At 38.2% G+C, this 72,089-nt stretch overlaps 1 protein-coding gene across 1 annotated transcript; it reads right to left on the bottom strand.

Annotated features, from left to right (window-relative positions):
- Window positions 1-32,985: 32,985 nt before the first annotated feature.
- SLC17A6 (solute carrier family 17 member 6) lies at window positions 32,986-70,531 on the bottom strand. The gene is made up of 12 exons (XM_029208608.1): window positions 70,288-70,531; window positions 67,344-67,596; window positions 65,635-65,753; window positions 48,878-48,992; window positions 47,690-47,777; window positions 47,070-47,156; window positions 43,940-44,082; window positions 40,069-40,218; window positions 36,806-36,938; window positions 36,275-36,385; window positions 35,681-35,808; window positions 32,986-34,960 (listed from the first exon to the last, which is right to left on the bottom strand). The coding sequence occupies exons 1-12, from the start codon at window positions 70,371-70,373 to the stop codon at window positions 34,625-34,627; spliced, it is 1,749 nt and encodes a 582-aa protein (XP_029064441.1). The 5' UTR covers window positions 70,374-70,531; the 3' UTR covers window positions 32,986-34,624.
- Between the last annotated feature and the right edge of the window lie 1,558 nt (window positions 70,532-72,089).

Below are 72,089 nucleotides of genomic sequence, written 5' to 3'. Positions count from 1 at the left end.
TGATGATATAGGGGTGGGCATCTGATCAGTCCTTTTCTAAGAATTTTGTAGCTAGAACTGAGAGAAGCAAACTCTCTTTGTGTCACTTCTGTCAAAGATAAAAAAACTCAGAAACTGGCTTCTTGGAAGGCCATGATCATCTACTCTGAATAAAAACCTGGTGTTCAGTGGGATGGAGGTATAACATCCACATGCAAATGGAAATAAATATGAGAAGAAATAGTGTCTTAATGACATTTGAATTTCTGATTGCAGTTGGTTCTGAAATATAGCCACATCCATGCATTACATAAGGTCTTCATGGTCTATGGCATATCCCAATAATGTTCCAATATGTTGCCCATTATACTTAAATTGGTTGAAGCTGAGTTTCTATCCCTTGCTAATAATGGCAGCATTTTATATATACATTATCTCATTTAGTTTTCAGTAATGCTGAGATAAATGCTATTATCCACATTTCACAGATAAGAAAACTGAGGTTCAAAGAAGATAAGCAGTTGTCCAAGGTCAAACCACTAATAAATAGTGGAACCTCAGTGGGATGTGACCCCTCTGCCTCAAATCCTTTTTTATTCCTTCTTCTCCCTTCCATCCATCATTTTCTTCCCCTTTCTTTCTATTCTCTTCTTTTCCTTCATCTAACTTCTCTTGGTCCTTCAGATGCCCACCTATCATTTCTTCAGGAAGCTTCCCTTAACTCCAAGGTAAATATTTCCATTCTATGATCCATAGCCTCTATGCTTCCCCTCATCATAACATGTATCATCTTGTACCTTGATTCTCTCTCTTCCTTTCCGTATGCTCCACTGTACTGTAAACTGTCTAAAGGTAGGAGAGGACTCTTTTCCATCTTTGTATCTCATATCAGGCACAAGCCCTGGAAAAAAGCATACATGTATTTTGAATTGAATGAATTAAAGATATATTTAGAAGAGGAAGAAGGGGAGATTTCCATGTCTCCAAAATCACACAACTGGGGAAACCACCCATTTTCTCATACAGAAGATCAGCCCAGTAGTCAGAACCTTCTTTTCTTGGGCTGGATGCTCCTGTCTAATAAAATAATAAAAGTCATCCTTTTGCTCTTCCACCCCCTGTCCAACTCCCTGCAACTTTGCAATTCTGCTCTAATTGAGAGATGTGAGTGAAAATAACAAATAAAGACAGTTAAAACACTCTGAGCCATCTCACGGCAGTTCTACAGCTTGGAAAAATGTGTCTTGGGCTAATAATGTTCACAAAATTTTTGGCTTTAAATTCAGTCATACTGTCATTGAAATCTTCAAGAACAGAGCTATTATTTCTCATTTTTATATCAGAATATTGAAAATACCTGGTTTGAATATTTTTCCTTGACATCCAAGGAAACATATGCATAAACATAGCGCACACACACACGCTTGCACACACACACACACACACACACACACACACAGAAAGAGAGAATGTATATTTCAAATAATTACAATATTATCAAAGATTTTTCAAAGTTAACCATAATAAAGGTGAAAGAACAATATTTAAGAAGATACATTTTTAATGAGCATGGTCTGGACCTACACTTTTCTCCTCAGAAATGTTCACAAGCAAAGGAAAAAGCATTGAAATGGATTGCTAAAATAAGTTTTCAGATATGAGGGATTTTTTTGTTTTTTTTGTTGTGGCATTTGACTTGGCAAATCTCATTTCTCAGCTTGATAGAGAAGACAGGGAGTCTGAAATAATTTTGAATTATTAGGACTTCTGGTAAAATGTGCCTATTTTGGACAGGTGAACTGTTCTGAGGCTCTGAGTCTGTCACCATCCTCGTTAAATAAAATCCTAAAAGATCAAATCCTCATGCAAGTTGAGACCAGGAGTTTTCAAACAGCTGCTGAGCAGTGAGGGGCATACTCTGTGGCCAACAGCCGTCCCAGCTGTTCTTTGAAAGCATTGTCTCCCAAGCAACTGGAAGGAAGGTAACAAGAGCTCTTCAGCACTACAGAGGACACAGCAAACAAAGAGATATGTAGTGTGAGTGCTTTCAGAGTGGGGTAGCTTAGCTCCGGACCACATGAGATGCTGTCTTTCTTCTGGCAGAATGGGGGGATAGGGGAAAAAGAAGCCACAGACACACAGAGGGTCTACATAATTAAACCAAAGCTATCATAACATGGAGAATTGAGTTTTAGTGAAGAAACATATTCCTCAATCACTGTCAAAACTATTTTCCACAGGAAGTTTTTGGTTCTCAAGTCCATAAGACTTATTGTATTTAAAAACTTCCACATTAATCTTTCTTTTTACTGAAAGTTGCTATTTCTAAATTTTGGTGTGAAGGAAGAATCTGTTCGACTGTAACTCTTCATTTGCTGATTATAATAAGTAAAGGGTTAGTTGTTTCACAAATACAATTTATCATAAAAAGTGCTAACTCAAAGAGATAAATTAAATTGATGTTTGTATTTATTGCCATGAAGATGAAAAGAGTTACTTGGAAATAAGCTGCAAAACTGCTCCAATCAGAATGCAAGTGGAAATCAATAATTCATCCTCATACATCTTCCTGTACTTTGCTGGCAATTGCAGACAAAATTAATGGCAACTCTGACAGCCAAAAGGAATGACTCTACCATGTTTCCCCAGGAGGGCTGCACCGTTTCAGTCTCAGTGGCATAGTCTCTACATTTTTCACACTCTTAGCTCTGAGAACTTATGAGTCAGATATTCCTGTGACTTAGCTTTATCTATAGTCTGGGCAATTATTATTTTTACCTAGCCAAAAATAATGTTTCCATTTGCAAGAAACAGTCATTCCTTGAGTTTAACAGAAGCAAAATTCAGTAAAACTCGAATCAGTCAAGACCATTTAGGAGCTGTAGGGAGAGGCATCAATAAATATTTCACAAGGTCTGTGGCCTATGGTAAAGGAGGGGTCATCAGGTGTATAAGCAGAGATCACTTGATTGTCAACAACAGAAACCCATTAAAGTTAATCTAGGTAGAATAGAGTTCAGAACAAGGAAAGAATAAGCAGTCTCATGAGCATCTAAAGGCAGGAAAATGTCCTCGAGTGGCTAAAATGTTGTCAGAAACTGCTCTCTTTCTTTTTCTTTTGAGTTCCTGTCACAGAAACAGAGTAGACCCCCTGTTTACAATTTAGTTTTAATGTTGAGAATGATAATATCACATACACACACACCAGGAGACTATGAAAAGATTTTTTTTTCACATAATAATGCTATCTGGGGAGAACAGGGCAGGGTTTCAGGAAGTTCCAAAAATGGCTTGAGAAAGCAAGATGGGCAAATGCCTTTAGAGTTTATTATACTTGGGGGCGGGGCTGGAGTGAGGGTTCTCAAACTGGGCCTTGCCTGGTTTGGACTTTCTACCAGTTCCAAAGGAAGGAGCACCAGGTCTTCCTTATCAGCTTGCTTAGATGTGGAGCAGAAGAGAAAGGAGGGGGATGCTCAAAAGCTGTCAGCAGTTAAACATTAAAAATGTGAGCCCAGTCATTATTATGCTCTCCCTCTCCCACTGGGCCCCAATACTCTGGGATCTCAGCTTCTCTCTGCACGTGTTCCTTTATCTTCTTTGAGGATCTACTCCTGTAAGTCTCTTGTTTTCTGTGTGTCTCTGGGGGCTGTGTTAGTGTTGGAAAAACTGTGGCCATAACTCTCAGTGACCTGTAAATGTTAGCGTCTATCACACTGTAAATAGCTAAACCTCTGTATCTAAACTCAGGAATAAGAGAAAGAAAGGGAGACAAGAAAATAAAGAGACAGAGGTATAGAGAATGAATCCTATGTTTGGATTTCCCCTGGGCAAGGTATCAACTCTGGTCCATTCCTTTCTGTCCAATGAGGTCAAGTCATGTGGTCCAACTATGGCCACTCAAGTGCCCTGTTTCTAAAGGTCCTGTGGTTCAGGTCAATTTTAATAAAGGGAATGCTGACAAGAAGAATATATGGCATCTTGAATACACTAAGTCTACACCAAGAGTTGCATTGCAAGATAAAATTGGAGGACCATTATATTCACATTGATCACAAAAGATGGGAGAACAAAAAGAGATATGGTCGACTAAGGACATGATAATCCAGTACTCAGCATGGTATGCTGTACAAATTAGACACAGAGGTAACTGATTGATTATTGATTGAATGAGGTCAGAAATAAACAAAAGGTCAGTCATATTAGTAAAGAGAGACAGGTAGATCCATCATTCAATAAATGCTTATTGAGAACCAACCATGTTTTAAGTATTGTTCTAAGCACTAGGGATATATATCAGTAATCTAAACAGAATGTGAAGCTGTGGTCAGGGAAGGGAGATAGTTAATGAACAAATAAATAAATGATTCATAATATAATGTGATATTTTACATATAGTGATAAGAGTATTTTTATGAAACATAAACAACAGAGTTCTATGTGGGGGAATTGGTTGGCTCAAGTCAGTAAATTTCAAAGCCAAATCCAGACTGGGAACCAAACTCTGTGTTGCTCAGAGTCTCCTTTTTTGTACTCTTTCTTGAGAGAGACTCTTAAAATCATTGAACCTGGGTAAATGAATTACGGTTAAATTGGAAAAAGATGGACTCATTAAAAGTACCCAGATTTCTTTGCGATTTGGGGGAACAGATATAACCACATGGCTTATTATTTAGGACTCTAAACAAATGTGTAGGGTTGACCATCATCACATGGACCCCCCAGCAAACACACACACGATACCATTCAAAACTTCATTGCCTGCTCCATAGAAATTTTCCTGTCCCACAAATGATTCTTTACATATTCCTCACCTGGTGAGCTGACAGAGAGTACTTCCATTTCTGTCTTTTTTCTACACAGAACAACTAAATAAAATACAAAAACACATTTGTTTGAAGGCAAAAGTGAGCTGCTAGGGCTCACTCTTGTTAGAATTTGAAATACCAAGATCTTGGAAAGATGTGAAGTTCATTGAGGTGAGTCTAACATAATTTCTCCACTTAAAATATGATTTGTAGTCCTTTCCAAATTCAGGCCTTCACATTAAGGCCTTCACATTCAGGCATTCACATTATCATTCACATTTATTAAGATAAAATACAAGTGAATGCTGATGTTTGTCCTCAGGGATTTCATCATCTGGTAACATTTGTTTTCTTTCCTGAGCCCTTCATAAGCCATGATATCCAGGCCAAGGTAATCATTTATAGGCCCTAATTTGGACTAGAGCTTCTGAGATGCCTTGGCCCCAGGGATACTGCTGAGTTTTGGGTGTACCCCACAATGTCTACCTAAAATACATCAAGTTTCAAAGAGCAAACAGATTTTTAAAATCCCTATGCTGTGTATTTATGATAATCTAAAACAGGAGACTAAAACAAGGAACACAGGATATAAGAGGGCAACACTTATCTTCCGATCAAATCAGCTATTCTCCAGGGTTTCCATCTCAGTGACTGAACCCTCTCTCCAACTAGTTACTTATGCCAGAAACTTGGAAGTAATCTTTGGTATCTCCTCAACACTCAGCTCTATCATTACAAATCCCTGTCAGCTATACAACAAAAATGTATCTAATTTTAATAAAGTCCAATTAACAATGTTTTCTTTTATGATGAGTACTTTTTGTATCCTGTTTAAAAAATACTTGCTTAATTCTCCTGTATTGTTTTTCTAGAAAATTTATTGTTTAAACTTTGGTATTTTCCATTCAGATAGTCAATTTGCCCATTTTGCTTACTGAAAAAGAAAACAATCTTTTCTTTATTAAATTGAAAGTGGCAGGACTTCCCTGGTGGTGCAGTGATTAAGAATCTGCCTGCCAATGCAGGGGACGCTGGTTCGATCCCTGGTCCGAGAAGATCCCACATGCCGCAGAGCAACTATGCCCGTGCACCACAACTACTGAAGCCTGCATGCCTAGAGCCCATGCTCCGCAGCAAGAGAAGCCACCGCAATGAGAAGCACGTGCACCCCAACGAAGAGCAGCCCCTGCTCGCCACAACTAGAGAAAGCCCACACACAGCAATGAAGACCCAACGCAACCAAAAATAAATAAATAAATTTATTTTAAAAAAATTGAAAGTGGCAAATTTGTAGTAAAACAGATGACTATATATGTGTGACTATGTTTCTAGGCAATATGCTCTATTCCACTGATCAATTTATCCATTTGTATCTGACTTTTTTTATGTGAGATTCATCCACATTATTGAATTTAGTAATATTTATCCTTTTTGTTGCTGTAGTATTCCACTGAATGGTTATACTATATTTTATTTATTCAGTCTACTACTTGTGAATATTTTTTTGCTTCTACTTTTAGCTATTATGAATAATACTGCTATGAATGTTCTTGTAAGTGTCTTCAGGTAGACAAAAGCACTCATTTCTGTTGGGTATATACTCTGGAGTAGAATTACTAGGCCATATGATATCCTTGCTTACCTGTAGTAGATACTGTTAAGTGGTTTTCTAAAGTGATTGTATGGATTTATATTCAAATCATCAAAGAAATAGGTCCAGTTCCTTCACATACTCACCAGTATTTGGCATTACTAGACATTTTACTTTTAGCTGTCCGGGTGGGAAGTAGTGATATCACACTGTAGTTTAGGTTTGCGTTTCCCTGATGACTAATGATGACCCTGAGTTCACATCCTCTCAGGAGCATGCCCAAATCACACCTATCTGCAGAACAGCTAGCGATGTAAAAGGCTGGAAGCTAGCAGAAAAGATCTATAAATAAAGACATAAAGATGGAACCACAATGAGACAGATAGGAGGGGTAGACTCACAATATAATCAAATTCCATACCCCCTAGGTGGGTGACCCACAAACTGGAGAATAATTATATTGCAGAGATTTTCCCACAGGAATGTGAGTTCTGAGCCCGACGTCAGGCTCCCTGGCCTGGGGGTCCAGCAACAGAAAGATGATTCTGCAGAGCATTTGGCTTTGAAAGCCAGTGGGGCTTAATTGCAGGAGTCTCATAGAACTGGGAGAAATACAGAGTTCATTCTTAAAGGGCACACACAAAAACTCACACATACCTGGACTTATACAGCAAAATCAATAATTTGATAGGACCCTGGGCCAGACCTACCTACTGGTCTTGGAGACTCTCCTGGAGAGGCGAGGGGTGGTTGTGGCTCACTCTGGGGACATAGGCATGGATGTCAGATACACTGGGGAATATTTAACCATGTAAACATAGCGGCTACCATCTTGGCTCATTAATGCCAAGACCTGGCCCCACCCAACAGCCGGTAGGCTCCAGCACTGGGACACCGCAGGCCAAACAACTGAGTGTGGACACAGCCTCACCCATCCGCAGACATGCTGCCTAAAGACTAAAGAACCCACAGTCGCCTCTAGACACACCCCTGGACATGGGCCAGCCCATCAGAGAACAAAGACACAGCTCCACCCAGGAGTGGGCAGGCATCAGCCCCTCCCACCAGGAAGCCTGCACAGCCTCTAGACCAGCCTCACCAACCAGGGTGCGCAGACACCAGTAGCAAGTAAACTTCAATCCTGCAACACAGGCCAGACCTTACCCTAGAACCAGCTGGGCTCTGACCCTGTCCACTAGCAGGCCAGCACAATCTTTGGGACACTCTGGACCCCATACCCAATACCCAACTGTGTCAAGAACTGGTGCCCACCCACCGACAACCTGAAACAAGCTCTGGGATCTCTGGGCCCTGAAGCCAGACTCCAAGAGTCAGCTCTGCCTGCAAGTAGTCCAGTACTAACCCCAGGATCCGGCTTCATCTGCTACTGGGTGGGCAACAGTCCCAGAGTCTTTGAGACCCTGACTCAGTCCACCCGTGAGCCAGCACTAGCCTTGGGGTCCCCTAGGATTCTGCAGCCACCTTGTGACTAGGCCCTGCTAAACAGCCAGCAGCATCCACACAGGGCAGGAGGACCTGGCAACCAACACCTACCAGACCACCCACATAGTCAGCCCACCACAACAGAAGGACCCATGCACCCCTCTTAGGGGGAACCCCTAAGAGCATGTAGCTTAGGTGACAAAAGGGGAATGCACTGCTGGGACACATAGGGGGCCACTTCTCCAAGGTTGAGAAATGTAACTAACCTATCACATACATAAAAATACAAGTGGCAAAGTGATTCAGTTATACATATACATGTATCTATTCTTTTTCAACACTTTTCTGTACACCTGAAACTAACACAACATTGTTAACCAACTATACTCCAATATAAAATAAAAAGTTTAAAAAAATACAAATAGCAGCTCAGACAAAATGAGGCAGCAGACGAGTATGTTACAGATGAAGAAACAAGATAAAATCCCAGAAGAAGAACTAAGTAAAGTGGAGATGGGCCATCTACCTGAGAAAGAGTTCAGAGTAATGATCGTAAAGATGGTAAAAGAACTCTCAGGAGGAAAATGGATGCACAGAGTGAGAAGTTAGAAGTTTTTAACAAAAAGTTAGAAAATATAAAGAATGACCAAACAGAGATGAAAAATACAATAACTGAAATGAAAAACACACTAGAAGGAATCAATAATAGACTAAATGATTCAGAAAAAATATATATATATATATAATCTCTACTACTTTCCAGCCACAGTGCCATTTGAACACTGCAGATGTTCTATAATAATTAATTCCTGTCCCTCCCTCCAATCCAGTAGCCACATTGATAATTTTAAAATGTCGATCTCTTACTTTACCCTGTGCTTAAAATCCTTCAATGGTTCCAATTGAATTTAGGATAAAATCCAACATTTTAATTTGAAACACAGGCTTTACCCAATTTTTCACCTGGCCCATAGTAGCTCTAGAAATTCTATAGAGGAAGGGCTTTCATGTAAGGTTCACAATTTGTCTTGATTTGCTTACATAAGACTTACATAGATTTGATAAAATGTCAAGAACAAGATATAGCTAATGAAGATTGTAAGGTGCGGTAGATTGAATTATTGGCTGTCATTCTTCACCTTGTCCTGTATTCTTGTCCTTTGTCATGTAACTGTGGAGTTCCTACCACAGATGTTGGAGTACCCCCCTCCTTACCTTTGGCCTCAGCTACCTGACTTGCTTTAGCCAATGAGATGTTAGCAGATGTGATGGGGTTTAAATGTGTGTGGGCAGTCAGGCTTGCCCTCTGGCACTTCTGCCAGCACCATGAACTTGCTGTTCCCAGAAGAAGGATAAAAGACACCAGGAGCAGATCAGCCTCAGTTCATTCATAGACTCATGAGCCAGATATAAGTGTTTATTTTTGTATCCCACTGAGAATATATAGTTGTTTGTTAAGCAGAATTATTGTTGTGACATTGACATGAGACCTAAACCCACCCTAACCACTCTTTTTATTGCCATTGTCCTTGCTCACCTGGCCACTTTTTTTACATCAATAGTTCCTTAGATCTATGTTTCAACCATACTAACCTCCTTTCAGCTCATAACATTTGCAAAGTTGTATTTGACCCAAAGTCCATATAATATGCTATCTTTCTGTTTGAACTGATTAATGCTAGATATTGATAGAGCGATTAAGTTTAAATATCATTGTCAAATTTTAACAATATTCATTAGAAAATAGACATAAAATAGATGAAGGAATTTTCCATTTAAACTTAATCATAACAAAGGCAGGCAATGAAAGAAACAAAGTGAAAAGAAACAATATGAAAGCATGATGGGTAGAAAACAAAAATACAGTATTAGTATTTTGTTTTTAATGCCAGAAAACTGATTCTAGTATAAATTACAATATGTGTGTGTGCGTGGGGGCATTACATACCAGTCAAGTCAGTCTCCAACACCAGGTGACTGTCCTACAATTCACTCAATTCTAATACAATCTCCCTGGAGATAGCATCAGATCCTATAGGTTAAGGGTTCAGTCACATAAGACTGCCTCCACCCACTTCAGATTCCAATCACAAGTCCAGGTTGTCACTTGTGCTTCTGACACATTGGCTGTGTAAAGCAGAGGTTCCCATGTCCTCCTCCTTGGGTTCAATTACTTTGCTAGAGCAGCTCACAAAACTCACAAAAATTTACCTACATTTACCAGCTTATTATAAAATGGTATGATAAAGGATACAGATAAACATCCAAACAGAAAACATGCATAGAGCAAGCCATATGGAAAGGGGTGAGGAGCTTCCATGTTCTCTCCAAGCCTGCCATTCTCCCCAAATTTTCATGTGTTCACCAACCCAAAAGCTCTCTGAATCTTGTCCTTTTTAGTGTTTTTATGGAGGTTTCATTACATAGGCATGATTGATTAAATCATTGGCAGTTGGCAATTGATTCAAACTCCAGCTTTGCCCCTTCCCCAGAAATCAGAAGTTGGAACTGAAAGTTCTAAGCCTCTATTAGTGGTTGGTTCCCATGGCCACCAGCCCCATCCTTAGGCACTTTCCAAAAGTCACCTCATAAACATAAACCCAATTGTGGTGGAAAGACAGTTGTTATGAATAACAACATACCTATTTTATCTTTATGGCTCTGAATCAATTTCAGGAACTGAAGACAAGAGACCAAATATTATGGCAAAAGATGCTCCATTTACTCTTATCACTCTGGAAATTCAAAAGTGAACCAAGAACAGTGGATGAAGACCAAATAAAATTTTTTTGAATTATAAATCAGGATATCACAACAAGGAATAATAATTTTGAATGGGTTAGATTCTCACAATTAAACTCAAAGAGTCAAATCTTGTGTTAAAAACCCAGGCACATATCTAGGAAAGGCATAAAACCAAAATAAAACAAAATTTGGAAATAAAGAATAGAAAAAATTATATAAGTCAATGTTAACAAAGAGAAAATAGAACATGCAATATAATGCAAAAATATAATTCAAAGAGGGAAATATTAAACAAGCCATTCTTTTCCAAAAGTACAATTCAACTTCTTGATATGACTTCTATGGACTACTTCATTGTATTCCCCTGTCCTTTGGCGTCTGGTTGGGTTTGGCCCAAGGAAGATCTAGGAGGATAGAGGGTGGAAAGGGAGTAAATGAGGTATTATACTCCTTCACTTCCTCTCTGCAAGGGCCACAGTGGATTAGCCATGTCCCTCTTCCAAGGCTGTAGTTGCGGACAGGTAACACTTCTCACTGCGTCTTCTCCTACAGCTGCATCTACAGTAACTCTCTCCAGGTCAGTTAAATGCTGCTTCATCTTGCCCCTTTGAGTCTAAGGCTGATAATGCCTCCCTGCCTCCCAGAGGCTGTTAACTCAAGAGGGCTTCACCATCTTTTGGTGGTTTCCTTTAACCAAGTTCAAGCTTTGTAAGTACACCCTGTAATAAAATTCTTTTCATTTACCTTGCTTGAGTGTGCTGCTACCTGATGCAAACCTGGATTTGTACATAAACACATAAATATATATTTTATATATGCAGTCTTTGCTTTATTATGCTTGGCAGATATTACTTTTTTTTTATTACAAATTGAAGGTTTGTGGCAACCTGCATCAAGCAAGTATATCAGCACCATTTTTCAACAGCATTTGCTCACTATGTGTCTCTGTGCCTCATTTTGGTAATTCTTGAAATGTTTCACACCCTTCACCAGCAAAAAGATAACAACTGGCTGAAGGCTCAGGTGATGGTTAACACTTTTTAGCAATGAAGTATTATTTAATTAAGGTATGAACTTTGTTTTTTAGACAATGCTATTGCACACTTAATAGACTACAGAATAGTGTAAACATAACTTTCATATATACTGGGAAACCAGAACATTTGTGTGACTCAATTTATTGTGATACTCACTTTATTGCTATGGTTTGGAACCAAACCCACAATATATCCGAGGTGTGCATGTATACATATATTTAAAGCAATGAATAGAAGCATCTGGAAATTATCACTTAAATAAATGCAGACGTTAATTTGACTTTCCACATTGTAAGGAATAAGCTCAAAATTTAAAACATTATTCAGCTGTCAAGAAATACTTTCAATTTGTAACGAAGTCAAATAGTAAGCCTCTCTGTAGTTAGTCCTGACATTTTAAGAGATTAAGTGCTAGGTTGTAATGTACACATCATTGTGTTAATCAGAAAGACTGTTCTGAACATTAAAAATGCTCAAGTTCGGGCTTCCCTGGTGGCGCAGTGGTTGGGAGTCCGCCTGCCGATGCGGGGGACGCGGGTTCGTGCCCCGGTCCGGGGGGATCCCACATGCCACGGAGCGGCTGGGCCCGTGGGCCGTGGCGCTGGGCTTGCGCGTCCGGAGCTTGTGCTTCACGGCGGGGGGGGGTGGGCCGCAGGGCCGCAGCAGTGAGAGGCCCGCGTACCGCAAAAAATTAAAAATTAAAAAAAAAAATGCTCAAGTTCTTAAATATTTATAGTGCCATGTGTAGAATATATGATTTATAGAATTGCTGTTTTTTTAATTAAGTTCTTTTCCCCAAAATTCAAAAAATAGGCATATTGTTGAATTTCATTATTTTTGACACTGTCTGCACACCTAGAATTTTACAGACGAACAGGGAAAGGAAAAGACAAGAAAATCTCTGTCATATCCAGGCCAGATATGGCCCTCAGAAACATTGTGAATTAGACAAGTTCTTCTCAGTTCAGATTTAAACACCTTCCTATCACATGCCTAACATCCTGTTTTTCTCTCAAAACCTATTCTCAATCCTTTGCTTTTCATTCATATTTCATTTACCGATAAAACTTGAAATTCCGTCTTAATTTATTTCAATATTCTTCCCTATGTCCTTGAATCCTCTTAATACTGGCACATCAAAGACTCCCAAAGCTGAGAATCTTGACGCATCACTGAATCACCAAGTCATAGCACCATTTTATACCAATAACCCTCGTTTATTGAGTACCTACTATATGCCAGGCTCTGCCCTAAATCCTTCATGCATTCTCTCACATTTAATCTTCACAACTGCTATCATGTAGATACTCTGACTATCCCTGCTTCATAGATGAAGTTTCTGAGACACCAAAGAGGTTTTCTTCTCAAGCTACACAACTTTTAAGCCGCTGAGATAGTAAAGGAGGTCTGTTTAACATGAGAGACAGTGCACTTAAATTCTGTGTTGTCCTGTGGTCTTAAGAAGGTGTCCAATGCACAGTTGTTTAATACATAGATTCTAATATATAGAGAAATTCTAATACATAGAGAAATTTGTGGAAACTCTTAGCTAGAAAATGGTCTCTGTTCCAATAGGACCTGGATTTCTCTTCTTTATTCCAGTTGTTTTTGCAAACAAAAGAGACAAAGTACCTTGTAAATCAAAGGACTAATTGTGAAATTTTTCTTGATCACGATTTTATAGGCAGTATCATTCAGATCAACTGGGTTTGAAAAATGGCTGAAATTTAAACTGTCTTAATCAAACCTTTCTTTTAAATATATGCTCTGCTTTAGTATTTAAAGAGCACATATTGCTGTGGTTCTTAAGCTTATCAGAAGGTCACACCAAGATAAATTACAAGTGGAAGAGGGGAGAAATGGCAAGGGAAAGGAGTGGGGATTTGTGGCAGAAGGAAATAGCAGACCCAGCGGGAAGACATTTGGATCAATGGGGGACAGTCAGGGTTGATGAATGTAAGGAGGAAAGTAATCTAATTCTTATTACTGTCCGTATTTGTAGAACTGAAAAGGGCAGGTCCAAAGCATAGTCCCTCCAAGGAAGGTTTTCTTAGGGTCTAGGGAAAGATCCTGCCAGAAGAGTCTGAATCCTTCTCTAAGTCCTATCTGTCACTTACTAGACAATGTCTTGCCTTGGGGGAATTGCATCTTACCAGGATGAGGGGCTTTGTATAAAGGCTGCAAATGCTGGTTAGCAGCAGTATTGGCATCAAGGTCTTTTCCTTGTTTTACCTGTTTTGGCTACCAAAAGGTATTTTGGGTATACCAAAAAGTATTTCTTTGTTTCTCTGAATCTCCTAGCTAATGACTTCTCTCTCAGACTCTTTAACCACTGTTACATCAGCTCCTGAGTCCCCCCAAAGTTCTGTTTACCTAATAAGTGACATGCCTAAAATTCATGACAAAAGTCAATATAGTCCGACAACTCCATTTATCAACGTATTATGAATATTTCCATCACTTATCTAGGACTTTGAAAGTCATAAAACCCACCTAAGAACTTTTTTTAAACAAGAAAGATAATTTTAACACAACTATATGCAATGAACTATAAAATACACAGTGTAGATTTAATTTTAAATCATCTTCCTTCTCCACTGCTGTTAGTTCTGGTTTTATCTGATTCTTTCTTGTTCTTTCCCTTCCCTGATTGATCAGGATCTTTCTCTGTGCATTTATTGCATAATGGTAGTTAACTCCTAATACCCATTCTTCCTTATTTTTTTTTAATAAGAGAAATTTTAGCTGTGTATGTGGTCACCCAGATAAAGTCTACATTTTCCAGCCTCCCTTGCAGATATGTATGGCCATGTGATTAGGGTTTGGCCAATGGAATTTGTCAAGGCAATATGTTTAACTTCTGGAACATGCCTTTTCCTGCAGACTGTCCTGTGGAAGTGAAGGAGAGCCATCTGTGAACGCGCAGACAAGGCAATACCCTCAAGAGAGAAGAGCAACAGAATGAGTGGGTCTCGGTCCTCAATACGGTCAAAGTCACCCTACCAGCCTTGGACATGACTTCCTGCTCAGAGATGAGAGCAAAGTAAACTTTCATACTGTTCAAGCCATTATGTTTGGAGTCTTATTCTTACAACAAGCAAGCCTACATCCTAACAACTATATTGTGTTCTTGTCCCACACCATTTTTTTTTTTTTTTTTTTTTTGTTGTTGTTGTACGCAGGCCTCTCACTGTTGTGGCCTCTCCTGTTGCGGAGGACAGGCTCCGGACGTGCAGGCTCAGCGGCCATGGCTCACGGGCGCAGCCGCTCCGTGGCATGTGGGATCTTCCCGGACCGGGGCACGAACCCGTGTCCCCTGCATCGGCAGGCGGACTCTCAACCCCTGCACCACCAGGGAAGCCCCCACACCATTTTTCATTGGATTGGTCACTCCATGTACCAGGATCTTTTACTATTAATCAAGCTCTTGGTTTGTAATTGTCCAAAGTTTGGGTTTTAGAGTTGCTACCAACCAAATTTAAATAAGAGTTTCTTCATTCCAATGTACCTACTGTAATCTGTTTCACATGCAGGAAATAATCTTTCCTTGTTTTCATAGACATTCTGGAAGAGAAGCTTGCAGGTATGGAGGTTTCCTGAATGTGCAAATGGAGAATCTTTGGGGAGTATATGTCTGTACCATCCCTGGTCTTTTAAACTCAATCCCTCTGCTCGTGCTCTGCATTCCAGATAGCGTACAAAATCAAACCAATAAAGAGGAGTGCAAAGTTTAAACAATTTCCCTACACCCTTCTGAAAACTTTGTTTACAGTATATAACATTAGTTCATTTTCATTAAAAATCATCTTAAATCCCAGAAAAAAAATAACAAAATTGCCAATAAGCCTGGCATCGTTCATAGTATTTTGTATTAACCATTCATAGTATTTTTGGTGTATATCTTCCTGTTTTGTTTCTGTTATTTTTCAAAATAAATGTAATACCAATATAAATTTTTCATATTTAAAAACTAACTAAACTCTATATCATGTGTATTAGAGCATGTTAACTGCTATAACAAACAACTCCAGTTGCAGTGCTTAATGTAACAAAGGTGTATTTCTCATGTAACTAATAGCAGAATATGGTTTAGTTGGGACATTTACTCCATTCAGTCATTCAGAGACCCAGCTCCTTCCATCTAGTGGCTATGCCATCTTCTGGTGCTTCAGAAGTCCTACACGAAATTCTCTGGATCTGGCAGGGAGATAAGAGTTAAACTGAATGCGTGGAGGATCTCATAGGATCATAGGAGATTTCAGGAGTCAGGTTTAAAAGTGGCACCCATGACTTCTGACTACATTCTATTGACTGAAACTCAGACATTTAGGATCACTTAAATTCAAGAGTCTGGGGAATGCAGTTTAGCTGTGTGCTGAGGAAGAAAAGGTCACAGCTTTGATGAGCATCTCTTTTATCTCTACAACATAGTATTTTCCCATGTGACTTAAATATTCTTTGAAAATGTGACTTTAAATGATTACATAGGTTTGCTTCCTGCTTATTCAGATACTCATATCCCTGGTTCTTGTATTGCTGACTGTGTATCCCAGCTTCCATTTCTGGTTTTAGAAGTACCATTAAATTTCCATGTTGTCTTTCTATCCATTTCTTGATTCTGTTCTCTCTTCTTGCTTCAGCATCTCATCACAGCATTCATGAAGAATTTTCTACTCTCAATTTGAGCCTGCAGAAACCTAATTAGCTCCTAAAGTTGATGTTCATTTGGAGAAATGGGAAGTAGGAGGAATATCTGGAATCTGTCAACCATTCACCTTTCTTTGTTTGTGGATAGCTCCCTATTTTATTTGGAGATACTATCCCCATCCACTGCTCTCAGATCATGAACTTCAAATGGAGCTGACTCTTCCCATAAGTCCAGGGATAGAATTCAAACCCATGTCTGGTTGATTAGAACATCATATTCTCTTCTTCAAAGTAGTTATTTCAGAGAAAGGAGAGTGTGTGTAAGAAAGTCTGAAACTCAAGAGGAAAGTAGACAGATTCTTAATTTCAACATTTTAATTATTGGATACATGATTTCAGATTTCTGAAATCTGTATGCCAAGGATTTTTAAGTTTTTTGTAAACCAACACATTCCAATTTGGATTGGGTGTCTGCCTCTTAATAAAGAGGCCCAACTGATAATAAATATGGAGACATGGGGAGTAGTTAAGGTTTTATCAGTTCAAGGAGTTACGACTCCAGGAAAAGAAAATAAAGTGACATCTAGTAAATAGCAGAACAGGTTAAAAAATGAAAAAAATTAAAAGCATTCTTTTTTTTTTTTTTTGCAATACACAGGCCTCTCACTGTTGTGGCCTCTCCCGTTGCAGAGCACAGGCTCTGGACGCGCAGGCTCAGCGGCCATGGCTCACGGGCCCAGGCGCTCTGCGGCATACGGGATCCTCCCGGACCGGGGCATGAACCCGTGTCCCCTGCATCGGCAGGCGGACTCCCAACCACTGCGCCACCAGGAAAGCCCTAAAAACATTCTTATTGAGCAACTCAGTAAACTGAAAGAGTAAAGCAAAAGAGGAAGAGAGTATTAGAACAAGTCCATCGTATAACAGATAAAGTTTCAAAGCTGGTTCAGAGTATCGAGCATCTGTCGTGGAATCCTTTTAAGCTCAGCTAGGTAAGCTTCACTAGTTAAAACACAGGTATATTCCTAAAGTGTAACGTCCACATAATCTCTCTATTTTTGTAAGATTAGGCTTCATATCTCAAGTTGCCAAAAAAAATTGTTTAATAGGGTGTTCCAGCTCAACCTGAACAGAAATTGAGTGTGTACTTGGCCAGAGGTCAGCTACCAAATGCCCAGGGAAAAGACAGTGATTCCTCAGAGAAAAATATGGAAAAGAAAAATGGATTCTCCATTGCCATTGTCTCAGTGCTTAGAAGTCTTCCTGGGTCATGGACTTAGGAAGGGTTTTCCTTTTTCAGAGATTGTTAGATGAAAGGAAACATGTGACAGTTTACAGTTAAAATCTGGCTGATATTATCCCTTAGGTTGTTTAAACCTTGCTGGAGAAGTTGTCACAACAGTTACCTTCCTATAACACAAGAGGTGGGAGTTTAACTATAATATAACTATACCTTTGTGGTAGGCCATTTCTTGGTTCTTAGAAAACCATGCAAATGGGTTATTTACTTATGCAAGTACTTTGTAGAGATTATAATCAGAAATAGAGGTGTCTCAGAAGCTGTGGAATTGAGGTGATGAACTGTTTGATGTGAATGTTTGTTGATGTTGGACAGAGTTGCATCTCTGAATCCTGTGTTTCATACAGAGAAGATCTAATTTCCAAGTATGGATTTAGAGTGGTGTGACTCCAAAATATCTCATGGATTTATATGCGCTTCCTTTGGACTACTTTTTCACAAGAGAAGAACATTTATTAACATCACTGACAATTTCCATGTTTCAAAATCTAAGCATTAATTTCTGTCCTCCTTTAAATTACTCTCAGCAGCATTTGACACTGTGGTAACCCCTTCCTTTTTGAATTACTCTTCTCTTCTGAATTATGCATCAACTAGAAGACCTTGTATTGCAAGTTACTAAAGCTATAAAATCTGACTCAAAAAATAAAAGGGATTTATTGGCTTATACAAGTATAAAACATTCAGAGATAGCATAGGATAGATTCAGGTAGAGTTTGGTCCAGGCTCTGACTCCATTTATACACAGTTCTTTCACCTCTACCTCTCTCCAAGAGCCAGCTTCATCCACAGGTGTGCTTTTTCTGGTCATAGATACTTCCAGACACATCTAGGATTAAGAGCTCCCTCATTTACAACCAGGAAGAAAAGTCAGCTTTTCTTTAACTATGAAAAAATTAAGATATCTGTTTCATATTGACTAGAACAGACTAGAATGGAATCCTGTAGTCGAGATAATATCATGCACTATTTGACTTAAACCAGGGCAACAAACCCAATTAGGTACTGAGTCAAGGGGGATGAGATTATCCCGACATATTCACTTGGGACATATTTTATGGGGTGGAGTCAATCCCCCCCAAATTTTGTGGCTGCCACACCATGAAGAAGGGATGAAATTGATGACCATTAGTCAAGGTTAGTCAAATACAACTTTGGTAAGATAGTCTCTTCTTGTTCCACACGTTTCCTTCTTATTGTCCATTACTGGCTCCCCTCCCCTACCCAAGGTGTAAATATTACACAATCCAGAGCTTGGTCCTGGACCTCCTTCTCTTTTCTATACTGTTTCCCTGGCTGATCTCACTTTCTCCCATAACTTTATTATCTATTGGTTAGTGACTCTCAGATTTATATCTCTAGCCCTGACTTCACCTTGAGCTTTAGACTCATTTATCCAACTTTTTATACAACGTCTACAGTTGAACGTTGAATAGGTATCTCATATTTAGGATGTCCAATATAGAATTATTCATCTCCCTACTCTAAACTTTCTTTTATCTACCATATTAACCTGAGTTAACTAATAACACCACCAACTATCCAAACAGCAGAAATTCTAGAGGTCATTACTGACTCCTCTTTTTTCCTCACCTCAACATCTAATCCACCAGGAAACCTGTCAGCTTTCCCTTCAGCATATCTTGCAACTCTAACAGTTTCTTACCTTTTCTATGGCTACCTTCCTAGTCCAAGCCCCATTGTCTGTCAACTAGACACTAAAGTAACATAACTGGTCTCTTGCTTTCATTCATGCTTCCCCTACAAGTTATCCTCCACAAGGGAACCTCAGATCTTATTCTGAAATTTAAGTCAAATCATGTCACTACTCACTTAAAACTTTATAGTGAGTTTCCCATAGCACAAGAAAATACATACAGGTATTGTTTCCCCATCTACTTCTCCAGCTACATTTCATCCCATGGCCCACATTTTCACTGGGCCCCAAAAGCATTGGTCAAACTCATTCCCATGATGGAAAGGGCACTTGCCCTTTCTTCTGCCTGAAGTACTCTTCCTTCAGATATTTGCATGACTGACTGTTTCTTACTTCCAGGGCCAAGATCAAATATTATTCCCCATAGTGAACATGGCTGGCACTTACCCATTGCTATGCCAGTGCACCTATTCTCAACTGTTGGGTATATTGCTCGTTAATAGCTCACAGCTGACACCTTTTACAAAGAACTGCCCTCAGTCCCCTAGCCTAAGAGGTTGTGCTCCCCTCACCAAGGGGCAGACTGAAGTCAATGACTGACTGACGTCAGCCCTCTTGATTCAAGATGGTACCAGTTGTGGTGCAGTTCATGTTCTAGAGCTCCTGGTGGGACCAGGATTACGGGACCTACAGCTGAGACCACATCCCTGATTTGCTTTCTTTTCCTACTCTCTTTTTTCCCTAATACCCCTTCTCCTCAGAGTATACTTTCAACAAATCACTCAGGAATCCCCATCGCAGGCTTTACTTCTAAAAACCTTAAGATTCCTCCTCAGAGGCTTTCTTGACAGCTGGATCTAAAGTAGAAATTCACCTTCCCACCATTCTTCTCTATCTCACTACCTTGTTTAATTTTTGCCCTAACACATACCATTCTGAAATTATCTTTTTAATTTATTTACCTAGAAAAATCTGTCTCCTAGACATGTAATAAACTCCATGACATACATACATATCTTTGGAACAATACCTGCCGATCGATGTGTGGCCACATAGTCTATATTTGTTGCATAAATGGAATTCAGGCTTTAGACTTAGATAAGGAGGGAAATGCTTTCTCTCGCTGGACTTTGATCTCTCGAGCCTGGCCTCTGATGTGGGTAGATGTTTTTGAGCACAGTTGCAGGTAAAGGAAAAATGTGGCCTCTGCTACTGGAAGATAGACTAAGAGGAATGTAGGGAGGTATCCCTAGATATTGCTAGCAAATCAGGCCTGTAATGAGTGTGGGGTATCCTAAGAGATGCCTGAGGAATTTCCAAGCCTCCAAAATTGTTAGCCCAGAAATTTCCAAGTTGGAAACTGTGGGCCAAATTGTCCTGGAGAAATTTTGTAAGGTAACATAGATTGTTAAGCTGCCGATATGTTTGCCGACATTAAAAAAAAAATTGTGAGATGTCACATAGATTTTCAGTCTCTTGGAAAAAAAGTGGCATTGTTCCTACGTGGCCACAGTCTACTGGAACTGAGGAGTTGCTGCCCCCTTTTGGCTGGGCATGAGTTCTCCCTACCATCATATCCACACTAGCCTTCCTCTTTCTTTTGCATAATATGCTTGGTACCTACTGAGTTTCTAATCCCGGTAGTGATCAGTTGAAAATCTCTGTATTGAAAACTTCGTCTATAATCCTGGATCCTTTCTTTAATAATTCTTTGTAAGATCTTCAGTTTGTCTTGATGTGTGCTGTGAATGACTATAGGGAAGATTGGAGTGGTAAAAAGGAGCTTGTAGAACCATCTCATAGCTTGGCGCAAGGCATAGCCTGCACAAAGGGGCCAGGCTGAGGGAGCCATCGAGGGCTGAAACCCAGCTAGAATCCTGTGTGCCAGGCAATATACCCTGACATCAGTCCACCTGAACTGGAAGGAACAATGTCCCTTTCAAATCTTATCTGCCCTTTTGTAATTCATTAGTCACAGACAGGCCATATGTAGAAGCTATGTCTGTGGGAGAACCATACCCCCTCAGGTCAGCATGGTGGTAGCAGGAAGAGTCCCTGATGAAACTTCCAGCAGTAGCACTGTCACTGACCAGTGGGTGAGTCAGCTCCCTGGTACCAAATACAGCAGAGGCCCCGTCAGCCACTCAGATGCTTATGCCAGCCCAAGGGAAGCTCCCCCAAAAGAAAGTTGGACATTGAGACAGGAGGGAACTTCAGGTTTAACTGTTATGTGACCTCATTAGACCCCAGAAGCAGAATGACCTAGAAGAATACTTCTAGGTTTTATTTGATTTTCAGGCAACTATTCAGTTTCATATACTCTGCATATCTCACATTGAGATATACACAGTTGTTGATTCTTAAAGAAATACTTACACCAAACAAATGCTCTACCGCGTGCAGTGACTGCTGTTGCCATTATATTGAATAGCTTTGCTGCATTTTCTGAGTGACATTAAGCATAGACACAAACTGCCAAATGGAAGAAATCAGCCTCTTGAGAGATTTGAGAAACCAGTCACACAGCCAAGTACACTTGTTTCATGCCCTTGTCTTCAGCGCTCATTTTCTTTCTTGCCCTTTGATCTAGGACTTCTACCATCTGATCCTTGAGGGGATCGACAACATGTCTTGTCAGATGGACTCCTTGTCAGCAGAATGGCCGTGCAGTGTCTCTGTGATGTTTTCCTTGCTGTCCAGAATGCGTGTTCACTCTCCCATTTCTGGACATGTTAGCGGTAAGATGAGATGGTCACATTCCTGCATGTCTTAGAGAAAATGCTGGGAAAACAATGCCCACAATAAGCCAAGTGTAGCAACATTTTACAAGAGTCTTATTACCCATAGTAAAGAGGAGTAATGGAGAAAGAGTATAAAAAATAGCTGCTTCGTTATCACTAACTGAACAAGCTCTGAAAAATGGAGAGGCTGGCAGGCTCTCTTAAGACCAGAGGGAGGTTATGATAGGTTGAATTCATATGTAGAATTCCTGACCTCTGGTACCTCAGAATGTGACCTTATTTGGAAATAGAGCCATTGCTGAGGTAACTAGTTGAGTTAAGATGAGGTCATACTGGGCTAGGGTGGGTCCCCAATCCAATGTGACCAGTACCTTTAGAAAACGAATTCCACGTGAAGAGACAGACATGCACACAGGGAGAAGAATACCATGTGAAGATTGGAGTTATGCTGCCAATAAGCCAAGGAAATACCCAAAACTAGGAGAGAGGCCTGGAACAGCCATCATTCCATAGTGCCTTCAGGAAGAACATGGGCCTGTTGACTTCAGGAACACCTTGATTTCAGACTTCTGACCTCCAGAACACTGAGACAATAAACTTCTGTTGTTCTGAGCCATCCAGTTTGTGGTACTTCATTACAACAGCCTGAAGAAACTTGTACAGAGGTATTCTGACCTTCCCTCCTCTCAATTCTGTATTTATTAGGTGGGAGGCATAGTTTTTGGTAACATGGAACATATGAAAAGAAAATAAGACATGATTCCTACTTTCAGTGAGTTCTCTGGGGAACACTAATTTAGGCACAAATAATGAGACAATGATAAATAAGGGCTACATGGAAATAAAAGTAACTTGCTGTCAGTGAGCAGAGGAAAGCATGATGTACCAGACCGATTCCCTTCCTTCTCAGTGCTCCCTTTCTCCTCACCCCACACAGGGCTCCCATGTAGTCACATGGCTTCTCCTGCCTACCCCTGCCTGAGGTCTCCCTACCAAACCTACCCTTCCTAGAGAGCAGCTTTTCCCAACTACCACCCCTCTTGGGAGTTATTTCACTTGGGTCTCTGATCTAAGAATGAGTACTGTGGTGTATCTGAATTAGCACTAGTCTTGGGTTTTAACCCCACATTGGACAAATCAAATATTCTCTCTGAGTCTTGATTTTTTTTTTAATTTGGAAAAAAAAACGGAGAATAATGATCCTTCTCCATTCTGCCTCAGAGCATTGGAGTGAGGATCAAATAAGAGAGCATGTCTAGAGGAACTTTGAAAACATATAATAGACCATAAAATATTCATAGTTATTAGTGGCCTAATATATTGGCATCCAGTTTATATTTCACTTTTACTGGGAGCCTCTGGGAGAGTATTACCTTCAACTAAATGGAAGAACTTGAAAACACTGTATTTGTTTGACACCTTATAAAGATTTACAAAGCATGCAAATCAAATCATCTCACTCAATTTTTACCATAGTTGGGTGAAATATGCATTGTTATTCCCATTTGCAAATGAGCATACTGAGCTCAGAGAAATGAAATGGTTTGCTTATATATGATTAGAGATGTTAAGTGGAGGCAAGTCCAATGCTCATATCATTGCACTTGGCAACACCTAGTGAGGGGGATATTTTGGATCACCCAGGCCTTTCTATGTTTTTTTAAAAATAAACCCCAATACAGGCAACCATAATGTCCATCGTTACTGATGAAAAAGTGTGATTTTGACCTTGAAAGCCCTCGTGATACATTAAGTTTTCATATAGGTTTCTAGACACATCACGAATAATTATGCTCTGTCAAGGAAAAAGGAAGAAATACAAGGGGGAAATAAAGCACAAAAAATGATGGGGATATGGCCAAAGTTTAATGTGAATCTACCATTAAGGCTATTGTTCCCTTGGTTGAATGCATCAATTTCCTTGAGGAAAGAGATTAACCTGGGGATACTTCTGGAATAAATATGCCCCTTGACATGAGAGAGAAAACAAAGTCAAAATTGAGATACTTTTTCTTCTTCTTGTGTATAAACCTTGAGTTTCATACTGAATTTTGAAAAAAAAGAAAGTATTATCTCATAAATATTGTGCATGGTTCTATCTGTCTAGAGTTGTAGAAGCCAGGGACAAGTGGATCACGCTGCCTTGGAATCATTATTCAAGGTGCGGAAAGCATGAATTGTGTATTCGTTAATATATTTGCATTATCTACATCTTGCTCTGGGGTTTGAGTTGTGAGTGGGTAGATATGGAAATAAATATGCCAAGCTTTTGTCTTGATGTCTGTAAATACACCATGGTCCCCAGGGCGTGCCACCGCCCCCCCCCCAACCCCACCATGTCTTCCTTGACACTCTTGTCCAGAACCTGCTTCCAGTCTCTTCCCACTCCTGTGCAACATTCTACCAGACAGATCTTATCACTCAGTCCCCACTTAAAATTGCTTCAACTATAAGAAAACATCTGAACACCTTAGCCTGGCATCTATGGCACTGCACAGCTAGCTTAATTGTCCTATCTAGCCTCATATCTGCTCCTAAGCACACTTGATAGTCCAACCACACTCACTCCTCCAGACATTATGGTAGATGCACCTGCATGATCTGCTAATGATGGGGCCTCTGCCTCTATGCCTGTTCTCCATTTATAAGGTAGACAAATATCTATTCCACTTTCAAATTCTAGTTCTATGTCTTCTTTCTTTCTCTGTCTTCCTTTCTGGAAAGAAGAATTAATTTAATGAGGATAATATCCTTCTGCCTATCTGTATAATTTTCTGTGCATATCAAATATGACCATGCATTTTTCCATTCATTAAGTATTAGTTGAGTTCTTAATCTATGTTAGACCTTGGATACAGTATAGAGAACAAAAGATATACTTCATAGCGTTTATGGTTTAGTGGGAGAAATATATGATAAAGTTATAAACAAACAAATGTCTAAGTGCAAATTGTGATAAATCATATTTAAGAGTATCCTGAAAACTTTAAGTGGTATACTTATGTAAGGAATAATTGTGAAATCTGTTGATATGCAGGATTCGCTGCCCAAATGACAGATTCTATATACATGAAGTTATCTTTCATTTGCTCTGAAGACATTCTATACCTATTTCTATGTGTATCATTCTTCTCCTCTAAATGAAGCATTTCTCAGAGCAGAGACCATGTTTAATTCCTTCTTGTTTCCTCATAGTGCAATATATGCTTGCACATAGCTTAATAGATGTTGAACGAGGTAATGAATAGGCAAACATTGTAGCTCTTGAAAAAATGTTTTAGCATGCTAGATTTAAGCATTAGCTGATTAGCATTTCTATGTATTAGTTAAATCCCATATATACTCATTAACATTTGGGGAATGCTAACACTAAATACTAAAATACTTGCCAAGATCTTCCCACACTGGGGTCTTTGCACGTAGTGCTCTGTCAGGCTAACTCCTTCTCACCTCTGAGGTCTCACATTGTATGTCACATCTCGGAAGAAATTTTCCTCAACACATTGACTAGATCAAGTCCCCATTTGAAATCCTCAGAGCACCTATACTTCTATTTTATAGCATCTATCACAATTGTAATAGATTTTTTTGTTCGTTATTTTTACCATCTGTCACCCCACTGTATTAAGGGTTCTATGAAGGCAGGACCATTTAGTCATTTTCCCCACTGTATTCCTAGGACCAGCCATGTAATACATTATCAATAAATATTTATTGTTTGAAAAACTAACTTAATGAAAGAGTGGTTTTTATCTCAAGAGCACTGTTTTGAATCCCAAGATATAAGTCCAAGTTACCCCTCTGTCACTAACTCGTTGTGTACACTTAAGCCTGTCTTTTCATTTTTCTACCTACAGCTTCCCCATCTATAGAAAGAAGGGGTTTGAGCATGTATTTCCATCCTTTCCAGCGCCAGGACTCCATAACACATTCCATTACACCAGTAAAAGCTGAGTGTGGCCTGTTATGGAAACTTTGACTCATGTTTGTCATACAAGTATTTCAACTCACTGCAGGGTGTTTAGTTAATAAATGGTTTCATGAAATTCCCAAATCTCAAGTCAGAATGAAAGGAGCGTCTCAGTAAGAAGCCCACTAGGATGAAGGGAGCCTTTAATAGTGTCCATCCTGTTAGCTATTGAGATGGGTGGCTAATTTTTTTAAAAAGTCAATAGGAATGTAAGCAGAAAATATTTAGACTTCTATTCAGCAGAATTCTGAGAACAGTTATATTTCATCAAGTTAACTTGAGGAACTCAGCTATTTGTCAGCAAGAATAAAGTCAGAAAATTTCAGAGCTTCAGAGCTGGGAGGATGTTCAAAAACCACTCAGGATAACCAATCCCTTTATTCTCCAGATAGGAAAGCCCAAGCCCAGGGAGCCAACATGACTTGTCTTGGATTATATAAAGGGGCAGTGGCAGGTCTAGGGCATGAACCCCAATAATTTTGTTTTATCTGTGATCCCATTGCAACTGGAATTGAAAGTTAATGTGCCTTTAGACTAATGGCAATATACTAATTTCCACCCTGAATTCATAGTGATAGACATGCCCCTCCACCCTCCAGCACTCCTTTGTTTTAATCTTTGAGAAGTAGTCCAATAGACTACGATGAGATCTGTCAAGAACAATGGCTTTCATCTGTGACATTTATTCTCATGAACCCTTTTGTTGGCTTTGTACAGAAGATCTTCATTTGGATTCATAAATCTGTTCATGAACACATATAATTCTACCTTTACCTTGACTTTATAAAATAAAAACATTCTCCCAAAACTGTCGTATTAAGTTCTGTGGCTTCAGAAAACTGTCAAATGCTCTTGAAGATCATGACAATATCTCCATTGGCAGCCCAGAGATTTAAAAAAAAAAAAAAAACTGGAGAGAGATAAGACTTGTTTTCTCTGGGAAATATATCTTATCTGGTTTGCTTGTTTTTACACTTTAAAATATAGAAAAGTACCATGAAATTATAATTAAAAGCCACATGTGAATTCTGAGAATAAATGAATATTGATATTTTCTCATATTTGCTTCAGATCTTTTTTGAAATTAAAAGATGACAATTTTGAAGTTTATTTTATGCTTTTCCCAGGTCCATTCCCTTCCTTCCTTTCCAGATGCAATTGCTATGAATACTTTTTTTTTAACATCTTATTGGAGTATAATTGCTTTACAATGGTGTGTTTGTTTCTGCTTTAGAACAAAGTGAATCAGTTATTCATATACATATGTTCCCATATCTCTTCCCTCTTGCATCTCCCTCCCTCCCACCCACTCTATCCCATCCCTCCAGGCAGTCACAAAGCACCGAGCTGATCTCCCTGTGCTATGCGGCTGCTTCTCACTAGCTATCTACCTTACGTTTGGTAGCGTATATATGTCCATGCCTCTCTCTCGCTTTGTCACAGCTTACCCTTCCCCCTCCCCATATCCTCAAGTCCATGCTCTAGTAGGTCTGTGTCTTTATTCCTGTCTTACCCCTAGGTTCTTCATGACATTTATTTTCTTAAATTCCATATATATGTGTTAGCATTATGGTATTTGTCTTTCTCTTTCTGACTTACTTCACTCTGTATGACAGACTCTAGGTCTATCCACCTCATTACAAATAGCTCAATTTCGTTTTTTTTCATGGCTGAGTAATATTCCATTGTATATATGTGCCACATCTTCTTTATCCATTCATCCGATGATGGACACTTAGGTTGTTTCCATCTCCGGGCTATTGTAAATAGAGTTGCAGTGAATATTTTGGTACATGACTCTTTTTGAATTATGGTTTTCTCAGGGTATATGCCCAGTAGTGGGATTGCTGGGTCATATGGTAGTTCTATTTGTAGTTTTTTAAGGAACCTCCATACTGTTCTCCATAGTGGCTGTACCAATTCACATTCCCACCAGCAGTGCAAGAAGGTTCCCTTTTCTCCACACCCTCTCCAGCATTTATTGTTTCTAGATTTTTTGATGATGGCCATTCTGACTGGTGTGAGATGATATCTCATTGTAGTTTTGATTTGCATTTCTCTAATGATTAATGATGTTGAGCATTCTTTCAAGTGTTTTTTGGCAGTCTGTATATCTTCTTTGGAGAAATGTCTATTTAGGTCTTCTGCCCATTTTTGGATTGGGTTGTTTGGTTTTTTGTTATGGAGCTGAATGAGCTGCTTATAAATTCTGGAGATTAATCCTTTGTCAGTTGCTTCATTTGCAAATATTTTCTGCCATTCTGAGGGTTGTCTTTTGGTCTTGTTTATGGTTTCCTTTGCTGTGCAAAAGCTTTGAAGTTTCATTAGGTCCCATTTGTTTATTTTTGCTTTTATTTCCATTTCTCTAGGAGGTGGGTCAAAAAGGATCTTGCTGTGATTTATGTCATAGAGTGTTCTGCCTATGTTTTCCTCTAAGAGTTTGAGAGTTTCTGGCCTTACATTTAGGTCTTTAATCTATTTTGAGCTTATTTTTGTGTATGGTGTTAGGGAGTGATCTAATCTCATACTTTTACATGTACCTGTCCAGTTTTCCCAGCACCACTTATTGAAGAGTCTGTCCTTTGCTATGAATACTTTTGTGTGTATCCTTCCAACCTATGTTTTTATCCTTTCATTATGCAGTATATACTTTCTTAAATTTGTATAAGTATATATTATATTTTACATAAGTCGCATCCAACAGTGTTTAATGTTCTGCACTTGTGTCACATAACTGATAACATACAAATTCAAAAAAGTAATTTAGAGAACAAATATGAGTAATTTAGTTATGGTGAAAATAAAAATTTCTCTAAAGGTAGTTTCCAAAATGTTCCATTTTGATGAATCCTACAAAGTTATACTGGAAGAGTTAATGTCTAGTATTTACTTAGTATAATGAGGAAGGGGAAAGGGAAAGGACATTTGTTAAACACTAAGTGCAGCTTGCTGTGCTAACAAGCTCTCTGTTATTTGATTTAGTTGCAAAACCAGCTACTAATGAGGTGTTAGATTGTCATTTTACAAATTAAAAAATTGAGCGTCAGTAGACTTAAGTAACTTCCCAAAGTCACACACCTATTTAGAGGCAGTGTACGGTAGTGATGAAGAGTACAGGGTCTGGAGCCAGATGGCTTGTGTTCACTTTCTAACTTTACTCCATTAGTTATATGACCTCAGATAAGTTACTTAACTTCTCTGTGCCAAAGTTCCCTCATTTATAAATGTGGTTGATAGTAGTATCTACCATCAAATGTTATTGTGAACATTATGTGAATTAATACAAATAAAATCCTGAGAATAGTATCTGGCATTTCATAAGCTATAAATAATTCCTATTATCATAATTTTTATACTTGATCCTTCATTCACATCCTCCTTCAAAATAAAATCAAAGGTAAATAACACCTAAACAAACCAACAAACTGTAAAAGATGAAAACTAAATGAAAATGAGAAAGGGAGATAAAAGCAGCAATTGAGCCAAAAAGAGTGTCTCTAAACTCCTTGAGAAGCAGACAAAGGAGCCATGGTGGATCCCAGGTCCTTTCCTATCTAATCGTTGACAGTGCTCTAATGCATCAGGAAAAGCATTCCTCAAACTCTTAGATCTTTATCTAACGCGTATTAGGTAAAATAATAAAACGTGTTCTCAAATGTGATTTCACAGAACTGGAGGGGTTTCTTCATTTTGTTTGCTCTTCGTGAAAGCCAAGGGTTTCATTTCATAAAAGCTACTGAATTTGGACAAGAGACAGGGTAAGAGTCCAGATTATGCAGCTTTCAGGTGCCTGCTGCATTCAGGGCAAAGCTTGGAGAAGCTTGAGCATTTGAAGGGACTGTATAGCATAGACTGATAACCTTCGCAAATAAAGTACTTTTGACAGCTGCTGAATGAAAATTGAGGTTTGAGGTCTTGCATGAGATGAAGATGGAGAGAAAAGAAAAACCTGCTAATTACATCGCTAGAGTAGAATTAAATGTCAATAGCCCCTATTTGAGGTTAAAACTTAGGGAGGCAGCATGTAGATAAAGGGGAAAATAATGAAAAGAGAAAATATATAGGTCCTTAAAAACCCAGGGCAGGAGCACAAACAGAAAGAAATTTAGAAAAGAAAAAAATGCACTTAGAAGTTCAGTCCATCCCTCTCCCCTCCTGCAGAGAGTCAGGCACTGGAGATGGTTGATACTGATTCCCACCCCAGCCCAACCCCACAGCCTAGGCTCCTTGCAGCACAGGCTTCTCTGAGGCTGAGAAAAGTTTCCTCACCTGAAACTTTTAAAAAATTGATGTAGGGAGCACATTGAATGCAGCCCACTTTAGGTCTTTAGGGGATTAAGAAAAATCCTTTCTCAGGAAAGTTAGCAAGTTTCTGGTGTCTAGGCAGGAGCTTCGTCTCTCCATCACATCTGTGTGGCCTGACTGGGCAGCTGGGGGTGTCGCCAACATCTCAAGAAGGGGACTGGACTTTAGGGTTCAAGAGAACAGGGGCAGTTTTCTCCCCCCTGTATCCCCCCTGATTGCACAGTGTAGCTGCTTAGTAGATATTTATTGAGTGAATAACTAGTAAATGAATCCCAGAAAAGCCAATTGCCAGTAGTACTCTCTGTAGACAAACACAGGAACAATAAACTACAAATAGTAACTTAAATATCCTTCATGGTTATAGAAGTTAAAGGTATATGTATATGTGATGTCAGGTTTCCCCAAAACACCACACAAGCAGAAAGATAAAGGGAAAAGGGTGCAAAAATGAAATGTTCATAACTAAGGTATTGCATAAATATATTAAATATAGCCTATGCTATGTAATATATTAGACTATAGAACTCCAATAATCAAACAGGAAAATATGCATGCCACACTGTTAAACGAAAAAAGTAGTTGGCAACAGTAGATCAAGTATGACTTCAAATTTGTAAATCACAAAGCATATGAGAGTTTTCTGTGTATTTTTCATAGAAAATAACCTAAAAATTTTAAACAGTGCTTATCTCTGGATAGTAAGATTTTTGATTACCCTTATTTTCACTGTTCTTAATACTGTTCTATCCTTAATGAAGCTCCCCTCCCCCATCCTACATTTATAATCAGAAGATTAATAAAGTGATTTAAAAGTAAAAAATAAATTACTCTCTTGCTGTAGCCAGATAGCCTGTATTCTTGTTCTAATCCTGTCTGTGGAATCTTTAGGAAGTTAACTATACTGCTTAGACCGTTCCTTTACTTGGAGAATAGAAATACTAATATTGATATGGGGCCTTTCAATTTTACAAGGCAGATGTGTGGATGGAATGAGGGAATGCATGGGAAAGCATTCTGTAAATTGCAAAATACTAGATGCATACAACCGTATAGATGGGGGTGGGCATTGGGATGAGGGGGAAAATGAAAGGGAAAGTGACTTTGCATGATTGAGATCAGAGTAAATGAGTGTGGCCAGTGGTAAAATTTAGAGACATCATTAGAACAATTTTCTTATAGGAACTGTAAACTTTTGTATTATGGAACTGGAAAAATTCCAGAGTGTTAGATTAAGACATTTTCATTCCTGCCCTCAAGTTATGCAGAGATGGCTTGTGGGCCTCCTTAAAAATTAGGCTAGGCCTCTGGCTGTTGTTTCTTTATGCAGAGGATTATAGGAAGAGAAAATATATTCCCTCACCTCCCACTCTGAGGTTATGTGAGTGGCGGATATGGGGTAGTGGTTGAACCAATAAATATTCTTATTTAATTCCTTAAGTAAAAACCAGTTTAAAAAAATCAAAGTAAAAGCAAAAGCACAGCTAATCATAACAACTTCTTTCCAAATCCATAATATCCTCTGTGTCCTCTTGATCAAGTCAGTTTCCCTTATTGACCTTCAGTGTTCTCATTTGTTAAATAAGGAGTGTCAACTAAATCATCCTGTGAGTCCCGTTAAGTAATAAGTTCTATGAATCTCAGTTACCAATGTTATATAATGATGGTCTTCCCTTTCTACACATCTGTAAAATTGGAAATCAGGGCAAATGATCACCTTTCCAGTGACATAGACATTCCATTGGCTTCCCTGAGAAACCTTGCTCACTATTTGCTGGTTTGGCTGACACGTTATACTAAAATATCATGACTCAATTTTACCTTGGGAAAGTTATTGAAACTTTGTGAGCTTCAATTCCTTCATTTGTAATCTGGGAACAAAAAGAGTACCTACTTTGGAGGGTCCTTGTGGTGTTCCATAAGATACTCCACACAAAATGGTTAGGGCAGTTCCCGCACAAGGTATATGTAAAGTCAAAATTAGGCAGTATTGGGGCTTCCCTGGTGGCGCAGTGGTTGAGAATCTACCTGCCAATGCAGGGGATATGGGTTCGAGCCCTGAGTCTGGGAAGATCCCACATGCCACGGAGCATCTAGGCCCGTGAGCCACAATTACTGAGCCTGCGCGTCTCGAGCCTGTGCTCTGCAACAAGAGAGGCCGCGATGGTGAGAGGCCTGCGCACCGCGGTGAAGACTGGCCTCCGCTTGCCGCAACTAGAGAAAGCCCTCGCACAGGAATGAAGACCCAACACAGCCATAAATAAATAAATAAAATTAAAAATAAAATTGGGTAGTATCATTGATCTGACAAGTGTTGAGTTTTTTCCTAATTTTTTTAAAGCTTAGCACAAGTTGTGAGAAGACAGGCATTGAAAGATAAGAGTTTGACTCAGAGACCTCCTATTTCTTGATGTAAAACTCTCTTTGTGGAACCACATCCCACACAATCTAAAGAATGCCATGTTCTTCCATTAAACCTCAAGTGGCTGAAAAGGCTGATGTTCTTGAGCCTGAATTTGATTTTGTTGGGACGTACACAAGCTAAACTATACAAAGCCAAGCTACAACAACATAAAATAAACCCAAATTAATGTACTGTTTTTTTGCAAAAGGATAAATAGAACATTTTATTAACACTTTTTTTTTTTTTGCTGCAGCAAAATGATAGTCCACATCTTTTCATTCAACACAACAGAAGCGATGATCACATTACATCACTTTGAGACGCAAAGCAAAAGATATTTTTATTATCTTAAGGTCAAGAATCATTTGCATTTTTAAAACAAACTTTATGTTTTATATTTGCATTAGCAGGGCCTCCAGTCACTAGCACAATACAATGAACAGATCAAATATCCAGAATAGACAATTAAACACACCAACAGTATTTTAAGTTGAATTGGGAAATGCATCACTGTCATTTTAGAACATTATAAAGAGGTCTGATGTTAACTTTTTAAAGGAAAAAAATCATTCCAACCACCCAAACAGCTACCACAAGCAAAATGAAGATAATATACAGACAGGAAATTTTATTCATTGCACTTATTGCTCGGTACACAAATGTTGCAATTCCTGTTGAGTTATATTAAGAAATGACAAGCAAAATGCCTCTGCCCCATCTAAAATTCTATGACTCTATGAAAGTAGAAATTGCAGTCCCCTAACCCAACATTAGGTGTATGCTATATTTGGTTTTTTCTGAAGATTGTTTATTATATATCTGTGTATGGATATGTATAAGATATACAGATAGATAGATAGATATAATTTTAATATAATTTATTGTCCTATATATTTAAGACAAATATTTTAATGGGAATTTAAGTAATAAAATTGTCTACTTACAATATCTCTATTAAGTTTATCTTTTCATATTATATATAGCTCTGTGGCACAAGTTTTATCTATATTTAATTACTAAGGAAGAAGGATATCTATATCATTTCTATTTCTTTTGTTGTTAATATTGCATTTGAAGGGCTATATCTCTATATTAAATTTCTTATTAGATTCTTCATGATGTATGCATCTTTTTTTTTCTAATGCCAGTTACAACCAGTACAAAGTTGTAATAAAAAATACATTGGAGTTTATTTATTTTTAATATTTTTTGCAAAAAAGTTAAGTGATATGCTACATGAAAAGTCAGATTTTATTGAAGTGTGAAGTGTTTTATACTGTTAGGTAAATGAATGGAAGAACATGAAGCATACCCCTCACTTTACAAGTTCCTTTTCACAGATATAAATGTTTGTGCCAAAGCATTTCATATAAAACACTGCAAGATATTCCTCTTGAGAATCAACAAAATATTCTACATTATGTAATAACAATAATTATTTAGTACACCTTGCTAGTTGCTAGCCCACAACATTCTTCTCTGCATGACAGATATCTCAACTCCATGATTTAAGTCAGTAAATGTCGCCAACATCTAATGCAGCCAACATGACAACTTCACTTTTTTTTAGCAGGATTTCTGCACCATATCTTGCCCTACAGTGTAAGAAATACATAAGTGCATTTTGCATGATCAAGTAGCTTTGGCTTCCTAACCTCTGTAGGATGGGTTGTGCCAACTGTTTTAGTTGTGCTTTATTAAATGGTGATGAGTTTTCGCTCATATGAATCCAATGATTAACTACTTGCTGCTACAGTTTTGACCAGTCAACCTTTAAATCACAAATGCAAGAATGGATGACTTGAATGGAAATGATGGAATTTCACAACTTCTATAGATTGCACTTGGTGGTAACTTCATGAGTTTGTTTTGATTTCATTTTTACAGCAAGACTTGCCTGGCTGATATGTTTACATGTTTACACCACATTTTTAAAAAAATTTTTGTGCAATCACAATTAATTTAATCACAAACACTAAAAATAAATCCAGCAATTAGCTTTGTTATGAATAATCACCTCGGTCCTTGTAAGTGTATGAGTCTTGTACGTCTTCTTGTACAAATTCCTCTTTCTTTTCCCAATCATTAGGCCAACCTCCGTTGGCTTGTGTTGTGGCACCATAAGACTTGGTGGTACCATAATTTATATAATTTTGAGTAATGTCCCCTGTTTCTTCATCAAGCTCATCTTCATGGATAAATCCACATTTTTCTTCACTTGTTTCCTCAGGGTCTGCCCAGGGTTGCTTCTCTCCTGAGGCGAATATTGCATAAAATATAACTCCACCATAGTGGACTAGGGCAGCGATCAGGAAGACATACTGCCACTCTTCACGTGACTGCAGTGACAAAAAGTGGCACTGTGAGAACAAACTCCCCATGTTTGAAAAGCCTAACATCTCTGAATGTTCCACCATCAAGCTTTTCATAAAATGCTATCTTCAGGGGAAACACCTGTTCTGATCACACAAAGCAAATAATGTGATAGAAATGCTCTATAATACTATGACTTTCATTCAAAAAATTAAAAAAATTTTTAATCTAAAGTTCTGAAATAGAACTCCAAATATATCTAAGGTCTGCTAATTTTTAAAATATTCATAACCTATCTTTTAATTTCCATTGAGTTACATATTTTTTCTCCCACTTCTTTTATTTCCTTTTGGTAAACCATAATTTAGAAGCTCTACCTATAAAGACAAATAGCTGATAACAATATTCTTCCATCAATTACTACAGAGAAGTCTGAATTGATGTTTACAAATAAAGCTCAGAAGACTTCCACTTGTTTATAATAATGAGCTAGGTTGTTGTTGTTTTGCCTCACCAGGGATATCACAAATATTAAAAGGTGTTGAAAAGCATACACTTATTGGTTGAGGAAGAGGGTTCCCTCAGGGCTCTTAGAGATAAATTCTCTTCTGAACCTCAGTTATCTCCCTTACTCAGAGGTGTGGTGACTGGGTCACAAAGAGAATGCCAAAGAGAATATTTTAATGCTTTTCCCCAACCATGAGAGAGATACTCTACAAGTGAACATCTCTTTTGCTCTATCTTACCTTATTCTTTGTCATTGCACCAACAATAATAGGGCAAACCATTCCTGACAATGTGCCAACACCATTTGAAATGCCCATTAAGATACTGGCATATCTTGGAGCAATATCCAAGTGGTTAACGTTGAAACCTGAAATACACACGGAAGATGTGGCTCAGAGAATCCCAAACTTCTAAGAAGTGGGTGACTATAGAGTATCCTCTACCACATTCACCACCCTCCTTGAAAGATACCAGGTTCATAGCATGTGCTTAATAACTACTTTTTGATAATTTAGCTCAGGGGTATAATGAGAATGAAAGGAGGTATGATTTGTTATCCAATACTTAATATGTGGTAGTCACTCCACAGAGAGGAGGAGATATTCACTTAAAAAAAAGAGTAAGGGTAAGCAGGGGAAAAGTGAGTAGTGAGTCGTAACATATCCAAATAATAATTTCTAAATGTTTTATTATTTTTATTTTCTAGTGGAAATATGTTGAGTAAACCTTCTCAACATTCAAAATGTTAAAGGGGAAAGTAGAATGTATAGACTTTTTATCACTAACAAAAATCAAAGTGTTACAAGTACATATTTTTTTTAAAAGTATCTTACCAGAGATAGCAAATCCACTGAATCCCACTGCAAGTACCAAGAACGAGATTGCTACCCCTCTAGTATGAGAATAACCAACAACCAGAAGCAGCGTTGCTTCCATGCCAAAACCTTCAGAAACAGACGCATGAAAATATTTCAGAAATTTATGTAAATTCTTCTGATGAGTCAAAACTGTTAAAAATGATCACACATCAATACTTGACCTAGCAAACCACTTCAGGGAGTCTATCTTAAAAAATAATAATAACAGTAATAATTTATGCACGGAGGTTACTGAAGCCTTCTTTGTGTTTTAATAAAAACATCAAAAACAACCTTAAGTTTCAATGGTGGGAAAGGTAAAGTTAGTCATGCAATTATTTAAAACTAAGAGTTATGAAAATTTGAAGATGGGAGAATGATTATGAATGAACAGTGAGGGTGCAAATTTAACAGCATATTTGATACGCATGGAAAAAGTTGACTCACTCACGTCAGTTGGAACTTCATGAAATAAACACATGTTCTTAACATCATTTATGTACTTACCACCACAATTCATGATCTTTCTTACTGTAGTAGTTGAAAGAATTTGCTTGCTTCTTAGAAAATCTGCAATCTGCCCTCCAATAGGCACAATAATTGTCATTACTAAGTGTGGCACAGCAGATAGCATGCCAACCTGATGAAAAACAGAAAGGGGAGAAATATACGTGACCATAAGTAATATGGGCAATTTAATAGTCTCATAAGCTCTTTATGGACAAGGAAGAAAAAAAATACTGTCTCTAAATGACCACTTACTTACTTAGTCCCAGAATAAGCAATAACTTCCACAAAATAAATGAGAAAAGCTAAGCAAATTTACTTCGATCCATTTTTACCTTCTAGAAGATAATACTTTTTTTCTGAGTCAGTAAATTTTGAGTTTATGAGTAAACTATCCTGAATTTTATCACAAAGTGATTCACATTTATGTATCCTTTTTATAGTCTTAAATATGTTTGCAAAATCTCATCATTAGCATGAGAGCGGGAGAGAAAGAGAGACAGAGACAGAGTCAGAGAGAAGAGAAATACATTAGACAAACCTTGAAGAGACTATTTTAAAATTCATTTTAATTTATAATAAGGCTAAAACCCTAATTCCATTTTAAATATATATCTCTTATGAGTTTTATATTTAGTTTCTAAAGATTAAGAGCCCAGAAAAATGCAAATCAATTCTCAGTTTTAGGCATTTCCTTGTCAAATACCAATACTTGGTCACATTGTCATAGAGCAGTATATAGTTTCTGTACTAATTTCATACTAAATGGCCCAATCTAAAGCCTAACCTGCCAGCATCAATTAAACACACGTTCTGATCAATAATTATATGTAAGACATTGTCCTCTGGACATCACGGGGGCAGAAATTATGAACAAAATACATGTTAATTGTATATTACCACATATATGGACTTAGTACATTTTGTATGTATAAAGATACAAGGAAGATTTTTACTAAGTATACTTTGAAGCGCAATTCCTGGAAAATGTTAAGTATTAGATAAATGTTTATTATTTGTATAAACATGCCCTTCCGAACTAGATTACTGAAGGTTTGAGAAAAGATTCTATTTTATAATGCTGTATACTGTGGTGTCACAACCATTGACTTGGTATGGTTAGTAATTAAGGTAGTAAAAGACTCTAAAATACCTTAAATATCCAAGCACTTTAATTCTCTCTTTCATTCCAGATGGAAAATTTTTAATATTATTATTCTCAGTGGATTGACAAAGAAACTGTGACTTAGAGGAGGGTTATGCCATTCTCAAGGAGTTGAGAAGTTTTATATATGAGTATAGGCTGAGACTCTGTGTGTGTGTGTGTATGAAAAAGCCATTGCACTTGTGGTTTTGTCTACAGGATACTCAATTTAACTAAGGTTGCTTAGAACCATTCTCCATGTAAATATTTTAGTTCACTTAAATTTTGTTGCCCTTCTGAAAGATGGTCTTAATACCATTATTTACAGGTAAGAAAACTGAGGATGACAATTATTCAAGAGCAGGCCCAAGATTATGTTATGTATCAACAGTCTCTTGCAGAGCTTGGATTTGGGACCATGTCAGCCTGGCTCCAAAGCCCATGCTTTATTTCCTCAATCACCTCTTTTTCACATTTTTCAGGTTAAGTCAGTAATTTTTTTTAACCAGTATAATTAAAATCTTCAGGCCAATCTATGTGTGTAGAATTTATCCAAAATTTTAGTTAAAAATATGGTAAGTGAATCAGAGCAACATATCTGATTATATTAATTTTTGCAAGAGATCGTTGCTTTTACTCAGGCATTTTCAATTAATTGGAGCTACAAGGCCAGAATGACCACACAGTTTCATTAACATCAATTGGCTCCTTCACTCTCCCCGACGAGACCTCACTTTATTAATAGCCTCTCAGTGTCATATTTGTCCTAGATTGTGAAAATGGACTCACACCTCCAGCAGCCTTTGTTGAGAAGTATAACACCTCTCAGAGCTCCCAAAGGCTACCCTGCAATGTTTGATCAGCTCCAGAGAGAGGAGCCCTGTCTAAAGCAGTCATTCTTCTCAAGAATGGAGGAAACAGTTTCCTTAGAAACAGGGATTACAAAAGAGCTCTTAGAATAGAGACTCCTAAATTCAGGTTTTCTTCAGTTCCAGGCCTTAGATAGTCTTTCAAGTAGAGACATAATATGAATAGCGAGCCCAGCTGGACTTACGTAATGACATGAAGAGAAATAGCAAGTCCATGGCCAGTATAGACAAATGCGTTCAGCAAAGGGCTTGGCACAGAGATGGCATTGAACAAATACTTGTGAAATGCTTAAATGAATTACGGTTTACCTGAATTTGAATGGCATAGTAAAGGGAACTGAAACATAAATCAAAGGATATGGGCTTACACTTGATTCTGTCACTTATTGTTAGCTTGGCCTTAGGCAATTTAAATACCTTCCCTAGTCTCTGTTTCTCCGTCATTTCCATAGAAATGACGAAAGTTATCCAGCTGGTAGACCAAACAAGTTGTTCATGAGTATGAAAGGACCTTGTAAATTTCATGTAAAGTCATATTTTTATGTTCATTTTATCCTTCTAAAAATCTCAAAATGATTATATTTTCATAGCGACAAATAAATGTCTGTAGCATTGAGAATGCTGTGCTATAATTGGAAATGTATTATTTTTGTCTACACCACCAAGCTGTGAACTCTTGAGGAAAGGAACCACGTTTTTATTTCTGAATCTAACACATATATCTTCACATATCATGTTCCACAAATGCTTGCTAAATGATTAAACTGGATAAATAACATACAAGAATGTTTTCAGATATTTTTGCTATCCTCAAATCTTTTAGCCAGACAGATTTCTGAGAGCATTGAAGAAGAGTTAGATTGATAATTATATAAATACAATTCTATTGTAATAAAAGAATTTTTGTTCACTGTTGTATTGTCTTTGACCTGAAACTTAAAGGGAATTATGTTTATTTACAGGGAAAAGGCTATATTGCTACCCACCTCAACCAGGATGTAAGCTCTCTGAGGGCAGAGACTAGGTCTGTTTTGTCTGTGCTCCCAGCAACAAAGAGCCATTTCTATCAGGCACTTGATTGTAGTAGGCACTCAAACACCTTACTTAGTCTTTGTTTATTAGAAGTTATTTGTTGAATAAATAAATGAATAACTCATGAAATTTAGAAGATAAAATCTTGGCAAAGGAACTTAATGGTCACTTAAGTAAAAAAATAATGCTCTAGTTAAAGAAGGATAATTTTTACATACCTTGCTGATTTCAAATCCAAAGACTTCCTCAAAATATGCTGGCTGACTAATAAGCAATAAATAAAAAGTCCAGCTTCTGCAGAAGTTTGCAACAATTATTGCATAGACTGGCATAGATGTAAAAAATTTCCTCCATGGAGTCCTGAATTTCTGAAATCCCAAAAAGAGAGCCATTCTGACCATTATAAGTATTTTCTAACTTAAATGGGAATAATAGATACTTCGCATTTTTAGGATATGTACGTTGGGGCATGAGTAGGAGGTAGGCAGGAGGTAGTGAATCATTAATTGCAACAGTCCAGTCAACCTTAGCTGCATGAATAATTGTTGAAAGAAGAGAAAAGGATATCAGTCTCTCCTTCTGATTAAATTGATTTAGTTTTAGAAATATACAAGATTCTATATTTATAGAAAAGTAATTCCAAAAGCATAGATCCTAGTTTCCAAGATCTTTGTTTTGTTTTGGCAGTGATAGATCAGGTCTCAGCTAAAACTCACTGCCAAATCAGTGACCTTGTTGGTATCTGACATATTTTATTTAAAATGTTGAAAATTCAATGTATCAATAGTTAGGAGGAGAAAAATAAGAAGAATTAAGAGTGCAATATCCTAGGCGCTATCAAAGGTCAATGATAACACTACCTAACTACAAATTCTCTTGATAGCCAGCGCATATCAGTATAAACTCTGTGACACTGGAGTGCAAGATTCGGTAAAATTCACATGGTATACATCTGGGTTAAAGCATGTGGCCACCCAGCACACCATGGATACATCATAACTAGTTATTTATGATATTCAAGACATTCAAAATTAACTTAAATATGATTGGCTTTGCTTATGACACTCAAAAAATTACACCTAGTGTACTTAAAGATCCTGTGTATGCCCAAATATAAAACAAGTATCTTTCCCCAAGACTAGTATTTTTAGACCTTAACATATCTCTCACAGTTCCAAACACTTTCTCAATTCTTTATTTTGAGCACTGAAATACTGTTTGGTGAAGAAACTACTCTAACTGTGTTTAATGCTAGCTTTGGATTATTAACCTGAGCAAATTAGTAAAAGAGGTGGCATACATATTTTACACAGATTTAGTAATTATTCTTGGATGTAGAACCTCATAATTGCTAGTATTAATTGTGAATCTAATGAAACTTCTTACAGATCACTTTAAAGCAATATAGTAGGAAGATATATTGTGTTGCTCACAAGGAACAAATCAAAACACAAAAACCTGTCCTAATAATAAACAGTGAGTATTGCGGCTTTAGATAAAAGTTCTAGTGACACCATCATAGATAGATTCAAAAAGTGCAGAGTTAAAAGAATTTTTTCTGATGTGTTCTGGAAAAGTGGTGCCAGATGAATCTACTTATTTCAAAGATGGCCAAATGCAGGAATGTCTGTTATAGCATTATAGTTGAATAAGTAATAACTTCAGAAAATATATAAGAAAATATAAGAAAATATTTTTTTCCTGCTGAGAAGTTGTTGTTTTTAATTCATACCAGGATCATCTCTATTAAGTACTTTTTCTTCAGGCTGCAAAACATTTCAACAAATATAAGAGAAAAGTGTCTAATCATATATCTTAAAAAATTGTTGGTAGCTGTAGGAGGGCTTAAGGTATTCTGATAACATTCTATTTACTGAACTGCTGTTTGCTTCACAGGTGTGTTTAGTTTATAAAAAATCAGCAAGCTATTTGCTTACGATTTGTGCACTTTTCTGTATGTATTTATATTTAATTATCTTGTAAAGAAAAAAATAGAGATTTAAAAGACATTAGAGTCAACTGCAATATGTGATCCTTAATTGGATCCAGACTCAAAACAAATGGCTACAAAAGACATGACTATTGACTAGGTATTAGGATTTGAATCGGGTATCAGAAACTTGAAAATGATCTAGTTATTAGATAATGTTAGAGAATTATTTTCAGTTGTGTTAGGTATGATGATAGTACTTAGACTGTAAAGGAGAATATTCTTATTTTTCTAGAGATGCATGTATTTTTGGGTAAAGAGTTATGATACCTCATTTACTTTAAAATCGTTCAGCAAAAAGAAAAGTGAAATAAATAAGGCAAGATGTTAAAAACTTGTTTCTATACAGTGGATATATGGATGTTCCTGTTACTCATTCTTTCAATTATTATTTAAATTGATCACAAAAAGCTCAAAATAACTAAAGTACAAGTCCTATTCCCACTTGATCTCATTTTTAAATTTACTTCAGGAAAGTAAAAAACATCAGTAAGAAGTAAAATATTGTGTCTAGAAACACAGTAAGGTCTAGAAAATGGGGAGTTTGAGCTTATCTATACTGTTTTATCAATCTACCAATTATTCCTTTTTGGCTCATTTCCAGAAATTGGTTTGCAATTAGACTAAATTTCTTATTGTTTTAAAAAATTTATGCCTGACCTTGACACACAACCTCTTGAGAACTGGTAAATAAAAGAAGTATATTTGATCACTGAAGATATGGGCCAATCAGACTATTTTTGACTAGAAATTGAAGCAAAGTACTGAACTCACCATAGATTAGTCTATGTTTAGATTCCATTCAGAGCAACTGGAGCTGGTGGGCACCAGAGCTTACTGCCAACATCCACACCACCCCGCACATCACCACTTGCTTCTTGAGTAGCTACCATTAGAAGGAAATGACCAGTCTCTTTACAGAAAGAAACAGGAAGGGCACGTTCTAATGCCACTCTATTTAGCTAATGGAACAATTATAATGTAAGATTTTTTTAAAGTACTGGTTTGACTTCTGAATGAGATCCAATATGGCATTTTTCTTATTCATTAAAGGCCAAGATACCCTCAGCAACAATGGGTGACAGACCTTTTTTGTTTTACCTAGGATGAGATGTCAAAGACAGGCCTTCCCTAATAAATGAAGTAGAGAATCAGAGCTGAAATAAAAGAGTTGAAATTGGAGAGAAGCCTTTAAAAGAAAAAGGAGAAGCATAATGCATAAGGGGCATTGGTTCCTCAGCCAATGTAACTTCCTCAGCCAGAGTAACTTCCAACACTTAGCATAAAGAAGTTGAGCTACTGATTAGGTGCTGAATTACTGAACCTGTCTAAATACATTACTTTTGCTTAACAGTTTTCTTTTCTTTTCTTTTTTGTAGCATCAGATGGCTATTCATGAATTACTATTTATGAGGTATTAATATGTGTGCTAAAACATTTACTTATTGATATACAACTGCATTTCCCTCTACATCAGCAAATCCTGCCCAAGAAACTAAATCATAATCAGAAAAAGGCTTCACAACATTATCTTTATAATACTTGATCTTCATATAGTAGTCCTAAAAAATTGGTAACATTTTATCAATAAAAAGGTTATATTATATTAAGAATACTTTTCAGGTTAGCTACCTATGGTTGGCATGCTAATGCTTACTAATGCTTACTAAATCACATAGAAATACACATGTATAAAACTTAGATTTAGAATATTCAATGAACAAAACTAGCCCTTTTCATGACTGTGTTAGGTGATTTGACATTTCCTATAATCTAAATTTAACAAATATTGGTTGAATTTGTTTCAATTATGAGCTATGTTGAACTGTTTTTAAAAACTTGCTGAGGTTTACAGTCATAGCTATAATTCAGTTGAAATTTGAAGATGCATAAGAAAAGATAAGGAAAAGAAAAGAAATCATAGATGGAGGAAGTAGCAATAATTTCTAAATCAGGGAATATGCATGGAGTAAAGAAAACAATCATGATTGATACCAAATTAGTTTTGTTGAATAGGGACTCATAAAATAATCTTGTTGGTCGAAGGGAGGTGAGATGGAGAACAAGAATAGGAATATACACCATAATAAAGTTCTTACTTCCATTGCACCTAAAAGATTTGCACTCTCTCCAATGCTTTCTTCTATGTACCTACGTTCTTCATCTGTAATAGTAGGATGCTTTGCAGGACTCTCATAAGACACCAAAAGCCAAAACATGTACCAGATCATTCCAAAGCTTCCTGAAAGCAAAAGTTCAAAAGGAAAAGCCATCATAAATACTTCCATTTAACAGTCATTTACTGGAATAAAACTACAATAATCTTATGATATTCCATAGAATATGAATTCAAGCTTATGTTTCTCCAAATGAATCTAGCCATCTTTGCTTGTCTTTTGCCACCAGGCTTCAAGCATCCTGAAGATTGGTCCTGTAGTTTTATCTTTTTGTCACTATTAAATAATGTGGATACACAGGAAATTCACAATAAACAACTATTGAATGGTGTAGTTTGGAACATGTTCATACAACCAACAAAGATTTACTGAGAAGCTACTCTTCCAGGCACTCTGCTGAATGAGAGAAATATGATAAACAAGACAAAAGTCCTGTCCTCAAAAAATTTCTCTAGGAGTGAATCCTTTTATTTTTGTCTGTCTTTAACATGTGCCAGTGGTCTGCATTTCCAGGGAAAAGAAATGCTTGTTTCCCTCTCCTGTTAGCACTTCCAGATCTAGTAAACAGACTATTAAATAAAATCTAGAAGAATATTTTAGCCTGAATAACTATTATACATGAAAAATGGGCTTCTGTAATTAATGTGATAACATTCAGCAGTTTATGTGACTGTATACCACAGCACATACTATTGCCTATTGATCATTGTTTGGGCAGATGAAAGTTATGATTTCCAATATAATAAATATACTACTGCAAGTTCTTTTTCATCCCTTTATATAGCACTCTCACCATTAAAATATACCCTTATTGTGCAATATAAATCTGAAGCATTAATAATAGAAAACTTTCACATAATTTATTCTGGTTTCCCAGCAACTGGCCATTTCATTTCTGCCTCATGCTGTTCTATTTCCCCCCTGGGTAACAATATAAATGCCCCTGACCTCTATAATACTGTTTTGGGTTTTTTTGACTGTTCAATCTCCAAGTGTTCCTGAATACCATAACTTCTGATGTGCTGTGCCCTTTTAATTACTGAACATGACAGCAAACACTATCTGGAATCAGATGGTGTATGAAAATTTGGTATAGTGTAGCAGTTATGGAGTATGGCTCTTCCCAGATGAGAATCCTGGCTGTGTCACTCATTAGCTACATCTTCTAATCAGTAACTAAATCCCTGAAAATCTCCGCTGTGAAATAATTCCTTTTTTTTATAAGATTGTTGCAAACAGAAGTTAAAGGAGGTAATACATAAAGCAACTAGCACAGAGGATGGCACAAAATAAGCACTCAATAAATGAGAACTCTTGTAATTTAGTAATAATTATCATTTCCACTAACTGAATACATCTAAAATGCCAGACACTCTGCTAATTGCTATATATGCATTATATTTTTTTTAACTTAAGCAGCCATATGGGTCTTATCTCATTAATTTTTAAAATATGAATATTGAATGCGTGGCTCAAAGACCAAATTTTTGTTACACACAGCAAGTAAACAAGTACAATTATATGACATTTTCAGATTGATATTTAAACTTTGTAGCATTCAATGATAAATATTGAGATATAACTTGAAATAATGAGGTTGGTTGTCATGAGTCCTCTGTGGAAATTAATATTCTTACTTTAAAGTCACATCACATCTTCAATTAAGTAATGGACTAAGGCACAAATCAGAGAATTTAATGGATGGCAATACCAACTTGTAATATATACCCTATAAGTAAGTGCTTTAAACCTCTTTGAATTATGGGCTTTTAAAAAAATCAAACAAAAGGTATGGATTAAAATCTGATAAAAAGATTTCCCTAGAACACAAAAATATGTACAAGTACATGTATGGCTTACCATTTAGGGCATTCATGAATCCAAAACCCAACCACGGCTTTTTTTTTTTAACATCTTTATTGGAGTATAATTGCTTTACAATGTTGTGTTAGTTTCTGCTGTATAACAAAGTGAATCAGCTATATGTATACATACATCCCCATACCCCCTCCCTCTTGAGTCTCCCTCCCACCCTCCCTATCCCACCCCTCTAGGTGGTCACAAAGCACCGAGCTGATGTCCCTGTGCTATGCAGTTGCTTCCCAAAGTGAGAGAGTAGCACTGACACATATACACTACCAAATGTAAAATAGATAGCTAGTGGGAACCAACCATGGCTTTTGAACAAGGATAAGAGACCCTACCATAAAGTACATTTAACAACATCCTGCAAATACAAGAACTTGCTTTGATGAGAACATTTCAAAATTAGAATGGATCATAGCAAATTTGGAAGCAGCCAGGTCCTGTTCTGCTCGCCATGACTTCATTAATCTTTCAGATTCTCCTGCCCATGTTCAAAAATGGTATTAATCAGTGACAACATCAGTTGGAATCCAGATATCTTATACTTCTTCTTTCCTTTTTATTAAAAAAGAATCTCTTAGAGAGAGACTACAGGGATACTTTCAAGTAGTAAGCTTCCAGGTTCTGGTTAGAAAGTGAACAGAAAGGGAGTTTGGACTTTGGGTTTCGTGTCATTTTTTTCCACTTAATCTTCTTTAATTCTGGGGAGATATGGACTAAAATGCTCTGCTGCTGCAGCTGACTGCTAATAGTTCATCACAAAACTGAATTTTTGCATTAGCGCTAATATCACTTTTCAGCTTTCTACCCCTATTGAGTCTTGAGGAAGCAGGATTAGGGAAATGACCAAAAAGCAGTAGCTGAAAAAGAGAAGTGGGTGCTGCCCAGCTTCTTCCTCCTAATCAGCTTTGAATCAAGAGCTAATTTAATTATTTAATAATCAAGGACAACACATACCATACATTACAAAGTTTCCATCAGCAATGTGGTTGCTTTGAAAAACAAAAAATAACAGTGTAGAGAAAATCACAGAGATAAAACATTTTCCTTGATCTTCTCAGAATAAAAGGAAAGGAATCTTAATGAAAAAATAATAATTAGCAAACACAGTATAGTCACTGATCTATCTTACTGTTTTAGTTTATGCACATTTCTTTTAACTCTATTGTATAGAAATGCAACATACCATAGACATAGAATACTGAAGACCAGCCAGTATACTGTACAAGAATGCCAGCTAAAGGCATTGCAATCACAGCTCCAGCATAGGAACCTAAAGTAGAAGAGAAAATTGGAGGAAGGTAAGTGAAATCAATAAAATTCTTGACTTCATTTCATGTTTCTTGGTTGGATCATATAAACACACCCTTGCACACTTGGGTACGTGTGCACTCACACCCATGCACATCCAAACACATACATATGTCTATGTACTTAGCCTTAGGAGTACAAGACTACACAAGTGAATATTACCTACATACCCAAGTCAGATATATAAAAACAATACAATACTATAATTTAAAAAAACATTTAAAAGACTATAATAAAAATTATTCATGAATATATTTGAAAACCAGATGAAATGAACAAACTACTATAAAATACAAAATATAAGAAGGAATAGAGGATTTGAGGAGACCAATAATAATTACAGAAATTGAAATGGTGGGTCAAAAACCTTTCCTCACGTATACATACAGACACACCACAAATGGTTTTACAGGTGAGCTTTACCAACTTCCAACTCTTATCAAAGTTGTTCCTAAGCTTTTGCCTGCCATAACTATATCTGCACATAATACTCACCACAAAAGGAGGTGGTTGCCAGTCTACTCCTCTCTAGAGGAGGGGCCCATTTGCTCCATATCCCATGACATGCTGGGTAGGTGACGCCCTATGATGGGAGAAGATATCCATCACCATTTAGGATGCAGGATCATTGGAAAATAAGTACATTCACTTCTCTGATGCAATGCTGTTTCCTTAGAATGGGTGCAAGGTCTTAGGGAAAGCTGCCACTCATGGGCCTTTCTTTGCTCATTCCATGAAATTCCATTTTAAAGACTTTCAGCCCAGACCAGGTAAGACATGGCCTCTTTTTTAGTCAACTGTTCAAATTCTTCCCACCCTTCAAGACTTCCTGCTACCTCAAGTTTCTTCTGATTAAGGCCAAAGAAAAGATCCTCTATTACTCAGTTCATCTGCAATTCTGAACAGTTTGAGTAATTTGAGACACATTTTTGTGAGGCGTTAAACTCAGTTATTCCTAACTATAAGGAATCCCTACAGAGGATGGTGACGCTTAGATCCTTGAAGGTCATACTTCCTGAAATTAGTGTCTAGAACTTAAAACCTTAAAAATATTCTTTTTCTGTTATCTTGATCCTATCATTTCTTCTTTCTTTATGGAGAGACAGGAAATTGTTTTCAGTGCCTTAACACTTTATCTGGCTTGTCTACTCCCACCATACTTCATGGAAAGAGAAGGGGCAACAGGTACGCCATACTCAAGTTTTTAAATGCTGTTCTTTCAAAGGCTACAGGCTGATGGAGCAAAAGTCAATCATTAGAGTTAGATGTCAAAAGTATACATTCAATGAAATGTTTTAGTGAAAACTCAGATCGTGATTTAAAGCCAACAGGGACTTGTTATAAAACTCTCCAAAGGTATTAATTCAAGGTTATCACCAGCAGAGGATGGACTCAAAATTTTTATCACAGCACATTAACAAAAGTGCCTGTTGTTTTTTTTTAAGTCAAATAGTCACTAGACATTTCTTTAACACCACTAAATTCTAGAGAAGTGGGGGTAAGCTGTCACAGTTGTAGTTTGTCATCATTTAAAGACATCTGATTTCTAATTTTCCAATTTTTTTTAGCACTCTGTAGACACAACCTAATAAAATATATTTATTTGTAGATCAAAACAAAGATAATCTTCTGATTCTTACTAGCATGCCAACCTTAAAATGATGTCATTCTGTAGTTGCATACCTCAACAAGTCCCTGCAGTATCCTAACAAAGATGACACACCCATAATGCACTCTGGCTGCTGATGGGATTAGCATATTCAGGGTAGAGGTAAGAAGTATGGCAGCTCCAAAAACCCTGAAAAATAAAAGGAATTAATAGATCTACATTTCTCAGATCAAGGTTAATTGCAAGCAATTTTAAGGTAGACTGTTTTATTCTAAAAGAATAAGAATGTTCTGAACTTGATTGGCTAGCCACTGCAAATAGATACTTGGACTACCTTGCATTGCTACATCATTTGAAGCACAAGAAATAAAAGAAGGACCCAATAAATCTGGTTATACTTAATTTTTTCACTTTCTTCACAGACCTAGTTACAAATTGCAAATAGATAATTAATCATTGTATATGTTTTTGGTCTATATATCAGTCTACAATTTAAGGTGCTTAAGGGCAAGAGCTTGTTTTTTAGATATACTTTTGTATCTCTAATGCATAGCACAGTGCCTGATACATAGTAGATACTCACTGAAGAGTTGTTGAAGAAATAGTAAATGCCTAAATGGAATTGTAACTCACGTGATACCGTGAAGTATGGTAAATATGATTCCGTTCATAAAATTTTATGAAACAAATCTCATGATCAGCTCCCTCAGGACATGTTTATAATAGAAATCATGATCACTTAATATATCTATCTCAGGTTTGTCTGTCTTTTTGTGTAGATGGGTAGGTGGTGGGATTCTGTCTGAGGCATACCTGTCCTTGCATACATATAAACAACAATTCAAAATTGCTAACACTTTTATCCATCTGCAAGTAAAAATTCCATTCCATCATCAACCGAAAAATCTTCCATAATGCTAATACCAAGCAAGAAAAACATCCCCTTAACTGGGTAAATTTAGAAATATTTTCTGGCAAAGAAATTTGGGGACACATTATATCTAATGAGCTAAGCTGTGTGTTCTGTGCAAGTTTTTTCAAGTCAAACTTTGAGCCTTGGATTCAGTCAAGATTGGTTGCCTCATAGAAGCTCTCATTTTTCCAAGGGCACATTGAAATGTAACTGTTAAAGACATGAGTTTCTGAAAGGGGTCTTGATCATTATTAATTTGCTCCTGAAATTTGAGAAATGGCTTTATGAAGGGCTGAAGTGGATCAGCTCTTTTTCTATGAATCATAGACTGGGCCAAATACATTTATTCACTTGATGTAGCCTAATATGTACCTGTCCTCAATGGCTTCTCTTCAGAGGTAACTAGTCACTCAGGAGGTGAATATTCTGTTCCATTCTTCCTCTGTGCTGTTTGCTGAATAGGTATCTTTGAGTTTGAGTCAAAGAATAACTTATTTCCTAAACGTTTAGCACAAAATAGAAACTTTCTATTCCTAGAAATGACTATTCCCATTAAAATGCCACACATGCAGTGATATTAAACTTCTGCCAAATATGGATTTATTTTTTAGAAAATAAATGCAAAAATCCCATAACCTGTCTTTATAAAATAAAAATCCAAAATTGTTATTTAAATTGATTTAAAATGTATTTTCATGCTTGATTACTTTCAAGTTAAAGGAATTTTCACCTCTTTTAAGACTGAAATACGCATGTTCTTGTGTGCAAACCCCAGAACACTTTGGAGGTTTCCTTTAGGGTTGAGAGGAACTAGATAGAAGGAAATGTATGTAGCAAGTTTCCTGGACCTAGTGGTAAATGGTACCTGATCCCAAAGCCCAATGAGGAAAACATATGTTTCCCCTGTTCTGGGAGTTTGAATGTTGAACATGTACAACAGAGAGGATGAAGGCAGCAAGTGCAGATGACACAGGAGTTTTGGGCATATGGGTAGGCTGTCTTGATACTGAAAAACCAGTGTTGAGAGTATCTTTCTGTAGACCCATCCCATTTTGCTTATTATGCTTGATAATAATGAGACTGGGGCTGCTTAAGACATCAAGGATAAAGAGAACCAGAGCTACGTGGTGCTAAAGGATTTTCAAAATTGTCTATATGAGTTATGCATCCACCCCATTCAGCCCTTTGGAAGAATTCCTTCAAACTGTCATCTATGAACCAGCTGCATTAGAATTCCCTGGAGTGCTATTAAAAATGCAGATTTCTCACTCCAGACTTTCCAAACCAGAATGTGCTAGGAGTGAAGCCTGGAAATCTGTTCTAATAAGTAGCCCAGGTGCTAATTTTGCATGCTAAGTTTTACAAAAAAAATAAAAACAACAAAAAAAAAACTGTACTTTTTAAAATCCAGGTTTATCTAACATGTGTCTTCTTTTCTAATACTGTACTTATTTTGAAAGAATGATGCATGATGTTTATTTTCTATGAATATAGCTTTGAATCATCAGTTTCTTTCTCTCTATTTGAAAGAGTTTAAAATACTGCTATCTCTAGATAAACTAGAGAGAGATGAATTTTATCCATTCTTTAGCTCAAGGTTTCTCAACCTCCACACATTGATGTTTTAGGATGGTTAATTCTTTGCTGTGGGATGTAGTCCTGTGCATTGTATCGTGTTAACAGCACCCCTGACCTTTATGTACTATATGGCAGTAGCACATGCCTCCAAGTTGTGACAACCAAAAACGTCTCCAGCAATTGCAAAATATCCCTTGGGGGATAAAATCACCTGCTAGTAGAGCTGAATCAATTATGAACTATTTGTTACTCAACTCATACTATAGTCAGAGCTAAATTTAATAAGTGCCTATTTAACTTGCTAGACAGGACACTAACATTTCACATGCCATAAAACCCACAACCGTCTAACAACCTAATGACATGGGCATTATTAATACACCCATCTTATAGATGAAGAAACTAAACCTGAGATAAGTGAAATCACTTGCCCAAGTTGTTAACCAGCTCTAGGTAGAGGAGCCTTGTTTCAAATCTAGTCTGATTCCAAAGTCAGTGGGTTTTGCCACTGGGATTTATACCTAATTATGCACATAATATGTAGTTAGTAATGTGTTTCAGTATTCTAACCATAAATTTAAATAATCATCTTCACAAAGCTACTTGAAATCACACTACTATTCCTGAGATAAAATGTCAATAGATCACTTTAGATGTTTATTTTCCACTCTTACCCTGAATATAGTGTTTCCAATTATATAATCTGTGACCTTTCTAAATGCTTCCTACTTTTAACTTTCTTAATCTTTTTAACAATCCATTTTCATTATTAGTGGCCATTGCGTCATAAAAATGGATTGACTGGGCTTCCCTGGTGGCGCAGTGGTTGAGAATCTGCCTGCCAATGCAGGGGATACGGGTTCGAGCCCTGGTCTGGGAAGATCCCACATGCCGCGGAGCAACTAGGCCTATGAGTCACAACTACTGAGCCTGTGCGTCTGGAGCCCGTGCTCCGCAATAAAAGAGGCCGCAATAGTGAGAGGCCCGCACACCGCGATGAAGAGTGGCCCCTGCTAGCCGCAACTAGAGAAAGCCGTGGCACAGAAACGGAGACCCAACACAGCCATAAATAAATAAATAAATAAATAAATGGATTGACTTTTTTCTAACTATTTAAGAATACAATCCATCGAAATTTTCAGAACCTAGTCTTCTTTTCTAATTTCATGAAAATGACATCCAAATCAACAGCCAAGTTATTAAAATTATGGTTATCAAAATTCTTGGCCAATATGGGAAGACTTTATACTTTTTCTTGATGTACTACATACAGCCAAAACTGAAGCAGCCACTTCATTCAACACTCATTTATGCATTCACACTCCAAACCTCTGTGAGACTATATTTAAGGTACTGTGCGGAGGAGAAGGGAGCTACAATTTACAGAGCACTTACTATACTTTCTCCACCTACATTAATTCACTTAATCCTCACAACAACTCTCTGAGTTATACTTTCTTTTCATTTTATAAATCAGAGAATAGAGACAGACTGTGCAAGAAAAAAGCAAGCAATAGAGCTGATATTTGAATCCAGAACTGTCAGATACAGAAATCTGTAAATCTGCGCTCTTTCATCTACATGATGCAACTAGGCAGCTAGAAAAAGGCAAGGATGTCCTTGGTGTAATAGAAAAAAAAAAGAAAGACAAGTGGCCAAGAGACAACATATGCCAAAGGCCAAAACAAGAGTACAAATGGAAAGCAAAGGAGAGAAAAGTCCATTCCAGCTGGGGTGACCAGGAAACAAGTCCATCAGGAGGAAACTTTAAAGTTGGGCTTTGGAAGATTAATCTAAAAATGAATGAAGAAATTCCAAAGAGGAAATGGATCAGCAAAGTCTTGAAACATAGAAGAGATTAAATTACATACCAAAAACTCGGGCAGTATTGGAAATGGCTGGACACAGTAGTACATGTGAGTAGAAGTAAGAACGTCAGGAGCGAGGTGATGAAAAGGGAAGTTGTGAAGAGGGTTTGATGAAATGTAGATAGGATAAGGAAGGCAAGAGAAGAGACCATAAGTCCATGACATCTTGGAGATGATGGAGTTTAGGGTGATCATAGAGGGAAATCAATTATGCCCCTAAAGTCCAGTAAATATGAAACTTACTGAAATTGAGAAGAGAGGAAACTATGAAGTCAGGGAGAGAGAAGGTGACCAGCATGCATGTAAGTTCAAGTAAGATGAAGGCTTGCAGGGGAGTAAAGGGGCCAAGGTCAATAAAGTTGGTAAAGAAAAAAAGATGACATATATATTGTACAGAAATTTTTGTAAAACTTTAGCTTTATTGCTTAATAACTATGTGACTGGAAAGTTACTTAATCTCTCTAGGCTTCTGATTCCTTGTCTATAAAAAGGGCAGTGCTGTGTAATGGTCTAGAGCATGGTTACTAGGCCAGACACCTGGGATTCAAAGCCCATTTCTGTTACTTATTAGTTGAGTGATCTTGAACAGTTTATTTTACTATCTATGCTTCATTCCTCATCTACAAAACATGGATATTTACAGAACCTATGAGTTATTACAAATTAAGCACCCAGAAGAATGTCTGGCATATCCTAATCATTTAAGAGGTATTAGTCGTTCAATGATTATATTAATCTATTATATTTCATAGGATTGCTGTGAGGCTAAATGAAATAATATACCTAAAAGGCTTAGTCTGGTGCCTGGCACATAAAAATAAATCCATAAATGTGAGTCAGTCAAGTAGAAATAATCATAGCCAATGGTGTTATGCTAGTGTGTGCCAGACACTATTCTAAATTCTCATTTTAATCTAACAACTATATTAGAGGGTCACCACTACTATTCTTATTTCACAGATAAAATAACCAAGTCCCAGTGAGTTAAGTACGTTGCTAAGGTCACATAGACATTAAGTGGGGAACTATGATTTATAATGACTCAGTCTGATTGTAGATCCTAGGTATTTAACCACTAAGCTCTATTGCACTTTAATAGGGACAGAACTAATACTAGCACTAATAGTGCCAGAGGCAATAGATAAAATAACAAAAACTCTGAAAGACCAAAACATTATTGAAAGATGGATTGTCAGAGCAGTGGGGAGTGAGAGCAGAATTCTACTCTATCCTTCCTATGGTTTGTTTGTTTGTTTATTTATTTAGTATAGTTGACTTACAACATTATATTAGTTTCAGGTGTACAACATAGTGATTCAATATTTTTATAGATTAAACTCCATACAAAGTTATTATAAAATAATGCCTATAGTCTCTGTGCTGTACTTACATCCTTGTAACTTATTTAATTTATACCTAGTAGTTGGCTTTGAAGTAAGTAGTTAAATGGAGAGGCCCATTTCAGGAGGGTTGTCTTTTTATGAACAAAATCTAAGCTTCACAAAAGAAGTGGAAGAAATAGTAAAACTGAGTATGGAAAAGAAGTTCTAGGATATAACATAGTTCAGCACTATGATTTCCAGAGTTCCTCATGTATGATCAGCACCTTAGGAAGTTTGTTCAAACACGGAGTGCTGGGTGCCAGAGCTTCTGATTCCCTAGGTTTGCACGGTGCCTGAGAATCTGCATTTCTAACAAGTTCCCTGGTGAGGCTGATGTCGCTTTTCCTGATATTAGAATCATTGATTTAGCAGTACTATGCTAGATATTCCCCCAGCCATCACAGAAGAGACAGATCTGGGGCAAGGGACAGGCCCAGAGAGAACAGAGCTTGTCACCACAGCTGAAGTAAGAGCCTTACCTTTTATTATAGAGGGGAGCAGCATGGGTGGAATGGAAACACCTGCTGAAAAGGACAATGTCCCTTATAAAACACAAATCATAATTAGATCATTTGATCAAGACCCAAAGTGAAGTTCTTTGACCTGGTTTTGATTGTCTTCATTAACCAAATTGACGGAGCAGCTGCCATATTTTTCTTGGGGACATATAAACAGCATGACATAACATTAGTTAAGAATACACGTTCTATGGTTACACTGTATGAATTCAATTTCCAACTCTAGTTTCTTACTATGTCTGACCTTGTGCAAGTTGTTAATACTTGAGTTCTCTAAGCCTTACCTTCTCCATTTGTAAAATGGAGATAATATGTCTTCATAATTCAAGGGATTATCATGAAGATTAAATAAATCAGTTATGAAAGGAGACAGTATCTGGTTAACAGTAAGTAGTTTATAGTATCAGTTATCATGATATAGAAATTCCCTAACATTCAACAGAGTTTTCAGAGAAGTTTTATTCTCTGTCTTTTTCTTCCAGAATATTTTTGCCCTAATTAATAATGCTATTTCTGTGACCACGGATTCAAAGTCATTCTGTATTATCCTGAAATTCTAGAAGCTTAAAGTGCATGAATTCTAGCTCCCATTCTGGGGCATATAGAATTGATTAAAATGCGTCAGCCTCTCAATCTGTGCCTCAATAGTCCATCTAAAATACCTGACAGGAAACAAACAAACAAAAATTGACAGCCTTCTTCCGATCAATTTTACTTGTCTTGGAATCCCCGCAGGCTTGCCCCCAATACCTACCCACCATACACGCACGCATGCCTTTCTTTTCCAGCTAATTGCCTCTCTCAGATATTCCTAAAGCACTGTAGATCATTTTTATAAGACTTAACCCAAGATATCATGTGTTCCTCCATCCCCCACGTTATTTGTGTCTCTTGGAGGGCACAGTCTAGGTCTTTCATTTCTTCAAACTCCTTGATGGTAGCAGAATACTTTGCTTGTGGCATGCTCTTAAGAAATGATCACCAGTTACTTTTTTATAAAGATTTTAAATCGAGGGAAATGAAATCTTCCCTTCCTGAGATATACGTAGGTGATAACAGGTCTTTTTTTCTTTGAGCTTTCTTTATCCCAATAGCCTTAAAATCAATTGACCATTTATTTGTTCTTGAGTTTTTAATGGGGACAAACTGCTGTTCTGGGTATCCTAAGAATTCTAGGAAGCTGAGTTACTCTCATAGAATAACTGTAGGATGGTAGCTATGGACTATAGAATTTAGAGTACTCCTGTGGATAAATCCTCACTTGAAATAGTTGCTGAGTTCAAGTACATGACCCAGTCTGGCCTCATCCTTAAGTCTTCCAGACAACATTGCGGAATCTCCTGAAACCAACTGCCGTTACACTTTCTGTTCAGCACAACATCCTCGTTAGCTTTTGAAACCACTGTCTTTGAAGCTCTGCTTTCAAAATTAAACTAGGTGGTAATGCTTCAGAGGTGATATATTGTTCTCTTAAAGAATCTCTCCATTTATCAATATTTAACATAGTTGTGTATGTTGTATTATGCTTGATAGTCATGATTTTTGTTTGGCCTGATGTTACAAAAACAAATATAAGCATTGAATATATTTTTGATAACTCAACAGAAGGAAATAGATTACATACTAAGAAACGTTTAATTTTCATGTGAGTTTTATTTTCCCTAGCACCAGTCTCTGACACACAATTACATTTCATGGCAATATTGCCCTGAAAATATTACCCAGCATTACCTGTTTTTCAAGTTTATCAAAAGACTTGTCTAAAAATCAAAACCATGCAAATAAATAGATATTTTAAATTATTCCACAGCTGTGCTGCTCTTTCCTATGCACCTAGCCCAGCACTAAGTAATATAGTAATTTTTTAAAAGAGACTATAAAATAGATTTTTTTAAAGAACATACACACAAATCTATTCAATAGGAAAAATATATTTAGTAAAGAAGCACATCATTTGAAATCAGACATACTGGAGTTCATATGCCAGATCTTCCTCTTACCAGATAGTGATCTTTGGGAAAATAACTCTGCTATTCTGTGTTCAGTTCTCTCATCAGTAAAACAAGTATAATAATGTCTGCCTTATAGAGTTGCTATAAGGAAGAATGATGATATGTATAAAAAGTTTAGTGATACATATATTTATTATTCTATTTAATTCTAATTGCATCTGCCTCCTGAAATGGAAAACTAAGGCAATTATGAAGACAATTTATATTTCATATCCTCTCTCTTCCCACCCCCAATACAAATGTACTGTTTAGGGTGAGGTGGAAATTTTATACCTGAATGATCTACTTCACATTGATTGAAAAGCTCTTCTGATATTCACTCACCCCTTTCCACTTCACATAATTAGAGTGCCTCTTTTGTGTTTCCATGCAATGGAGCTGGCTTTCTATTTTTCCCCATTTTAATCTAAAAGCTAGATTTCTGGACTCTTTTTAACTATGGATTAGGAGAAGGCTGTCCTCTACTCCATCATATAAATTAAACAGTCATGCTACTGCTTGACGTCAGGAGGCTCAAAGAGAAAATTTGTGCTGTTTTTCAGATTCATTTTTACAACCTTTTTGTCTTTTGAAATTCCATTGTGGATTTTTTCAGGTGCATTTTTCAATGCCTCGCCATAGGTTAAATGTTAAACTTTAAAACATATCAAATAATAATGTAGTTTATCTGAGAATGTTTTAATGAATTGGTGATTATAGAATAGACATTTAAGACTCTATTCAATATAATTAACCAATTACACATTTGTAAAATTAATCCAATTTCTGATTTATAGCCTGGGTTTTCCATTTGTTTTGTTTTTTGCTTTATAATCCATTTCAGTTAAGAAACTCACATAAGGTCTGCTCACTGTTTCTTCCAAATAAAGGTGAATAATGTGAAGAAAAATAAAGAAATATTATATTTTACATTAAAAAATTTTTTTAGAAATAAATTCCCCCAAATAAATATTTTTCCATTTTTAAATAAATTTTTGATTTTCTGGCTTGTAAATCTAGGTTATCTATAATATCAGGCAGTATTTATATCAGTATATGTAATATCAGGCAGTATATTTATATCAGTGTACTTATATTTATGTTAATACCATATATAAAAATAAACCATCAGTGAAAATTCTAGCAAATTACATGAATTTTTTAGCAATAAATGAAACTAATATATTGCTTTTGCTGAATAGTCAAACTATCTAATTAGTAATTAGATAAATATTGCTGAACTTGAAGTTCCAAGTAATAAGATGAATCTCAACTAAAATGATATTTTATTCTGTTTAAAGCCCTTCTCCTTATAATTGGCAGCTACAGTGCTACCTTAAAAACCCACTCCTGGTGCAAACATAAGTAAGTAACTGGGTTGAGAAAGAAAAGCAAAGAAATGTGCAAACTAAATATGAAAAATCTTAACTTTTCTGTGCCTGAAGAACAGGATTAGAAACTGATGGGTGCTCTAAATGTCTCAAAGAACATCGTTACAATTTCTGTGAAATGAAATAAGAGCCATTTGCTTATTAAGATTGATTTTCAAAATGATAAACCACTTGAAAGCTACTTAAAATTGTTGTTTTCCTCATGATTTCTCTTGCAGCAAATGACATACTAAGATGAATTCAATTTGCTTATTTTCAAGTTAAAACCTCATTTTACTTGTTTCTCTTCTGCTCGTTATATACACACACATACACACACACACACACGTACACTCCAGTGTTCTTAAAGTGATTATATGTAAGATAATATAATCATTTCACACTGTAAGACAAAAAAGGGAAAAGAAGTGTGTGTGTGTGTGTGTGTGTGTGTGTGTGTGAGAGAGAGAGAGAGAGAGAGGAGATAGAGAGAGGGAGAGGAGGTTCTATATTACCAAACGGATTGCCAGAATTGAGAGGCATATAGTATCCCTGATACAGAAATGTTTGGAAAAGCAAATGCAGTTGCTGAGAACCGGCATCACGCCCTGCCTGACGATTAACATTCATTGTGACCCAGAGTGAGTTAGCCGTGAAATTCCCAGTCATCTTCTTTTTCTATGACCCATAGCCACAAACAACCTCACATATCAAGCCCACCCGACAAGGATTTGCCCAGAAGATGTGACAGGAACACTGGTGACCTGTCATTTCTACAGATGATATCTATTTTCCCGGAATCAATCAATCAGTTTCCATTTGGGTAGGGGCTTGTCACTTAACAGGGATCTAGTGTTCCTCACCCCAGGTGTGGCACTAATCCTCTTCTAGAGGGTCTGCAGGAATAGGCTGATTCAGGCTGTTTAATGGATTTAATCTAATCAAATCAGGACTCCAGTGCCTCCCTTTGTCACATCTGATGCCCCCATTCCCAAATTAAAAAAGGAATACACAAGCACAAGCCAGCCCTCTGGGTCCCTTGGTACCTCATTATGTTGTAAAAATGACTTCATCACTCATGACAGAGAAATTAGACAGCCCCAACAGTGGCATATGGCAGCGGGAGAATCATTCTACCAGCTGCCCACCTGACTCTCTCCTCCCTCAAAATCACGTCCCTCCCCCCAGAGGCTGCTTCTGCACTGCAGTAGTAGGCTGTGGCAGCCGCAGGGGAAGGCAGACCTAGTAAGGATGGGAGGAGAGGAGGATGGAAGGAGAGAGAAGCGTGTGTCAGCAAACCACGTGCAAGCCCTTAGGGACCCCTCCTCCCAGATACATCTATTCATCTCCTGGAAAGGGTATTTTCTTTTGTCAGAAGAAAAGAAGGCCTTTTCTGCATTGCCCCAGATACCTAACCTATAGAGCCCACAATGGGAAGATGGCTAGATGTTTGATAGGCAGCTAGATGAGTGAAATAGAGATAGTCACCTCTGGCCCTAAAAGACTGGAGGACTATAAACCAATTCCATCATAGCAGGATGGTGGTCTCTTGCAGCAGGCTTTATGAAAATAATCTGAATTATTTTCTCACCAAAAGGAATTTGCAAATATTTCTCACTGGAAGTGTTAAGAAACCCCTGCTTGCAATCCACGTTACAATGGATAAGTAAGTGTAGAGGAAAAAAGATGATAGGAGAGAGAGAGTGAGAGGGAGAGAGGGAGAGAGGGAGAGAGGGAGAGAGGGAGAGAGGGAGAGAGGGAGAGAGGGAGAGAGGGAGAGAGTGTTTGGTGATGAGACTTAAGAATCTATTTCCAATGCTTATTACTATATACAAAGCACATCTTCATTATTTTATTTCTGTGAAAGAAAAATGACAGAATAACACCAGTAAAATTATTTCTTTCTGGACTTAAAATATGAAGATGTGTTTAAAATATCTTTGTTCATCTTCCTAAAGATCATTCTCACATTTTCATAATCAGGCAAACCAGATATTTACCTAAAGTATATCAAATTCCACTTACATAAATGCAAATGCACATTAGTAAACAGTTCTATAATCCATGTATTAAAATTTGTTCATTTTTAAGTATAAATCTTCTTTTTTATATCAGTAGTATAAATTGAGCTGTATCAATCAAAATTGCAAGGAAGAACCTCTTCTTTTTTGTAGACAAAAGCTTTAAACTATCCCAGTCACGCTCAAACCTCTGCAATCTTCTAGAAGCTCAAACTCCCAAAGGGCTGCATCAGGAGAAAAAGTTCCAAATACCATGTTTTTTCCTCCAGAAAAATCACACTATTTGTCTAAGTCATTATCAAGTTTGGATTTTGCCTTTTGCAGGGAAAAGAACAGAAGCACTCATGTTATGGCCAAATCATTTGGGAGCCAGTACACAAACAAAAATACAGTATGTTTCTCCTGCCACAAAAATCTAAGAATCCCTTGGGCCTGCTAAAGCCTTCTCTCTCTGATTCGTGGATTTCTGTCCTGGATTTGGGACATGATAGATTGCAGGCACTCATTCAGAGAGCAGAGGGCTCAGCTTGCTACTGAAAGTGAACTTTGCGATAAAGCACATAATATGAGGCAGGGATGATAAATTTCAACGTAGAGAGAGCCTGTGGTCATGTATTACTGGACACCTGAGTTTTAGTCACAATCTCTTTGTGACTTTGAGCCAGTCACTGCCTCCCTGATTCTCTATTTCCTTTCCTGGTGGATAAAGTGAGAGGATTGGATTAGATGAGTCCTGTCCAGGTCTAATATGGGCTCTTTCTGTTATAGGGGTTTCACTATATGCTACAGATACATGTGATCCTCAATCTCTTATCTGAATAAAGAACTGTTTTCTCTTTAACAAAAGTCAAGTTAGAAACTCAAGAAATACCTGAAAAGGTAAAATGTTGCACTTGGAACTGAACCCTCTTTGAATAAAGGATAGGGGTGGGGGAAATAATCTTTAATTTTCATCAGAGAAGACTAACCTCAAACTTAAATGGATTTCTCTAAGCACATTTATAACGCCTGGCCAGAATTCAAAGATTGCATGCACTGAAATACTACACTCTTGGCTATAAGTAATTTTTTAAGACAGCCCTTTACAAGCCTTCAAATGAGACTTATGACATTTTCAGTGAACAATAATTTTAATTGTGAATAGTGTGTATGGGAAAATAATTTTAAAGGCAGAAATCTGACATGTGAAAAGAGGTATTTTTATCACAATAGAAATAATCTTTTTGCATTACTAATACAGCAAATTTAAACACAAGTGATATCGAGTGATCTTAAGAAGTTTTTTCTTTCAATTTTTTCTGAATTAAGATGTGATGAAAATAAATGATAACAGCCAACAATTATTGAGTGCCAGGCATATCTAAGAACTTTACACGTATTCTCTTAATTAGCTGTCATGATGCTCATATCAGGTAGATAGTTTGATTAGCTCCCTTTTACAGAAATGCAAACTGAGGCTCAGAGATGTTAAATAATGTTTTAAGTCATTCAGTTATTAAGTAATACATTCAGAAGTCTGAACCCATGCCATTTGGCTTTAGATCCTGTATCTTAACCACCATGTAATATTGCCTTTTGTAAAAGGTGCAAAACACTTTGTTGTGATGTTTATTTCATTTATTCCACAAGTATCTATTATGGGTCAGGGTCTCTTTGGATAGAGCAGTGTAAATAACAAGGACAAAACTGCTTGCACTCATGGAGCTTACATTTTATTGTAGGAAGGCAGTTATTTCTTAGTTATAGATCAGAAAGAAAAATAGCGGTATGATAGCTGGCAATAGTGTTACATAAATAATTAAAGCAGAGTTGGGAAGTCAGGAGGACAGGAGCAGAACAGGGAAAATGTTTAAATAGGGCTTAAATAATATTGCCACCTAGACAGAGGCAAGAATAGTCTTTGTGAATACAATATCATCCATTAAAAATATAGTGTTGACCAAACTTCCTTTGGTAAATCTGAACCTCTTTGGTTATGCCTTTGTAAAAATTGTGTTGTTTCTCCCACTAAATACTTGACCAGGTTCCTCATCACTCTCTAAATGCAAGATAAAGATAGTTTTTTTAGCAATTTCACGTTCATAAATTTTTGAGTTACTCTAAGCCCTATGCTCTTTATTGTTTAAAGACAAAATTAATTTACCTCCAATACCTTCTTATCACTGTATTAAATGTTCTCATCTTAAACATTACAGATTTTGTGAGGAATCTTCCTTTGATTCCCCACTCTAAAGTCCTCCATGGATTTGACTAAATTCTCCAGCCCAGGATGTGCATTAGCCCTTTAAGGAAAGGCAAAAGAAAAAAATGATGCAAGAGGTCTCCCTGAGACCCAGTTTCCTTTCGCCACTACTCTCCCACCTTCTCTCCTCATTGAGCAGGACAGCAAGCATACTTAGAATAGGACAAGAAAAAGGACCAAGAATCTGTATTCTGACCAAGAGTAGGGCTGCTTTTGCTTAATCCATGAAATGGAGAAGCCAAATTATCATTTGTTTTTCATTGAGAAATCTGCCAGGAAGTGTAACCAGAAGCCCTTCTCTCTAGAGGAACTGTCTCCACACACTTCAGTTCCTCTGCTCTAGTTCCACCCACAATGCTGATGGCAAACACTTTCCAAAATGAGCTTCTTTTACACCTAGAGGGAAAGGACTCTGTCCCCAGTATCTCACCCAAGGGAAATCTTGTTCTATTATTAAATGATCTATAGGGAAGGGAGAATGGGTATACAATGCCTGTAGGTGGAAAACTGGTCTTGCTGTGTTGGTTTTACTGTTTTTGAAAAAGGAAATATACATCTTTCAAGCAAATTCTAAAAATCTTTAAAATTTTGTATTAAAAAAGTCTTCCAAGATAAAATTCTATGTAGCATGTATAGGACTAATTGGACATTCACCAACTTGTCAATAAAGGTGTTTCTGGGTGATTAAGTTATTTATGATTTTTTATTATCCTCTTTTTAATATATTTTTATTTGATATGTAATACTTTTATAATCAGAAAAGGGAATGTTATACATTTTAAACCTGTTTTCACAGGAGGCTCTATATTTCTCACTGTATGTTTTGTAATATTATTTTCAAAATAAAGCAAGTATGTAAAAATCTTAAAATGTGATAAGGAAGTGAATCTATACTCTTCTATCTGTTCACAAGATTTTACAATAAATTTTTACTTTATTTTCTCAGTCTTGGAGAATACAAAGCATTGTGTATGAAAATATTGTTTCTCTTCCCTAAATATCCACTTAAAGGTAAGGTGATTTTGGATTCAAATAATAATTCTAAAATTCAGAAAATTTTTCCCTTGAGGAAAATCTACCAAACAAATTAGAACCTGAGTCAACATCAGTCTTTTCTTTACTAAACATGACACAAATGTTAGCAATGAGCTTGATTTTTTTTTTTTTTAACTAAGAAAACCTGTTTACTGACCTCCCAGTGTTAGAAAGAGGGAACGCTGGAGCGTCCCTGGTGTTTTTTCCTGGCAGGAAAATGTTAGCATTTTAACATTTGGCAAGCTGAAGGTTTTGACTCTGAAAAAAAACTTAAAGGCACAGCCATTGTATTTTTATTTCACATTTCACTGAGTTTCCTTTTTTCTCTTTTGGTGACTTGTTGGATGTTTTCCCACTGGAGTGAAAATATTTTACATATGTATGTTTGGAGTATCTTTCTGGGAAGTTTCTTTTGCTTTAGAAAATATTTTTAGGAAAAAAAGAGATTCAAGACACTGCATTTTGGATATAAAAGTCAAAACTCTAACATGTTCATTACCAGTAATATTCCTTTACATTTTTCTGTGTTATATCAGTTTTTAAAATTTATCCCATCCATAAAATTGGGTTCTCTACACAGTTAATAATTTTCAGTTTAAACTGATTCATTTTTTAAAAGAATATTTTTTTCTCCTGTTGGGTCTGAGTATTAACCATAATCATGTCAAGGTAAAGATGATATTCAAAAGGCACTATTCCTAATCTATTGCACTCTCCTCTCGACATTTTGAAGGCCAGTCCAAAAATCCTCACCCTAGGGGCATTAAGCCTAAAATAAATTTCCAAGAATCTCTCCGTAGGCCTTGGAGATGACTGAGAAATCTTACGCAGGAAAACACCTCTGGTGAATGGATTGTAGGTGACAAAAGCCAGGGAAGGGGCCTTGGAGATTTCACTGAGGGATAGGGAGAGACCAGTTTAGGAAAGCAAAGAGGAGATCAAGACTAGAGAGGTGCCCAGTTCTAGATTACTTCCCAGGAAAACTTGACCTTTTGCGGGGAGCGAGAGGGGTGAAGTCATAGGTACAGGGTCTGAAAGAAGGCCCAAAGTCTTTATTTGGGGTCTCTATGTAGCAATAACTGAAAGGGCGGAGTGCATCTTTTCTTTCTCAGCTTAACACTTAGATTCAAGAAGCATTTAGTTTTATTTATCAAAATACACACAATGAAGCAAATGAAGCTGTCTCTCACAGTCGGCGTGCCAGGCTGTGCTCCTTGACACCCCCATCCCATCAGTCCTTTCGCCTCGTATTTCGGGGTGCCTCTGCAGGTGGCGCTGGGGGCACTGCTGAGGGCTGGCGCTAGGACCTCGGCTGCAGCCACCACCGCGGCCAGGCTGGAGGCCTCTGGCAGCAGCTGAGCGCCTTCCCCACCCCCGCCCCTACTCAGCAGAGCTCATTAACAGGTGGAGTCGCACCCGGGGCGCCTGAAATCCCGCCTGGCTCCATAGAAACAAATCCTGCAGACCCAGAGCACCATCTGGGCGGGCTGTTTTTTGCGCTCTACGGGGAGGTCAGCATCACACGGAGCAGGGGCACCCGAAGGACGTGCACACCAGAGCGCAGTGACGCCCCCCATCCCTTTGTGCCCTCGGCGGCGCCGTCTCTGCTCCCCGGCTCCCCGCCTGGCCTCAGCTCCTAGCAGCCACGGAGGCACGTCGACCATTTCTCGAGAAGCAGGGCAGGGAGGCGGCGGCAAAGTGCGCCCGCCGTGGAAAACCCAAATCCTTTGGGGCGCCTTATTCTGGAACGAGGCACAGTGTTCGAGCCCCGCGAGTGGGTTCCAGGGTACTAGGAGACCTCGCCCAGGAGTTCCCCAACCCCGCGGGGCCGTCGCCCCTGCCCGCGGCCTCCGCTGCCCCTCGGAGGGTATAAGTCCCACCTCCCCGAGCCCCCGCCGGGCTCGATGCTTTACCTGTTGGCGGCCAGCCGAGAAGCGATGTAGCCGCCCGGAATCTGGGTGATGATGTAGCCCCAAAAGAAAGAACCGTGGATCATCCCCACGGTTTCCGGGTCCCAGTTGAATTTGGCTTTCTAGGGGAGTAGGAAAACAAAACAAAACAAAAAACAGGTGGAGGGAGAGAGTAGAGTCAGTGCTTGGGCTGAAAATTCATGTTCAGTAATTCTCGGTCGAACAGCCCTCACCGCCCGGGGTACTCCCAGCATTCTGAGCATGGGGGTGGCTTAATTTTCGTTTCCTAACAAAATTGAAGCTGTATCTTCTTACGGAGAAGAAATGCCTCTTTTAACTGAAAAACCGTGCTCGTTTGAAATGGATTGTGATTAATAGCGAAGTTGGGCGCCCTGGCTTTGCTCCCCGACGACTGCCAGGAGGGTCGGATCACCTCTGCGAGCGAGGAGTCATCAGGGCTTGAGTTTGGGAAATGAGGACTCCCCACGAAGGGATTCTGTTCGCTGGCTGGGGAAAGAGACACCTGACGCGGGTCCACTTAGCCGACGCCGACCACGCAGTAGTGGAATCGCTTGGAGAATGGAACCCAGCTGGAGAAATTCTGGGGAAGGGAGGTGGGGAGCTTGGGGTGGAAGGTGCTGAAGTCGGAGGACCTAGTAGGAAGGATGGTCCCAGCACAATGGGGATGGGCATAGGCCAGAAAGACTTGGAAAAGCCCGGGGAAACTGGGGGACTCAGTGGAGGGGAAGGGGTTGTTCAGAGGTGGTCAGAAGAGCGGGAGAGGGTGTGTCTGAAGGTCGGGGCCTAACTCCGCCCTCACCAGCCTGGTCCGCTGCACAAGGTGAACCTTACAGTACACTGGGGAGAACTCTCTGCGCAGGAAAGATGAAAGAGCCCTTATCCGGCCTGGGGAACTGGGGACCCTTATTTTTCCCCCCTTTGAATAAAATTATGAAACCAAACGCACTTTGCACTGTTTCCCGGAATACCCAGGGCCCATCAGCGCTCACAGCTTCCCATCCACAGCCCGTCCCACATTTTGCATCCCAACCCCCAACCTTTGCTCTGCTTGGCTTACGTTAGCTCAGATCACTAAACAGGAAGTCAGGACCCACGGGTACCTTTGACCTTGACGTTGACCCTCCTCTCCCTAAGCGTCACCCAACGCACATCCTAAGATTACGGGACTGGCTTCCCCGTGACCCCGAGACTGTCCTGCGCTGCGTCGGCTCCTCTCCGACAGTCAGGTGGGACGCTCCTAAAGACCCCTCGGCTAAAACTGCCCATATGTGTGCACAGTTGTTTGATTTGTTTTTCGGTTTCGTTTCATTTTGGTTATGGAGAATGTTGGCGAGAATTGGAAGCCGGGGAAAATTATAACTAATCTGCTGCTCTGTTCTTCCGAGTAAAAGAAAATAGTTCGATTTAGATTTAGCGGACAGTATTAAGGACCAATTCCTTGTATAAAGTCACTCTCCTCAAAAACCTAGTGAGCCAGATGTTTTATTTTACACTTTGCAGGGGAGAAGAGGAAGGCCCAGAGAACAGAAGAGACTTGCTCCAGCCTGAATAAGGGCTTGATTATACTGTCGCGTCCCAATCTAGGAGGGCAGTGCTCGAGGGGCCGGACAAGCCTTCCTCATTCAATGGGGATAGTGGGGCTCAAACAGATGAAGTGGCTTTGCGAAACCACAGGGCCAGCTGTTGCCCACCTCCTTGATGACCTTGCCCCCGCGGTGGATGGTGCTGTTGTTGACCATGTCCACGATGGCCACGCCCAGGTTGCAGCGGATGCCGAAGGAGATGCAGAAGCCCAGGCCGCTCATGATGGCGATGATATAGCGACGTGGCAGACCGAAGCACCTGCAGTCGCACAGCGGCGCCTTCTTCTCAGGCACCTCCAGGGGCTTCCCATCCTCCGTCAGCTCGATGGTCTCCCCGGTCTCCTGCTTCTTCTCCAGCACCCTGCGCGGCACACCGTGGGGAGGCAAGGACGCCACGGGTTAGGCACCCCGACGCCGGCCCGTTACCAGTTCCCAGGACCGGTCAGGACTCGGGGGATGGGCCCTGACCTGCTTCCCCTCCCTCAGGGGTTAGGGTGCTGGGGCGCCACCGGGCTTCAGGACCTCCCGGGCTCTCCAGCCTTCTTCCAGGCTCCCTCCCCACGGCAACATCTCTTCAACTTTAATATCTTCTGTCCTATGGCAACCAGTGCCCATTCCCTCGGGATCCACCCCACAGTGCCTTGATTCACGTACACCGCCTGAGCCTAACTTTCTTGCGGGGTCTGCAGTTTGTAAGGGTGACCCGAAAGGCGCCTTCTCAGCGCCTGTATAGACACCTCCCGCGTGCAGTGCTCTGCCCAGGCGACAGCCGCTTTCATCCAGCCACCCAGCCTCCGGAGGGCTGCTCCCTGGTGGGCGGGCCCAGGCACAGTCCTGCACCCACGCTACTCCTTCCTTCCCAGCCAAGTTGAAGCTTTCCGGGTTGAGGACACCGGGATCCAACCCCCTCCCCGCCAGCTAAGCCCGGGAGCCCCTGGCACCAAGGCCTGTCCCGTCCGGTGCCCAAGCGGAGAAGGTCTGTGAACACTCTTTCAGTGTCACGCACTCTCCTTCCCCTTCCTCCAGCTCCTAGGATGCCAGTTCAACATTTACTCTCCTGTTACACAGCTTACTCTTTTATCCCTTGTTACTTGAGTTTGAAACAAAGGCCTCCACAACATATGGCCGACACCTAAGATTCCTACTGCCAGAACATGAATAATTAATTATTCACAATCTTGTGTCACTACTATCTCAGTTACAAACACCGAAAAATGTCATGGACCCATTTCCAAAGAAGTAAAATGAGACTCCCAGATTATACCAATGCACCCGCAAATCAACTCTGGTAAGATGTCCCACACCAAGGTAGAAGATCTCACATTTATGTTTCGTTTTGTGTTTTTTAACTTGCATAGTATTTCCTAAGATTTCACCCCATTGATTCAGTTGCTTTTAGGCTTTCGTCCTTGTGGGGAGGGGAAAGGGGAAAGCAGAGTGATAGAATGGTTTTACTAAAAGCTGATAGTGTTGTTTCGGTCCACAATATATCAGCGAAATTTCTGTTTAAAAGAAGAGGAATGTGAAGGGTAACACACCGTGGACCCTTGAGATGGATATTTAAACAAAGAACCTCTCTGTTTACGATTTGCAGATGTTTTCCAATCCACCATATATCTTTTTTCTATGTGTGCCCCTTTAAATGATTATATCCACACACAATTGTTTTCATACCCGCAGGTAAAGCGAATGAAAATTTTAGATCAATTTCAAGAATGCATAGCTTGGGAGACGGCTGTCAAGCAATTTGAGACTACCAGAAAAAAATGTCAAACTTCCAAATTCTACAAAATACCAACTGGGGAAACATCATAACTGTATTTGCGGTTATGTTAATACTTATTTCTAAAGCCCAATTCCAATGTTAGCGTACAGAGCAATTTATTCTAAGAGAGAAAAATTCAACAAATGTGATTTTTTTTATATTGGCTTCATGTGCTCATATATGCAAAGTTAAACTCTGCACCTGAACTCCCCACCTGATGGCAGTTGAGCTGGGAAAGAACAGCTCTTTCCAGGGCAGCTGCGGGACTGCAGGGCCTTTGCAGTATCTACTGCCGCATAGGTGCATGATGGTGCCTACAAGAAGCCCACCAGGACCAGAGAGATTTGGAAAATTGGGAGGTGCCTTGGTCATTTTCTTTACATATCCTATACATTTCCAAAGGCTTCAATTTCTCAAATGCAAAAATTAGCGCTCCCTTAGAATCATTTATCCTTTTGTTTCTGCCCCTTCTTCTTGATTTTCACATTATTAAGAAAATGTGTATTCATTTAATATTCTTGAAAAAATTTAAAGTTGTAAAATTTACAGAATAATTAGTATAGTGACTACAGGGAGGATTAAAATTTTAAATCATTTCTAGTACTTCCAAAGTCATTTTGCTGGTTATTATTATGGCTTTTCTTAAAAGCACTGTGACATTTCCCATGCAAGAAATAGACTTCTAGGAGAGGTCAAATAATTAAAAATGCATATACATTGTTTCAGATTTAAAGAGAGGAACTGTTTCAGCTATCAATTATTGATATATTTTGATTCTTCTTCCTTCAGTACAGAAGGAAGATTCCACTGGGGGATTCTCTACTCAAGTGGTTTTAAAGCTGAGACCCAGCTTTCTTTTCACCACTACTCTTCGGAATTTTATTGTTTAATTTTTTAGGTGGTTGTGTTTTTTATTCATTTTTCTGCATTAAAGGAATTTAATTTGGTGTCACTATAAGCAACACAAGAAAGGCTCCTTGAACAGGTGCAGGTCATTTCTTAATTGTAAAGAGGATAAATCCTCGGTAGGAAAGGATAAGAATCTGCAGGTACCAAAACAAAAATCACACACACACACACACACACACACACCAGACAGGTTAATTTAGTGCAACATTCCTGAATTACTAAGTAGGTTTCCAGAGCAGCCCCGCTTCAGCAATGAACAACAAAAAAGATTTTCCGAACATATTACAATCTCTCTAAGCAACCAGGATTTAAGGAAATAGCTCTGCAGATTTTTTTTCAGGCTGAGTCCCAGGCAAACAGAGGTTTGCTTTTCCTTACCTGTAGATCTGGCCGAGGGATTTTCCAGCAAAATTCTTTAGTCCTTCTTTTCCTGGGGTCAAAATCCTTTGTTTTACCGACTCCATTCCTGCAAAGCGTGGTGTCGGCTCTTGCCAGATTTAAATAGAAATCGCTAGGAAAGGGGAGAGTTGCGCATATTGTCTTAATCGCTTAAGGTAGTTGTAGGTTTTTTCTTCTCAGCAGAACGGTATCGGTGTGTCTCTTGCAAGAGTGCGAGTGAGAGGGGAGGGAGAGTGAGAATGAGAATACAACAGAATAGCTGCATGCAACCCACGGGTTTCCTAATAGGAGAGTTGGTAGACACAATCAGAAAGTCTCATTGGAAGGGGAGGATCCGGTGGCAAAGGGCGCACGCAGTGCCATGGTATTTGGGCGGGTGCAGATGAGTCCTTGTCCTGGAAGTCAGTCCACTGGAAAACAATGTAAATTCCCGGTTTTGAAAGCCTTGTTGCTGTCAAATCTTCTGCCTTTTAAACGTGGGCGGAAATACCACAGAACCCTTGTGTAAGGACAAAGTCAAAAGAATAGTACTTTTAAAAATGGTGCCTTTGCGGTAAGGAGCAGAGCAATTCCAAAACTCATGGGAGCATCTTAGGTCTCAAGTGAGCGATACTGCTTTAGTTTTTCCTCCTTGCCCACGATCTCCTCCCATCACGCCGGCGCAAACTCCGCTCTGCGGTAGTGTCGAATTAAGATGGAGAAAGCTTGCTGCTCTTTGAGGACGTGAGTAAATAACAGATACACTGTTCTGATTTGGGCAGCGTCAGGGAAGATTTTGTTTTCAGCACCGCTGACAGAGCCCGTCTGGGCGCTTCTCGGAAAAATGGTTCAGCACCAAGGACAGAGTAAGTTTCAGGAAAAGGGGAGGTTTCTTTTGGCTGGCCAGGTTGCCAACTTTCTAGGGGAACTGGGAGGATGGCCCTGACCAAAGACTATACTGGGGATCTTCAGGAATGGATGCTATGGAAACCAAGTGAGAAGATGTCATCATCGCCAGGGTTTGCAGGGAGCATGGTGCATTTAGCTCTGCAAAAGAGAAAGACTTTATCAAAAATTGACAAGTTACTTCTAGTTTCCTATGTTTTGCCCAGCACGCTGATGCCAGCTCTGACAGTGTTGCAGGGAAGGAAGATTACAGCACATTTTACTTATGTTTGTGTTATTTGGGGCACCGGGGCTCCCTTGAATATAAAATATATGTATACAAAGTGCATAATTATATTGTTCCTGTGTTTTGTTTTAACCCCTGATAGGTAAGAACAAAAGGAAGGAAGAAAGGAAGATAGAGAAGGAGGAAGCAAGAAAGAGGGATAGAGGGAAGGAGGGAGGTGGGGGAGGGAATAGAGAAATAATTAAAAAAAGAATAGTTTTCCTGTGTTCTTGGTTAAATAAAAGACAAGCAGTTTAATATAAATTCCTTGGAACTGTATGCTTCTTCACTTAACTAATATTCAGCACACTACTGAAATACCAATATACTGATGAAATTTGTGGCTATACCTTGTGCTTGTTAACAAATTATCATTGATGATATTTTCAAGATTTATTTAAAATTATTTATAATCGTTTAAAATGTAATTTTTATTTTGTACCATCTTCTCCTAAAGCAGAACTACAGAGAGAAATTCATGTAAGATATTTGCTTTCACATATATAGGAATAGCAGCAATGAATCTATTTCATTAAGCAAAGCAAGAAAACAATGCAAGCTTAATGTTAATTATTAATGCATTTGACATGAATCACGAACCTCTTAGATGAAATTCAGGCAAATAGTTACA

This window comes from Monodon monoceros, unplaced genomic scaffold (assembly GCF_005190385.1).
Source record: "Monodon monoceros isolate NGI ecotype Baffin Bay Population unplaced genomic scaffold, NGI_Narwhal_1 Super_Scaffold_7, whole genome shotgun sequence".
Taxonomy (NCBI): Eukaryota; Metazoa; Chordata; class Mammalia; order Artiodactyla; family Monodontidae; genus Monodon; species Monodon monoceros.
Note: the sequence above shows the minus strand (reverse complement) of the source record. Positions and strands in the feature narration are given on the sequence as shown.

Coding starts and splice junctions, on each gene's coding strand:
- SLC17A6 (XM_029208608.1), bottom strand. CDS start 70,373: ATGGAGTCGGTAAAACAAAGGATTTTGACCCCAGGAAAAGAAGGACTA. Junction 48,993..65,634: donor TCTCGGCTGGCCGCCAACAG/GTAAAGCATCGA, acceptor TTTATTTTTCAG/GGTTTTTGGAGCTGCCATAC. Junction 36,939..40,068: donor TTGGATTTGAAATCAGCAAG/GTATGTAAAAAT, acceptor GTTTTTCATCAG/GTTGGCATGCTATCTGCTGT.